General features: G+C 48.5%; 1 long non-coding RNA gene across 1 annotated transcript; it reads left to right on the top strand.

The window, feature by feature from the left end:
- The first annotated feature begins 26,303 nt into the window (after positions 1–26,303).
- Positions 26,304–31,381, top strand: LOC139073833 (uncharacterized). Its single transcript, XR_011522914.1, has 2 exons — positions 26,304–26,576; positions 27,413–31,381. It is a non-coding gene; the product is annotated as an uncharacterized lncRNA (long non-coding RNA).
- Positions 31,382–72,089: the final 40,708 nt, after the last annotated feature.

Here is a 72,089-nt window from a genome sequence, read left to right as displayed (position 1 = left end):
TGCATATTATCGTCCATATGACTTGTAGAGTCATTTCTGTCAAACCAACACCTGCCATGCTTGACATCACACCTTTGATACTGCACACAAAATCTTTCACCATCCCGTCTCCCCTCCCAGCTCCTTCCTGGTCCTCCCTCACTGTGTGCTCTGTACCACGCAGCCATGAGCTTCTCTCTTCTGAAAGCTCTATGCCCTTTCTCCCTTATCTTCCACTCTGGCTCCTTCTTCGAGATCTAGGTCAGATGCACCTTTCTAGTGATATCTATCTGAAGACCCCCAAAAGGGATGACAAACCATCTTTGACACTCCTCAAGACAACAGGAAATTTCCTCTAACATGCATGTGCTACACCATATTTCATGTTTTCCCATGGGTCAGCTGCCCTCACTAAACTGGGACCATGTTGAGACAAGGTGTGGGTCTTTGAGGACCTATACTTGGTGCCCAGTGGTACATAGCATGCACAGGGAAATCCAGAGCAAAGCACATGACATCCAGAGCCTCCATAGCGGAGAAAACACATCCAACGTTCTGTTTCACACACAACTTTCCATGCTATGCTCATTGGCCATTTACACCTCCTGTCCCTTCTGTTTCTAAGCTAACAAATTATTAAAAGTGGTGTTTATTCTCTCACATCCGGGTGTTCCATTATAATCACAGGACCCTAGAAAGAGAAGAGGTTTCAATTCCAGAAGACAAGCAGATTTGACACCCTATCGTGGGTCTACCACTACCTGGGGGCAAGACCTTGACCAGGTTTCTTCACCACTAAGAACCCCAGGTTCCTCATCAGTTGTGAACATTTATGGGTCCTGGCACAGTGCCTGGGACACAGGCATGCCCAGGAAGGTCGGAGACTTATTTTTATTTTGCTGGATCAGCATTATTTGGATTCCTTTAGTCAAGAGACATCAACTGAGCACTATTACATTCCAGGTCCAGTGGCACACAAGGGGAAGTAAGGATGAATCAGACACGGTGCCCGCTCTTGAGCATTCGCTGTAGGAAGATGTTCTAACAGTCTACCTCATCAAATATAACTTTTCTAGACCTTGAGTCTGTGAGCCAAAACCTGCTTTCTCAACCCCAATGTGATGGTCATTCATTTGTTCTGTTAGTTGATGAAGCAAAGCTCTCCTGCAGCTTCAGGACCACAGACAGCGAATGATGCTTGACCATAGAACATTGTTTTAAACATTTCCTAGGCGTCCCTCCCTCTCTGGACAATGGCCACCTAGGCAGCTCGTGATCAATACCACCACATCCTATGGCTTCCAAGGTGCCTCGTGCCGACTGTCCAATTCCACCCAGCCCTTGGGGCTCCTGAAACTTTCCTTCTGGGCTCTGCAGAAGGAGGAGGAGAAATATTTTCTTTACAAAGTTGAAATGAATTTTTAAGTCCTGCTATTTGGCAGCATCATATTCTCAAGCTGTTCTGTTTTCTTGGCTGCTTTTCCAACATGTAAATTAAATTATCATTTCTGCCCCACTGATTTTTTTCTTGTGGCTCACAAAAGGAGTGCTATATGAAAGTCAGTTCTACACAAGAATTTGAAACATCTTAAGCATTCTATTCCTTGGTTATTGGAACGATACTTTTTTCCAGAGTAAGTCACCTCCTTCACCAAACAGCATTTCCTCTCCCCCTTAGCCATCAGTGGAGTGTTGCTGTTACACACCTTAAAACAGGACACTGAGAGCAGTTTGTTACTTTGCTGTAGTGGATGTGTATATGGATGTGCATGCGGGAAGATGCTGAGAATGAAAACATCCCTCACTCATGCATAGGGTGAGCGTGTTCTAGAGCCCATTCTCTGGTGTGAAATTCTCTGAAGGGCTGCAACGTAACGGGGCTGCCATCGAGCACTTAGCAACTTAATGAGAGAAAGACATCCAATGACAGGTGTTCTGCTTTGCGAGGTAATGGTGGTATTTGAAAAATGAAAACCAAGTCTTTAAAAAACAAAAAGCCAGCATGAAATAGAGGCAGAAACACAGAGTTTGGAAATAGATTTGCTGGTGTCCAAATTATCTGCTCTGCTTAACTGAGTGGCTTCACCTCTCTGTACTCCAATTTCTTCATTTGAAAAATTATCATAGGATTAAGTTATATTGCTGATATGAAATATCTGGAATAACTTAAGATTGTTCCCTCTCTTATCTTTTCTATTAGATGTTTAATCACTGTGAATAGAAATCTAAACATGAGGAGGAAAGTACTAAGTCCCAATGAGCCCACCCGGCTTTTCATTCTCCACCGCTCACTTTAGGGTACCCTACTGAAACAATGAATGTGCACTCCTCTATTTCCCTCCAAGTCTGTCCCTTTGCAAAAATTGCAGGAGTTGGTGCCATCTAACCACAGCACTAGAGTTTCCAAGCTTAAGTTTGTCTCACACATTGAGAGATTTACTTGTTTCTACTAAACAGTATTCAGCATCACTGATTTTGAATCAACGATATGCTTCTGCAGAAAAAACTGACACGCCTGATCAACATCTCTTTTCTTCCCAGGCTGTCTATTTTTTAATAATTTTTCTGACAAATAAATGATCATTTCCTCAAGCACAGAATAAGTTTGGAGAGCATGTTCTATAAAATAGCATAAGAGACCGCAGAGCTAAACGATGCCCAGGGTAAGCAGGCACTTCTCTCTGGGACCCAGGTGAGGCGAGGTGCCTCCGTCCACTCATGGTCAGGCTCCTCCTCTCATGTGGGCTCCTCCCCTCTGTCTGCGGTTCACCCTGCATGCTGCCCTCAAAACTCACGTCTGTTCGGTTTACCCCTATTACGTACAGGCTCTGTCTTTCTATCACATTCTCTAATTGACAAAGGACAGCCACTGATTTGGCATAAAGATGTGTCCATTCTCTGTGCTGAAGTTATTTAGTTTATTATAAATGGGTTGGTAAAATGGCTGGTAAATGCTTAATGTCCTAGTGAAAGATCAATACAACGTGTCTCTCCCCACACACCCGAGTATGTTCTTCAGGAGAAGTCATAATGAAACTTTTCATGTAAGTCATGAATTATTTTTGCGTATACAAGAGCACACACACAAACAAACATGGTAGATTATTCTACACACGAAAAGGAAAAAAGTTAGTGATCAGATCCATGCCGAGTCCATCAGGAGTGGTGGCTGAGCTTCGAGTCTCCAGTCACTTTCCCAGTCTCGGTCACCTTTGCTCACCCCACAGTGCTCTCTCACCGTCCACTTAGGTTGACACATTTTCAGTCCCACTGTATTGCTTGAATTCTAGCAAAAGATTTCGCCCTTATTCTACTGGTACATTTATGTTTTTCTTCTTTATTGACATTCTATGTAAAGCTTTTGTTAAGTATATTAAACATTCAGAATGCTGCACAAATAATAAGAGAACAGCAGGATGAACTTTCACAAGCTGGACAATCTGTACGACTGCAGCCAGATCAAGAAACGTCATTAGTGCATTTGCAGAAGACCCTGAGGGCATTTCCGGTCACCACACCCCAAGCTGCCCTAAGGAAACCCAAATCCTGACCTGGGGCAGCCCAGAGTCCCCCTGCCTGGTTTTGGGCTCCATATAACTAGAATCACACGGGGGTACATGTTTGTGTTTGTCTTCTTACTCTCAGAATCAGGTTTGTGATGTTTACCCATGTCATTATGTGTAGTTGCAATTCGTCCACTTCATTGCCACACCGTGTTCTGTTGTGATCCTCTCCACCATTCATGGGCATCTTGGCTGCTCCCAGTGTGGACCTGTAGCCAGTAATGCTGCAATGAACATTCTAGTTCATGCATTTTCTTGAACACATGTATGCATTTCTGTTGGATCCTTATCTGGGAATGGAATTGCTTGGTTATATGCTATTTTCAGTTTAGTAGAACTGCCACATAGATTTCTAAAAGATTTGTACCAATTTACATTCCTACCAGCCATACATAAGGGTTCTAAAGTTTTAAATCAAGATTGTTTAAGTACCATTTACATATTATAAGATACATTTAAGTGAATAGTTTGATGAGTTTTGACAAATATTTACATCTTCACCACCTCAGAAAGTCCCTAATGTCCCTTCTGGTCATGCTTCCTACCCCTGTGCTCAGGCAGCCACTGACCTACCTCTGTCTTTATAGATTGGTTTGGTTGTTCTGGAATTCCATATAAATATAAGTGGAATTATGCAGTAGGTACTGTTTTGTGTCTTGGTTCCTTTTGCTGAGAATCATGTGTTTGAGATTCATCTATGTTACCATGTAAATCAGTACTTTATTCACTTTTATTGCTGAGTATTATTCCATTGTATGGATATTCCAAAAACATGTTTATTCATTCTCTTGTTGAAAACCATTAAGATCATTTCCAGTTTTGTACTATTGTGAGTAAAGTTCATATGGACATTCATAAACATTCAAAAAGTCTTGTGTTGAACTTACTGTTTTCCTTTCTCTTAGGTAAATGCCTAGGTGTGGAATTCCTGGGTCATGCGGCAAGTGTGTATTTAACCTTATAAGAACCGCCAAACCATTTTCCAAGCAGGTTGCACAATTTTACACTCCCAACTTCTGAAGTATAAATTTCCAGTTGTTCCGTGTTCTCACTTTACTTCGTATTGTCATTAAAAAAAGTTTTTAGCCTTTCCAGTACATAGATAATGGTAACTCATTGTGGTTTTTGTTTTTAACAGACTTTGTTTTTTATTTTTATTTAAAAAATTTTTTTGTGTGAGGAAGATTGCCCCTGAGCTAACATCTGCTGCCAATCCTCCTCTTTTTGCTAAGGAACAGTGGCCCTGAGCTAACATCCATGCCCATCTTCCTCTACTTTATACGTGGCATGCTGCCACAGCATGGCTTACCAAGCAGTGCCATGTCCGCACCCGGGATCCAAACTGGTGAGCCCTGGGCTGCCAAAGAGGAGCATGTGAACTTAACCGCTACACCACTGGCAGGCCCCCTAGGCTTTGTTTATTAGAGGAGTTATAGGTTCACAGCAAAATTGAGTAGAAAGTGCTCATTGTGGTTTTAATTCTCATTTCCTTGAGGACTAATGATGTTGTGTCTTTTAATGTGTTGATTGATCATCCAAATATCTCCTTTTGAGAAGCGTCTATGTTTTGCCTGTTTTTAATTAGGTTGCCGTGGACTGAATATTTATGTCCCCGTGGAACTCATATGATGAAGCCTGAATCCCGAGTGTGATTCTACTGGAGGCAGGGCCTTTGGGAGGTGATTAGGTCATGAGTGGGGAGCCCTCCGGAATAGGATCAGTGCCCTTATAAGGTGATGAAGAAACGAGGGATCTTTCTCTCCCCTATGTGAGCATAGGAGATGACTGCCAGCTGTAAACCAAGAAGAGAGCCTGCACCAGAACCACGCCCTGCAGCTCCGTGGTCTCCACCTTCCAGCCGCCAGAACTCTGAGAAATAAGTGTTCATTGTTTGAGCCACACAGTCTATCTTACAGCAGACTGAGCTGGCTAAGACATAGGTCATTTCTCTTCATGTTGTGTTGCAAGAGTTCTTTTTATGTGCTGAATACAAGTCTGTTGCCCATTATACGTGTTAAATGTATCGCCAATATTCTCTCTCAGTCCATGGGATTGATTTTCCTATTTTAATGGTATTGGACAAAGAGAAGTTTTTATTTTGATGAAGTCCAACTAAAAGTTTTTCCTACTTATGATTGAGAATGATTCAGAAATCTTTGCCTAATCCAAAGTCTTCTCTTACGTTTTCTGAGAAGTTTTATATTTTAAGCTTTCTCACTTTGATCTACTACTGTTTTAACCTAAACTTTGTGCATGTAATGAGGCAAGAGGCAGTAAAACGTCTGCCCATTCCAACATTTGCTGGACTTGATGCCATTTTAGAGCAAATCTAGAGTAGCTGTTTCTCAGGTTTAGTCATTCTGAGTCCGTCATGAAAGCAGAGAATGTGAGCGCAGTCTCTTGGTCTGACTGGTCGGAGCTCAAACGCCCCTGTGACCTCAGGACCTGCTCCGCACTCTGCCCTCGGCCCCTGTGCCCACGTTCCTTGTCAGCCTCACGAAGTCTCACCCCACGCATCTTGCATGTTCAGGCAAGGACTCAAGGGGACCCTGGAGCACATGTCTGCAGCTCTTTCTCTGAGAAACTCCCTCCTGGGAGGACTCTGCCTTGCAAATCCCAGCCACCTCAGCCTCGGTGAACCCCTGCCCTGCTTCAGAAAACGCTTCTTCATTACTCATCGAACATCACTTCTTTCCATTTACTCTATCTTCCCACTCTGGGGCTCCAACTGCAAATCTTTTAGAACTTCACAGCATGCCTGATTTTTCCCTTGAACTCTCTCTTTTCCACGACTCTTTCCCGTGATGCCTCAGTTCGGATAGATCCTGTTGACCTGATTCCCGGTTTCCTAATACATCCCACTGGAAATCCGCCCAACACCCATCCAACAAATTCTTCATCGCAGTTAATATTTTTTGAGTTCTAGAATCTCTACTTGATTCATCTTTATGAATTTCCATTCTGTGGTAATTGTCCCCAGTTTTTCATGTTTTGCGACATTTTATGTCTATTTTCTTTAGCATTTTAACCACAGTTATACTGAAGTTCTTGCCAGCTGGCTCCAGGATCTGCATCATCTCTCATCTGTTTCTGTGGTCTGTTTTACCTCTTTGGTTTCAGCCTTGTGGTCCTGTGCACTGAGGTACCATTTTATGTAGTAGACATTATGTACGAGGCACTGCTGCATCTGACGATGCTGCCCTCTTCCAGAGAGGACTCATCTTTCCTTTTAAGCCCACAGAGGGCAGTTAATCACCTCACTCCCACCAGCAGCTGTGCTCACCTAAAGCTGGTGCAAATCCAACCTTGCCATGGGCCTCCAGGTTTTTCACCCAAGAGCTTGATGAGTTCTCCACCTCCATTGGGTCAGAAATTCTAATCTTCAGCTCATGGAACTGACAGAAACTCTCATGCTTCTCCGAGGCTTTCTGCATAGGCTTTTGTTTTCTAGCTCAGGATAGTCCTAGAATTTTCCAACTTTCTAGAAGAAAGCTTAGCCCCATTCTTGAGGCCTCCTCAGTCCTCACACAGGTTCGTCTGGTTCATTTATATGCCACCATCAGATTTCCATGGGTCGGAGCTGGATTCTCGGTCTCCTGCCCACGTCCAGCAGTGGTCAGCACCCCCAGAATAAGGTTGCTGCCAAGTCACCTCACCTCTCCGTGCTTCGTCCCTCACTCTGCTGCCTTCAAGCAGATGGCTTCCTCATGCAATTTTTTGCTTTTCTAAATCTTCTCTGTAAGAACAGTGGTCTCCACCAGCTCTTCCATCTCACCAGGAGACTCGATTGTGAGGCAAATTGTCCGTTTTTCCTTCACGGTTGGACTCAGGGCTCATTCTCCAGTAGGTCTTCTGTACCCCAAGATTAAAAATAGCCTTTTATGGATTAAAAATAGATTTTATATCTTATATCTTCTTCTGGTACTATTTCTTGTTTTACTTTTAACATTTAAATTTTTGTTTGTTTGTTTTTAAATGGGAAGATCGTCTTTGTGTGTCGGGGGGTGGTGAGGAATATTGGCCCTCAGCCAACATCTGTTGCCAATCTTCGTCTGTTTTTTTCTTTCCTCCCCAAAGCTCCAGTACATAGTCGTATATCCTAGTTGTAAGTCATTCCGGTTCCTCTGTGTGGGACGCCACCACAGCATGGCTTGATGAGTGGTACATAGGTCTGTGCCCAGGATCTGAACCAGCGAACCCCAGGCCACCAAAGCAGAGCGTGTGAACTTAACTGCTCAACTACGGGGCCGGCCCCCTAACATCTAATTGCTTAACCCATGCAGAATATGTAAAATCCATGTGTAAAATGTGTCATGGAGTTCCAGCAAGAGTTACTTTTCTTTTGTCCCTGGATAGAAATCAAGTCGCTCTAAAACCCTATGCTAAATAATCCATCATTTCCTCTGTGTGTTACATTTACCTGTAATGTACCTATGTTTCTGGTTCCCTATTCTGTTGCACTGTTTTATTGTTTTATTTATTTATCCTGCACTAATTATATATTTTTATAATTACTGTAACTGTAACATACTTTTCATTATTTTGAAGAGTGAGTTCATTCCTCTTATCTTTCCAGATAAGTTTTTGAATCAATTATTGTGTTTCTCAAAAAAGTTGTGTAAGATTTTGGTGGAAATGTCATTAAATTATAGAGTAATTATGGGAAAATTAACATCTTTTCCATATTCAATTTTAAATAGTCGTTAAGAATAAAAATTTGTATTCCAAGTTGCCAGGTAATAAATTGAGAGTATACCACCAAATTTTTAAATATAGTTATTAAAATTCTGCATTTTAGTGTTTTTGATGTTTAGGAGAAAGTCAGCACTTAAAATCTGGATCCATGTGCATACTGTCTGGTCTTCCCTTAATCTGAATCTCTCCCTGCCAGACACACGTGGGCGTTCTGTTGACTCCCGGCAGTGGATGCTGTGAGGCACCACCCCAATCCTCTCCTGTCGGGACAAAGAGACCCCTTTCCCCAGACTCCAGGAGCATGGCGAGGGCTCACAGCCTGCCCCTCCCCGGGAGCTTCCCTTGGCTAAAGGGAGCCTCTGTACCCCAAGTCACACTTTTCCCCCAGGGATAGCTGGCCTCCACGACCTGGTGCACATGCAGGGACCGAGGCTCAGCCCCTTGCCACAAGCTGGGGCAGTCCTGAAGGGTCACAGCTCAGCTTCTCTCTCAGCTTCTCTTCCCTCCTTTCCTCATGATCTTGTTGCCAAGAGCTCCCCCACCAACTTCCTGTGAGCAAATCTCTGCTTCCTGTTTCCTGGGAAACACTTCCGAGGAAGGAAGCTGACTTTGAAATGACGTTTGGGGATCGGATTGGCCCGGTGGCAGGCAGTGAGGACTCTCTCCCAGGTGCTGGGCAAAGCCCTGTTAAGCCCTGGCCTGCAGTAACGGTGGCCTTGCTAGTTCTCTGGCCAGTGGTGAACTGAGACGGGATTCTGGTGGCGGGGAGGAGTGGGTGCGATATCCGAGGAGTGTAAGAGGACTGGCAGAGCTCGGAAGGGTCACCCAGCTCTGAGGGTCAGGGCTCCCTTCAGAGATCCTTGAGGGCTTCCTTGAAAATGCCTCCCAGACAGTTTACTTCTCCCCCTGCCCAGTCCTTCTGCCCTCCCTTCTTCACAGGTGTTGTCACCAAGGTCGCTCACCAATAAACATCTTGGCACAAGCCTGCTTCCCGGGGAATCAGACATGAAATAGACCCTTTGCTGCCCAGTAATTATTTGTGTATAATAATGAGTCATTCTAATTATTTTGGAGCTAAAATTGATATGAAACTGTATTTTCTAAAGTGTATTTTCTGCGACACCATTCCCAAGAGATGCTGCAAGGAGAAAGATGTTCTGTGGTCGCTGAAAGCTGGGAGATGCTTTATAGGAGCTCCCCATTAGGAGCCCAAAATGCATATCAGCTGTTAGAGGTTTTGCAGAAGTTTGCCTCAAAGAAAACTATTTATTATTTTCTAACATAGTGTTTCGAAAATGTAAGCATGCAACATTTATTGGTCATTACTCCTGGACTATTGTTTACCTGGCTCCCTTCAGGAAACCATGTTGCAGTTGTACAGGGTAAAAGGGTGAAACGTCTGGTGTGCAAACCACATGACTGGAGTGCGGTCCCCTGAGACCCACTGTAAGAGTCAGTAATTCCTTCTGAGCCCCAGGTATCTAAAATGATAGCCGCTAAGAGAAAGGGTACTCGCTCCTCTCTCGCCAGGAACATCTGAGGGTATCTTTATGGCCATCTACCACCCACACCCAGCAAGCCCTCCGCACAAGCCACCCCTTCCACTAAGGCCCCCGGCCAGCTGTGGGGGCCTCACAGCCGGGTGCTGATGAAGAGAGGAGCGGTTACATGGATCACGGGGTGCAGCACCCCGTCTCCCTGGCTTGGCATCCTCGCTTTTGCAAAGGCCTTGCCTTTGGGCAGTGTGGGAACTGGATTCTAACTCCACTTCCGTCTGCACTGACCTTCTGCTCTAGCAGTTTTAGCAAAAAGATGGGAAATTCCTCAAGTCTGTTCCCTATCAGCATGATTCAGGCAAAGGATCTACTTGCATTTTCGCAAAGCTCTGTTGGAATCCCCAATTCAAGTTCCCATTTTTCTCCTCAACAAATACGCACCAAGATCCCCAAGAAACCTCAGAGCCGTTTGAAGAAAAGAGGCCATTTGCAGCAAGGCTGTCTGGGAGCTGGGCTTCTCTGTGCGTGCGGAAGTTTCCAGGGAGCTGTGCTTGGGCCCAGTAAGGGGCCCTGGGCTCCGAACACTGGGATTCATGACAGGTGCCACGACTTACATGTAACACATGCAGGATCTCAAGGGAGAGAGAGCTTCCTCTTGGGGGCAGGTCATGGCTTCAAGCCAAGATGGAGCAGACACAAGGGTTGTTCCAGGCATGGGAAGGCCCACCAGCCTCCGTGGATCTTGTGCAACCTGCAATCGTCCAGTCCACAGTGAGGCTGCAGGGCATCCAGGCTCACCCTCTGGAGAGGGGATAAGTGGCCGCAGACAAAGCTCTTGGGAGAGCAGGAGGGCCTCTCCAGGTCCATCCACCTGCCGTCGCTCCTGCTGCCTCTTCCTCCTCCCCTCCTGCATACGGCCCTCTGCCTGGATGCTGTCCATGGCCCCACATCTTCTTCCCTGACCCTCCAGCTCCTCCTTCAAGTCTCAACTCCAGCATCGCCTCCGTGAGAATCTTCTGTCTCAGCTCCCCATCAGAATCCCCGGGAGCCCTGAAAATGCTGGCACCTGAGTTCCTTCCTTGAGATTCTGATCCTAAGGGACGCTATTGTGTGGGCCAAGGTGGAGGACCACCGTCCCACAGGAACTCTTCCTTGCTGTGCCCTCTGTCCCCAGGAAGCGGCGGGGCCTTGCGATCCTGCATGTGCTGATGTGGTGGCATTGATCGGTCAGCCTTAAATCTTGTTGGTGTGTGGGTCAGCCCCTCCCCACGCAGCCCAGACCAGCCCAGCCCTGCACCAAAGCTAGAATCAGTGTGAGTGGGTGTGTGCATAGATGGGCAGGTGGGAGCGTGGGGGCAGGTGTATAGAGGGACCGTCAGGGGAGGACTCGGGCCCTGGGTCCTGGACTGGGGCCGCCTCCGTCATGTAAGCTTTAGAATCCAAATCTCTTAAAGCTTTTAAAGTTGAAAGAAATGTGAGTTTAAAGCTTTATTTTCCCTTTACCATTCTAAGTACTAGTCATATATTCCAAAAGATTTTGAGATGCTCTCTTTTTTGTGGGGAACGGTCTGCACTGCAAACCTCGCACATCTCTCTGCCTTGAAAAGCATACCGCGTTCTGCCTGGATGCTGCCCACCACCCCTCAGCCTCCTCCTGGGCCCTCCAGCTCCTCCTTCAACCAAGTCCCCAGGCACTCAGGTGGCAAGTAGCTCCCAGTCTCTGAAAAGGTGCCCTTCTGATCACAGACCGTTTTCTTCAGGCGAGTCTCAGGCTAAAACCCAGGGCAGCTCGCAGAGTCTTGAGGTGAAAGGAAGTGGCCCTTCATAGCCTCCGACAAGTGCTTCCCCAAAGCATGACGAACGGAGGAACTGTTTCATCACAGTAAAATTTAACAATGTACTGAATCGGTTGCTAAATATGATTTTTGTGATTCCCGAAATTGTCTTATTTTATATTATTAAAGTTGGATGTTTTAAATGAGATTTTCTATCCCCTTGAGCAGCCCCAAATGCAGACTTTTTTAAAATGATTGAATTCCTCTACATTTTGTTTAAACTCTTAACCAAGATCCCCATGTACAAATGGTAAAATGAAATTAATTTTAAAACTATAGTTGACTTCAAAATTTCCATCAATGACCTGACTTTAAACACCATTTACTTATTTAAAAACTTGGATAGAGAGATCTCACCACCGTCTTACAATTGTCTGGGCGGACTCCACTCCAGTGTCATCCACACGAGCCATGGTTTCTCTGGGTTCCATCCCACTGGCTTAGCCACAGACCCTCTGCTCTGTCATCACAGGCTCTTTGCACCTGCCATTCTGTCTGCATTTCTGCTCCTCAACAACCATGCTTTCTACCATCCTCTGCTCGTCATAGGGACCACATGTCAGGTGCCGCTCCCACAGCCGCCCCCAGCTAGATCAGGCTCCTCCTACCCCAGCCCCCACAGGCACTCTGAACCTTGCTTCTTAGCATCTACACTGAAACCTCGCAGCCAGGTGTGTGATGACTGGACTTGTCTCTGTCTCCCCCACTGCACTGTAATCCCTGGGCTTCTCCCCACCAGCGCCCAGCCCAGTGCCAGGCCCAGAGGGGATGGTTGGGGTAGCCTCCGGGATGACGGCTGTGCTGTGGGGGCTCTGCCCCAGCAGTCGGAGGGTCCGCCGTGTGTCTCAGTTCTGCCACTGCTGCAGGAGCTGTGTTTGCCACAGTCAGTAGCACAATTTCATTGCACCTGGAAAGGCTGAGAGGGATGTATTTTCACAACAATAATCTCTGGAATGATGACATTTTATCTGAAGGCACCTTTTGGACCTTGAAAGTCCAAAATGTAATATTTATTACCACCACTGCAGTAGCCACAGGGTATCCTTGTTACTTTAAGCTCTGAAAATGGTTATGTGATATTTTAATTTAAAAGAAAAGTTTTCTGGTGACAAGACTTTTCCTACTTTCACGCACTGGAAAGATCCTCTGTGCCTTCAGAATGACTTGCTCTAAATGGCTTTCGAACCTTCCCTCTGCCTGTAATGGGTCCCTTCCCGCCCGTGCTCTGAATGTGTAGGAAGCGATGCCTGCCTTGCGGTCCTCAGGGAGCCCCTCAGCTGCTGCACATGCGCACACAGCCCTCGATAGCCCACCTCTGCCCCCACAGCCTTCCCCTCTCCCCTAACTCTGTCTGTGTGGTCAGAGCTGTCCACTGTAACAAACGGGCAGAAGGAGTGGCCCAGCTGCAATAAAACCCACGTGAAACTTGACCGCTTGGCAAAGATCAGGGCGACAGCCGGGATAGCGAAGAGTCTGAACAAGGCTGCGCTGATTGGTCCCGATGGGTGATGAGCCAAAGAATGCTTAATGGGCCAGGGAGCTTTTGCAAAGCTTGATTAGCAAGGCGTTGATTTCTCTATTCGTGGTTCTACTTGTCTCTTCGAGGTAGTAAATAGAAACCTACTCTCTAAAACCTCCTATTAGTGGCTTCAAGGGATCTGTTCTCAGGAGGCTGCTGCCCCATCCACGCCCAGGATGGACTGAAACAAAGTAAAGCCCAGCTGGCGTGTTTGTGTCCCCCAGACCCTGATATTGACGTCTGTCTCCTTCGTGGACAATGGGATTCAGAGCCCTTCACGTTCTCCCCTCAACAAGGATCCCTCTTGGGTTTGTCCTTACACAGCTCTCAAACCGGCCTGACCTGTGCTCTCAAATCGTTTGACCTGCAGCTCCCAAGAAAGGTAGACTGCGTGGTCACCAGAGGGGCCCCAACTCTCCCCTCCTGGGCGTTTATTCCAGGTGGAGGTGGCCACGCTCCCGGCTGCCAGACAGAGGCGTCTTTGCTAGAGCTGCTCCAGTGCTCTGACTCCTGGAGGCACGTGAGTGAAAATGTGGACAGTTGTGTTACACACACAAATCACTGTCGAGTACCATCCTGTGTGCACGTGTGTGAGTGTATGTGTGCGCATGTGTGTTTATCTGGACTGGGTCTGTGTGTACTATAATTTTCAGACTAAAAATTAATGATCTGAACTTAAGGTGATTCGAGGTAACTCCTTGTCATCAAGCTTCTGCGAGAAAGGGCTAAAAAGATCATCGTCCAACAGAAAGGTCAAGGGAGACAGGAAGAATCCCAAAGCAACAGCAGTGGCCTTTGTCCTGAGGGCGGATAGTGGTCCTGAGGCTGTTGAGTCCTGCACATGACTGATCTTCTAGGAAGCCGTTAGGAGATGTGGAGGATGGTGCACCCCCTGGGAAGCAGACTTGGTACTGAGCCAGCACTGTCAATCAACAGACACCATCGGCCCAGGATTTTCACTGAAGAAAAACCTGCTGCCTGTTGCACTACTGTCCTGTGTTTGGGACTTTTGGGAAAAGCAGATCAACTTCTAAATTAGACTCACATTGACATAGTCTCCCTCTACTTCATTTTTCTTTTTTCAGATGAAAAAAATACTGAAAAGCAGTCTATCGTTCACAGGATTTTCCCCAAACCTAGAGTGGCTGTGCAGACCAGTTCCAGCCTCCCTTTCAGCCCATTTCTTGCATATCTGCCCCTTCCTGGGCAGAGGGACATCAGCGACAGTTTAGGGCACCCGGTGAAATGGAAGTGACTTTTAATGAATCGTGTTTGAGAGTGTCCCTGTCACTGTTTCAGGGCTTCGGCTCCTGCGTGTCACTGTAAGAGGGGCAAGGGACGTGGGCACAGCTCAGAGGCTCCGAGCAGCCCCATCTTGCTGGTCACTCTCTTTCCTGCCCCTCGCACAACCAGCCTTGTGAGCCAAACTTGTCCACTGTCACCTCCATTCCTGAGGCCAATTTTAGGGTTGATGTGTGGATACACGTCCCTGCGGAACGTCCTCAAATATTTCAGCAACTTCTAAGGTGCCGTAGATGAAGTTTCCTGGGCTTCCAGATTCTGCTTCAAAAAAATCTACTCCACGGGCCAGTCTGGTGGCTTAGTGGTTGGGTTCCTGTGCTCTGCTTTGAGGGCCTGGCGTTCACAGGTTCAGATCCTAGGCGCGGACCTAGCATGGCTGGTCAAGCCACGCTGTGGCGGCATCCCACATATAATAGAGGAAGATCGGCACAGATGTTAGCTCAGCAACAATCTTCCTCACAAAAAAAGAGTAAAACTCTGCTCCACAACCATACGCGAGCAGACCAGAGCAAGGGGACCGAACAAGAGGAAAGGCATCCGTCCCCTCTGAGCTCACACATGGACCTGAGCAGGGGGCCCCAGTCGTCCATCCCAGGATGTGTGAGGTCCTCTGGTTGGAGCCACCAAGATGTTGGAGGCAGCTGAGCCTCCTCTGAGTTATTGTCATGACTGCTGGAAGAGAGGAAACCAGCAGAGGCAGGAGCAAATGGCTGGCCCTTCCCTTGTCAGCCGAAGGCCCAGCATCCAAGGCTCAGACCTTCATGAGAGCCACTGATGGGAAAGAGGCGAGTCTGGTGAACATTCCAGAGCATCTAGAAGCTCCTTTCTCACAGCAGGACCGTGCACGTTGCATGCAAGCCCTCTGGAGCCTCAGGGGCAGAGCTGCATCTTCATCTGGTTGAGGTCCCCTGCCCTGTGACCCCCTGCAGGGTCGGCCTCTTGTGCCCTTGGGAGTGCAGAGACTGAGGGGGCAGTGGGCTCCGTGGTATAGCAGCCCTGTGAGGGTGGTTCTGTCAAGAATTCACTTCCAGACATGGTTTAATTCCATGCACAGAATCCTGCAGGAAACACCGAGAAGGGATTGAGAGCTCAGTATGTGGGCACCTGGGAGGCAGGGAGAGCAAGGAGGGCCGAGGCCCCTCCTCCGTGCACCCAGAGCTGTATGTGCACCACCAGCGTCTCCCAGCCCCGCTGAGCCTCACAGTCCGTGCACACATTGGCCTCCTTCCTGAAATTATGTTCCGGTTCCAGTGACTTCTCGGGGAATCAACAAGGGGAAAAATGCATTCATTTATTAGCGGATTTTTCTATCATGAGCATTAGGTGAACTTGACCTTGGGCCCAGGTTTGCCACAAATATTTCAGACTTTGGGGGAGGGAGCATAGGGGGATGCTTTTGTCCTCCAGGAAGTGTCTTCTCTCTCTCACGTGGTCCCCCCTCCAGGGAAGAGAGTGAGCCAGAGAGCTGGCAGGAGGCTCACATGAGCCTGGATGGGATCCTGGGACAGGAAAGGACATTAGGGGAAATGAGTAACAAAGTGTAGAGTTTAGTTAATAGTAATTGTATTAATGGGTGTTCTCCAGAGAAACAGAACCTGTAGAAGATATATATACTGCCATCTGTGTATGTGTGGAGAGAGAGAGAGAGAGAGAGAGAGAGATGATCTCTATATACGATCTCGCCACGTGATCTCTCTCTCTATACTTATCTATAAATATCTTATCTCTATCTCTCTCCATATGTGCATCCTGTATCCTATACCTTCGGGGCTGTTCTGGCCCTGGACGGGAAGCAAGGGCCTGGGAGTCATGCTTGGTCTACACCAGCGCTTCTGTAAGCACCCTGATGTCTCTGAGCAGTCACTTGACCCTGCAGGGGTCCCGTGCTCTCTTTGTATCATGAGGACATCAGTAAGGACAGATGCTGAACAGCACAGAGAGGGTCCTTTCCTTGTCCTCCCTGCCCTTGCTGTCTTTGAAGCCATAGGACCTGAGCCACGGGACAGAGGCCACCAATGCTGCTGCCCCTCAGTGTTGCGCCTGTCCCAGCCCTGACCCCAAGCCTGATGCCACCATTCTTCTGCTCCCAGGGAAGGCCACCTGTAAGAAGCTCAGATGGAGGGGACCTGGGGGCTGCAGATTGGTGTGGACACCCCTGCATGTCCACAAGGGGAGGTTGTTTACAAGGAATCCCAGAACTAAGTCACAGTGGATGTGTCCAGGACCCCTCAGCAGGCTTGGGGGGATGTCCCTCCCTGCCTGGCACCACTGGGAGCCTTGGCACTTGGGGAGCAACGCTCATCACCATCAGGGTTGCACATGACATCTGAGGTCCACAGGTGACCAGGAGCCCATGCTACCCCAAGCCGCCCAGTGTCCCAGCGACTCCCCTGGTCTGCACAGGTTCCCAGCACCCCCGTGGAACCAGCACGGGCTCAGTAACTCTGAGCACACAGAGGCTGATTTTTGATGCAAAACATAACTTTCCCAGACAGGATATCCCAGGTGTCCTGGGGGCTGGGGTCAGTAAAACATTTGGGATTGCTCACAAGACCTACCTAGCCTGAGCACGGCAGACGGGTGCTCCTGACTGCTCCTTCCTGACTCTCTTCAACCCATTCAGAAGAAAGTCCTGAGCAACTGGCCCAAGCTGGAATTTTCAGAGCTCGCATACGTTACAGCCACCAGAACCAATCACCGTCCTAGCAAAGATGCCCGTGTGGACTGTTCACCCAAACAGCCCCAGGACCAGCCTGACTGGGAGGTGGAGGGACCCGCACATCTGTTTCAGCCTTCAGGGAGAGGGCGGACCCCTCAGGAGGAGGTTGGCCAATGCCAGGCTCACACCCCACCTACGGAGAAGGCCCCTCAGTGGAGGCAAAGCCTCAGCCCAGGATGCAAGGGATGCAAAGATGAGAAGTTAGGAAGAGGCAGACCCTGTGCTCCAAAAGAGGGAGCAAAGAGCAAGAAAAAGGCAAAAGAAAGATGCCAACATCTCTGGAGCTCTGGGCTCCAAGAAAGACTGGGGAAGGGCCTAGCTTGGTCACCGGGCGAGGACTCTCATCTCGGCGTGTGCTCTCTCCTCTCCAGAACATTCCCCAGCTGTTCATAAGGCCAGTTCCTTCTCATCCTTCAAATTTCAACTCAAATGCAAAGCGGCCTTCCCAGATCACCCATCTTAAAATGGGCCAACAGATGACACACCCCGTGAAGAAAACAAGCAGTGAACGCTGAACGGAGCTCGCAGAGACGGGGTGGACCACCCGTGCCCTTCCTCCTGCTCCCTGCCAGGCACGTGCCTGTGGCAGGCCGGTGGCTCTGCTCCAGCATCCGCTGGGATCTGCAGGCTGCTCGTGGTCCTGTGATGGTGGGTCTTTGGGACCTTTGTGGCCTTTATGAGCTGCAGGACACAGTAAGTGCAGCTGTGTGGTTTTGCCAACTATTCACCCAGAAACGTCCTATTTTGGGGACTCAGTCCAAATGGGGGGCATTTGTGGAGTGGGCAGTTGGGTTTTTCTTGACATCTTCCAGGTTGTCATGGGATTCTGGAATGGAACCAAACCCGTTGGCCTGCCCAGGTCTCTCTTTTGAAAGCTCAGCGCCTCGGGGTTTCTGGACGCCAACGATAAACACAATTCTTGATGCCAGCGTTCCTTGGGGATCATCTGTTGGTTTCTTTGCAAGTCCCCTTCCTTCCACCTTTAGCCGTCATGCACTGTCCCCCCACAGCCACTCATTGTCAGTGCCCCTCACTAGCAGAGACGTTTGTTCACACAAAACTCGGGGAAGCAGAAAAGGGTTTTATTAAGAACATACTGGGTACCCCACAGAACCCCCGGGGGCAGGGGACCCTGTTCACATTCTGTACAGACAGGAATAGCACCTTCCTCTCTCTGGCCCTGGTGGCTGGGTGGGGACGTGCTGCCACCACGCTAACCACCAGGTCCTGACTCGCCCTGGCACTCTGAGGTTGTTGGCCATGACTGTCTACAGGGGAATGCTGCCCATTGGGCCCTGGAATCTTCTGCTCTGAGATGTTCCTCTTGCCACCAGAGAGCTCCTCCAGCCCCCCACATCTGTGGATTCCCAGCTCCTGGCGCGATGTCCAGGGTGGATCCTTCATTCTGGCCAAGCCCAGGACTCAACCACCTAGGAGGCAGGGGATGAGGGGGTGCTCCAGCAGCTGTCATACTGGGCAGGCCTCTGCCTCCCACCCAGACTCACAGGCGGAGGATCCCCAAACACAGGAAAAGAGTGTATGAAGGTTAATTAATGTGTCAACTTGACTGGGCCACAGGGGCCCAGACATTTGCTCAAACATGACTCTGGGTGTGTCTGTGAGAGTGTCTCTGGGTGAGGTTAGCATTTGAATGCGTAGACGGAGTAAAGCAGGTTGCCCTCCTCATTATGGGTGGGCCTCATCGAATCCCTTGAAGGCCTGAATAGAAAAAAAGGCGGAGGAAGGAGACCTTCTCTCCCTTTCTGCCTGACTGAGCTGGGACATGGGTCTCCTGCCCTTGGACTCAGACTGGGGCTGGAACTTACAACCTCGGCTCTCCTGGGTCTCTGGCTTGTTCACTGCAGATCTTGGACTTCTCAGTCTCCATAATCGAATGAGCCATTGCCTCATGATAAATCTGTGTATGTGTGCGTGTGTGTGTGTCCTCTTGGCCCTGTTTCTCTGGAGAACCCAGACTAAAACAGGGTGCAAAGACTGGCAGGCAAAGAGGACGACAAAGGTCATACACAGTTTAACTCCAATCTGGGGCTATTCTGACCAAGCCGGGGCTCGCTCTTGGAGAAGAAAGGACGCCAGGAGGCCAGGTCTGGGAGGGAGGGTCCTGGGAAGTGTTAGATTCAGCGACAAACCCCCAAACCAAACCTCGACATCACCCCCCGAGGCCAGTTCAGAAGGTGGACAGAACCCAGCCTGACACTCCCGTGGGGACGGGGTCGACCTCAATTGTCATCTTCCACCAGGGGCCTGGCGTGGAGCCCTAGTTAGGGTGTGGATGAATGAGATAACCAGTTTGTCTGCAAGCCACTTCCTACAGTCACACCCCTTACTGAGAGTCATGATAATGCCATTAACTGAATATTTAAATGCTATCCTCAAATGTTCTTACTTTAAGAATGAAATATTCTCTTTTATTTTCTCATTTTCCTTGTAGAGATTCAAAAGAAATATTTTAAAGCCTAAAATGCCAATTTTATTTTTATAAACACAGGAAGCTAACATTAAGAAGAACAATTCCGTTAGAAAATGTGAAACCAAAAAAAAGGGAGTGAAATTGGTTTTGCTGACCTTGACCCTCAGCCTGCTCGGGTGACTCTCTCTGAATATAATACCCATGTTTGACGTCTAATTTAAGTCCTGACTTACCCGGTCAGACCGAGAGAAACGTCGCCATCCGTCCACGCTTCCCAAGACCTTGAAGCACGTCTTGAAAGGCTTCCGTTTAATTACTGGATTTTCAAAAGTCAAAGTAAAGTGAGTACCAAGAGCTGCAGCGTGATTATTTAGGGGATTTTCCAGGCACCAGGAGCATGAGGGTCTCCACAGCCACAGCACAGTTGTGCTCATGACCAGAAGACGCAGGAGCCTCCAGAGCACTGTCTGCCGGGCTCCACCTTGTCTCTTTGGGGCAGGGATGTTCCACCTTCCGGCTCTTATTTTAACTCCTGTGGGCCTTGGGGGTTTTCACAGAGATCTGAGGAGCGGTTTATGAGTTTGGGAACACCAACACCCAACACCAGCTCATTCTCAGCAGACAAGTGGTGGGAGCGATGCTGTCAACCCCGCCTCCAGAGTCCAGTGACCGCAGCTCTCCTCACCCGCTGGTGGGGAGGACGGTCTCTTTGCATCCCTCAGGCAACCCTTGGTGCCCTGGTCTTCAGGGCAGGACCCCGGGGTCCCAAGACCTCCAGCCCACAGGAAAATGTGCCATGGGACACATCTTGCTGCCAGGAAAGGCTTAAGTTTACCTTGCATTTTTCTTATAGCTCTTCCAGGGGCACTCCTGCACGATAATTCCTTAAGTTATATAGTCCTGAATTTTATTCTGCGATTTTACTGCAAAGACCATTGAAGACTGTATATCTCAAGCTTGGGCTCAGGTGACACGTTAGTGGAAGACGTTCAGATACACCTTTTTGAGGGCTCTACCCCATACATCATCCCCTGTTCTGTTTCCTCTTCTCGTCAGCGCCGCCTCCCCGAGACTGTGGGTCCTGCCAGGAGAATTATTCTTGCCCTGAGCAGAAATATTGCCGAGCCGTGTGCTGGTCCTCCTCTGCACACTGCAGAATCAGGCAGGAATGTTTGTAATTTTCCATGAAACAAATTAATTTTGTCAGATGCGTTCAGAGGAGCGGCTTGGAGGAGATTGGCCATTACGGGTTACGACTTTGATTCTCAAGTTGGGCAAAATGACTCCCATGGGCGTCTCAGATGAACCTAAAATGTTTTGTGAATGGATCGAATATTTTAAAGTGTGTGTGAAATCAAAATTGACGCCCACGCTTAGCGCTATCTGTGCCTCTCATCTGTTCTGTTGGGAAGGGAAAGAAGATGCGTCTTTCTACAAAATCAGCTGTGCCCATCCCTTGCAAGTGAAGCGGGAGCCATTCAGGCTGTAACATCATGCAGGATGGCCTCTTCACCTGTCCACCGTGACTCTGCCTTGACGAGTGGCCACTGCTGAGCACAAGAGGGGAAGGCGGCCGTGAGCGAGCTGCGGGAGGTAACGCAGGGCTTCAGGTCGGCACGGACTCACTAAGAATGTTGACTCTTCATCAAACCACACACCCAGATTTTACGTTTATATTTCACTTAAAAATTTAAGCTACATAACATTCGGTATGATTCTCCTTTTTAACTGACTTTTTGGTATTAACCAACCAGCCTCCACCCCAAACCCATCAAACAAAAGTAGCATCCAGCTCCACAGCTTTGCTGGGCGGAGTAGGATCCCAGGGCGGCAGCTGCTCTGGGCAGCGGAGATGCCACTGGCATCGCAGAGGAGGAGGGGTCCTGAGCAGTGGGCAGGTGTTCGCTCGGCAGACCTGAAGGCCCCGCCATAGGTGATCTGGGACAGTGGCTCACCCCGGCTCAGATGTGAGGTTACCTGCACAAAGCAGAGTCAGGACATAAGGAAGTAGAGGGAGGTGCTCTGACGGCCCTGAAAAATGGGAACACGAACTTACCAAATGTTGATGACACATAGTGTCCCATCTCCTCGGGGCCTCACAGTCACCCGTCACATTATCCCGTCTCATTTCATAAATGGGGAAAGTGGGGCTCAGAGTCACACCTCTGGCACGTGGAGGAGCTTAGGGCTCAACCCAGTCCTGTCTGACCCCAAAGCCCATGCTGATAACCTCTACACTCAATGGCTCATTTCAAAAGCTGTCGGCTGCTGATCTACTGTTCCATCCACCAACCTGCATTGCCATGGCCGCTAACGTGGCCATGTTGGAAATGACTCAGCACAGTGTGTGTGTAGGTGTTTGTGTAGGTGTGTGTATGTGTATGTAGATGTGTAGGGGTGTGTGTGTAGGTATTTAAATCCACAAGAATTCCCATCTCTCCTTGGCTTCGTTTAGATTCCTATATAAACCTTCCATAACAAACACTCTCTGGCCTTAAGCTTTAACCACCAAATCAAATGCAACCTGCTTCCTTCCAGAAATTGTCTACCTGCTATATTTCTTATTTCCGGACTCAGAGCTGGAGCCTGCAATTACACAGCTCCGCAGACTTGGGATCGAGCCCCTGGAACTCAGGTCCGTGCGCGTTTCACTGGGTTTTCCTCAAGCATCTAAGACCTTTGCTGCCAAGATTGTGTGTCTAAGGCTCAAATGGCATCTGGCTGAAAAAGAAGCAATTTGAGTAAAAGCTGTATTGGATTTGGGCGGAAAGAGTCAGATATAAAGAAACACAAAGGGAAAAGAAAGGCTTGTAGATTGAAAGCTGAGAATAATGTATAACTATTCAAAGAGTTTGAAAATTCGTTTTATCTATTTAATCATCTCCAAGGTAAGGGGAGGGGGTAACGGTCTCCATTTGGAATTACTGGCTAATGTTATTCATAACCAGCATTATCAGCCTCCACCCAGCCCTCCTATTTTTATATTCTCTGAAATTCCTCTCCCGTGCCAACTTGCTCAGCGGGAGGATCCCCGCCCTGCCTCGCAGACCGTGGAGGAGGTGAGCAGAGATCTTTAATCGATGAGCCTTCAGCTGGGGAGCTGCACTGAGGTCTTCATCATCCCCCAACCTAATGTATTACCGTTACAAGAGTTGAAATTCCTGCTGGAGGTAACAAATGTAAAATATTTTTCAGTGAAAAATCCTGCCCGACAGCCATGCGTCAGCTCATTTCTGGGCCAGGCGCTCCTTGGAGCGACTTCATCCGCACAGGGGCCTGGTGTCCCGGCGAGCAGGCGACAGCCCACCTGTAACACCCGCTCCGTGTCAGTCAGCCTCATTCCTGCAGGCTCCTGGGGGATTTCTCTTTCAATTTGCTGACAATTTGAAAAGCCCTGGTGTCTATACACAGACAGACACATACACACATGTACACACACCAACAATGTGTTCTCAAGGATGTAAATCCCAGCAAAACAGATTTCTTCATGCCAAATAGGATTTTTGACCCATAAATAAAAATAAATCCTTGCCTTTTTCTTTCAAATGATACAAAGCATGTGGCTCTCTTTGCTATGAGTATACTAAATCATTTTTTAAAAGATCCTATTTAACTAGACTCAAGGAATTCTTAAAAGATCGCTTGCCGAGGGATTCTAGATTCAAAGATTAATTTAATCAGCTGTGTGTGTTCCTTCTGGCATGATCCTGCTAATCTGCACGGGTAAACAAAAGATGAGAACCAGTCCCTCAAACCCACCCAGAGTGACTGGCTTCACCGTCGATTTTGTCATAGTTTTCCTTCCACTCCACATGCCTGTGGAACAGCCAGAACTGTGGCCTGGGAAAAGCTGTGGAAGCGGTTTTTAAACTAATGGAGCTCTGAGCTCCAGTGGGAGAGGTGCCCGCTGCAGACAGAGCCAGGGCCGGGGCCCGTACGCCCCAACACAGATCCTTCCATCCCCGAGGCTGCTCTCCCACTTCTCTGGGCCCCTCGGTTGTCCCTCCGCCGGTCCTCTCATTTCCCGGTCTCCAACATGTGCCCCTAGGACAAATGTCAGATATGTGATGTCCATCTCCAGCAATTTATTTTTAAACCAGCTTCTGTCAGCTGTCCTTGGTGGCAGCTGGCCCAGCCCTGAGCTGCCTCCCACTTTGCTGTCGGCCCCTTTTTTGATGAAAAGAGCTCCCTGGTGCCAGCACTGCTAGAGCCTCTTCTGGGCTGTCTGCTCCCCCTTCACCTGCCTCACCCCCAAGCTCCTCTCACTGCCCCACCAGCTGCCTCTCCCTCCAGGCCCAAGGAAAGTGAGACAAGGAATGGCCTTAGGGACTCCAGAGCCAGGACATCTCTCCCCATTCCAGTGGCATCCGCCGAGGCCTTTGTCCTTCTCAACCTCCTCTCGGCCACCCCTCTTTGCCCACTCCCACCCAGGAGGATGCTGACATCTGGTCTCATGCTTGTCATCAATGCCCTCTGATGCTCTCAGCAGCGTCACGTTCAGCAGTCAGAAATCAGGACCACCACTAATGGACAGCATCTTTGTGTGGATGAGAGAGGGGGCCCCTTTCTCAACAACAGGAATGGTGCGTGCTCTGACGTGGCACTGTGACATCACAGGGCATGTGGCATCCTCATGACGTCACTGGGATGCTCACCCGGGATGCTTAAAAGAATGTGGCTGTATGGGCTTATTGGCAAAAGCTGGGACATCATAATAGTCTAGAGATAAACAGAGTCAACTGCATTCATGAAAAAGAAGATTTGGACCACATTCTTCAACATCCACATTGTGCTATTTTCTTTTTCTTTTTTGGTGAGGAAGATTGGCCCTGAGCTAACATCTGTTGCCAATCTTCCTCTTTTTGCTTGAGGAAGATTGTTGGTGAGCTAACATTTGTGCCAATCTTCCTCTATTTTATATGCGGGACACTGCCACAGCATGGCTTGATGTGCAGTATGTAGGTCTGAGCCCGGGATCCAAATCTGCAAACTCCAGGCTGCTGAAGCGGAGCACACGAACTTAATCACTACACCCCTGGGCCGACCCCAACATTGCCCTATCTTTTACATGGTTCATCCACCAGTTTCTCATTAGCTAAAGTGACTTCCAGCATTAGTTTGGTAGAACATCTGAGGAATCCTGTCAGGGGTTTGAGATTGCTCCAGAAGCTGGGAGGCCACACACAATTGCAGTTTCCTGTGGCTCTGGCAAGCCCATAACATCTTCAGTCTCTTATTCTCATTCTCCTGAGCTCTAGCATGAGATGCAGCGCTCACTTTGGAGAAGCTGGATCTAGCAGGTGTAGACATCCAGTGTGCGCTGAGTCTGAGTCCAATTGCCCAAAACTGCCAGGGTTCTTTGCTCCTTTGACTCCACACAGCTCTTCTCGGACTCTCAGGGGCTCAGAGCCAGACAACCTGCTGGTCTTCCAGCTTGTCGTTTTACCACTGCGTCTTCGACTTATCAGCACTCAGCACAGCCCCGCACATGCTGTGTGCTGTGGACATGGGTGCAGGGCCAGTGGACTCACGGCAGCCTGCCAAAAACATTTTCCTAATTGACTGCTGAATGTGAGCGAGGAGGCAGTGGGGCTGGGCCACCTGCTCATGGCTCCTGGTGTCACCAAGATCTCCAGGTGCAGAGCTGGCAGACTGGGATCAATTAGAAATTGTGATTGAAGGTGAATGTAATTAATCATGTAATTTGAGTGATTCACGTTTTAATTATACTAAAATTGCATCACACCCCCAGGGCATTTGGAAGGACCCCCCAACAAAAGCCATCCAGATAGGAATACAGCCCCTGCACAGGCCTGGTTCTTATTTGTATCACATCTCCTGCTGCATCTCGAACATGGACCACCCAACTCACACTTACAAACAGCCATGCGACCTTCACACATGGACAACTCGCTCACCCACTTCTAAGGGAGCCTGGGTGCTGGAGCCTGCAGCTCATCATCAATCAATGAATGGAATTATTTGTGGCACAGTCAGCCTGGTTGCACTGTCCTTGTATCGCCAACGGAAGCTGCAGAGGCTTTTCTTTTTTTGTTTGTGGATCTGAGACTTAGCTTGCCTAGGATAATGCACCATTGCATCTTCTTCGAACCAAACCTTAGTCCAAACTCTAAGCAGTCAGTTAGCAGATTTGTACCCTACATCTCTAGGGGCTGCTTGGGAGAACAGTCATTGAATGGATGATGTTAATTCCCATGTGATTAATTTCTGGCACATACTTGGAAGTCTGGAAAATAGGATATTTGCTCCAACAGTGGCTTATTATTCCTCATAGTGGCCTCAACATGGTCACATGAATTGAACCATTGCATAGCCTGGATTTGCTCCAGCTTCATCGGAGAGCATGTGTGGTGGGAACCAATGCCTCCTGGGTTCTCTGGGGTCTCTGTGGCGCGGTTGCCCGCCATGTGCAGTGGAGATGAGGCCTCCCTCCTGGGGAGGGCCCTCTGCAGCATCAGTCCCTCCAGACCTGCACCTCTGACTGCCAAGTAACCTTGACGACCGATTGCTCATTGCAGTGGTCGCCTCCTGGGCCACTGGCCTTCTGGATGCATTCCCGACACAGTAGATTCAGCTTAGCAGGGGGGAGAGCAGAGAGGCAGTGTGCCCAGAGCAGGCTCTGACACAAGGAAACTCTTGTTGATGTGGGTCCAGCTGCCTGGCCCTGAGCTGCCTCTTGTCCGGGAAACGAGCTCATGTGGGCAGTGCTTGCACGTTCTCAGGCACACAGAATGACGCACTTGGTTCCCCCTCCCAGCTGATGTGCTTGCTTCCTCGTCCCATCGGCAGGCTCCAGAGCCTTGTGAGATCCCTCTAACAGCCAGCCTGGACTCACGGCTTCATTGTGGTCTGTTTTAATCCTGGCTCCTTTCTACCCACCTGGACTTCTGACCACTTGCTTGTTCTCGCCTCCTCTGGCCTTTACACTCAGAATCTGTTCTCCAGTGATGACTAGTTGCAGGAGGTGTCATCTGTGTTCTCAGGACCATGGCCTCCCACCTGGGCTCCGGCATTGAGTAAGTGACTGAAACTCCGATTCCTGGGAATGATGATCTCGGTGGCTGGCATCCATGGGGCGCAAATGGAATCAGGAGACAGATGTGCAAGCTCTCCATTAATTCTAATACTCTGAGCAGACTTAAGGTGTCAGTGTTTTGTGTCCTATATTAAATCGCCTACCATCCCCAAAGTACCCTGAGGAATGTGGTGCCAGTAGATTGGGAAGTGAATTGCTCGTGTTGCTAAGATAACAGAATGCACAGCTATGGAAACTCTGAGCTTATTCTAATGCCCAAGTGCCCTCGCTCAGGGACGCAGGCATTCAATTCTTCTGAAAGCTGCAAAGACAGCTATTAACCTGTTAAAGCATTGGCTAGGTGTCCAAATTAGAGGAACTTAGAGATCATCTACCAACTCATATTTCCAAATTCTTACCATTAGGTAGAGCTTCCCAGGTAAAGAAAGAATGTGCCCAAAGCCATGTCAGTGCAACGCATTATTATCTGGGTTGCTCTTTCAAGCAGGATATTCAGCTGTGCACTGGGGACTCAGGGGCTATCAACTCAACTGTGTTTGCTGATTCAGCTTTATGTGAGTAAGGCTTCATAAATAATGATTACCAACTTTGTTGATCTTCTTGCATCCTAATAAATTATATGAAATAAGTGACAGGATCCATCGACGTGTACTTCAAGCCATGTTTTTAAAACATCAGACCACCACCCGTTCTGCCCTTCTATTCCTCGCTTCAGCCCTTGTGCCTGTAACACATCTATTTCATTGAGCTGTTTTCATGAGGCAAAATGAGGCCATTAACACCCCTCCAAGGATAACCGTGCCTTATATCTTGCAGATCACTTGCCACAATGAACAGAAACATGGAAATTGCTGTCCAAAGGTTTGAGACAATGGCATTTATAGGCATGCATACCCTTTAAGATGATCTGAAGAAATGTAAGAATCTTTCAATCCCAGGATACCCACTAAGAAGCAAGTTTTGTGATCTCACCAGTGACAGCCCTCGCTGCAAACTGCCCATTCTTGCTCCGAGTTCACTTTTTGGAGGCCGAGATCCCAGCCCCGATGGAATTTCTGTCCTCCGTAAAGCAACATGCCAGCAAATTATAGACAATAAGTCTGCTTGAATCAGTGTTGTTCATAAGTGCATTGAGTGATATAAAACGGAGAGTATGGAAGGGAATGACACTCCTTGCAAACTCAGTCACCGTGCTTGGGATAGCTTGCTGAGCACGGAACTCTGACAGTTGGCAGCAATGGCGCTGGAGATCCGTGTCATGGTCCCACAGAGAGGACTCTCACCTCTCAGCAAGGTCTGCTGCCTCTCGGCCTGCCCGTGCCCGAGTATTAGAGTCAGGTCTGCAAGCCAAACAGCTCCAGACATTGAAATATTCTGTGGATTCCATCTCAGTCACTTTCAAATGCTGCCGCTTGTGTGAACTCATCAGGGCAAAGCATGGATTTGACTTTGTCACTGGGTCCTCTCCACTTTGATGTTCTCCGGGGGTTACTCTGGGCACTTCGTGAACCTCCTGCGTGCGTGTAGAAAGTCTTCCTGTGTGCACACATGCCCACTCTCAGCCACTCTGCTCTGCATCTGCATAAGGATTGCCAAACTTGGCCATTTGGCCTATTTCATTTGGGGACACGTGAAATGAGGACTGAGTCAGGGACTGTCCTGCTGTGGCAGCAACCAGCCCTATCATTCCCAGGGGGCCACCAAGCAGCGGGATGGCCTCCAGCACCCCTCTGTCTTTGTATGGAATTCGCTGGAAGCTGCTTTGTAGTCTCTGAGAGCCGCAGCTGCAGGGGAGCAGCTTTTCCTTTCTCTCCATCTGAATATCCCTGTGGCTCCACCCCAGGCCTGAGGCTGAGCTTCCTGATCTTCCTCACTACTGGAATTCACCGCTGGGAGGAGTCCTCAGGACCCACCTCCAGGAGGAGAATGGGGCCCAAGCCTGGTGTGCCCCAGCATGTTTAGCCAAAACCCCCCTTTTAAGCTGTAGCTTTCTGAAGAACGGGGGCCGAGGTGGGTGAGAGCACAGTAGGAGCTGTGACCCCGGCCTACTGGAAAGGGTCAGAGAAGCGCAGAGGAATATTTCTGGGTTGTGTGGTTTTTTCACAATGCGCATTCACTGCTTTGAAGTGGAGAGCAGACAGCTCCATGCTGCATGTAGAAGTTGATTTCAGTGTGTCAATGACAGAAGTAAGGAACTGACAGTCTGTTATACTGTGGGACTGCCACCTCGGCTGTCTTCTTTCTTGCTGTGAGATGACTGCAGAATCTGTGGTATCAGAGTGAAGGCCTGCAGGTGGCTAATTCAGGGCCACTTCTGTAGGGTCATGTAGGTCCTTAGAGTATTTCTAATCCAGTTCTCCTGGTTTCTGAAGCCAAAGTGATCCTTTGAAATACAGACGCGAACCTTGAGTGGCTCCTGTCCAGCGTGCAAACTCCATCAGAGCTCCTCTCCAGGCTCTGCCACCTGTCCCTGCCCATCCCTGCAGCCTCAGGCCTTGACCTCCCCTCTCCCACACCCTCTCACCCTCTTCAGGTTCTTGCTCTCTCCTCAGGACCTGGGGCTGCTCTGACTTCCGGGCCTTTAAGCTCACTTCTCCCTGTGCCTGCGAACTTCTGGCCTCACCTGTCACCCATCTCTAAAATCTCAGCTCGGTTATTACTTCCTTCTGCCAGTCTTCCCTGATGCCTCCTCTGTGCTGGCTGAGGGACAGCATCCCTCCACGAGGTCCTGAAGGAACCTTTGCCCCATCACAGCCCGCGTCACCCTCTGGTTTCACTGTCTGTGTGGATCATTTCCTGTGGCTGCTGCAACAAATCACCGTGAGCTCAGTGGCCTAACCCACTACAAATGCACCGCCTTAGAGTTCTGAAGGTCAGAAGTCCACAGTCAGGCCGCGGGGCTGAAGTCAACGTGTGGGCAGGGCTGCATTCTGTCTGGAGGCTTCAAGGGAAGAATCGTTTCCATGCCTTTTCCAGCTTACAGGGGCGCCTGTGTTCCTCGGCTTATGGCGCCGCCCTCCATTTTCAAAGCCACGTGGCATCTTTAAATCTCCTTCTGACCTCCCACCTCATCACCTTCTCTGACTCTGACCCTCCAGTCTTCCTATAAAGACCCTTGTAGTGACACTGGGCCCACGCAGGTAATCCGGGATAATCTCCCCAACTCAAGATCCTTGACTTAATCACATCTGGAAAGTCCCCTTTACCATGTGAGGTGACATTCACAGGTTCTGGGGATTAGGACATGGACATATTGGTAGGGCATTAGTCAGCCTATCATAATGTATGTCACCACATTGTAAGCTCTGGAGAGCAAGAACTGTATTATCTCTCATTCGCTGTTTTAGCCTTTGCATGCGGTACAGGGTCTGGCCAGTGGAGGAGCTAAAATATATGTTGAAATAGGTGAATTTAATGAATGGATGGATTGATGGATGGTGGATGGATGGGTGAGTGATTGGGTGGATGGATGAATGGATGGCTGGATGGCTGGATGGATGGGTGGATGGGTGGGTGGGCGGGTGGATGGATGGATGATGAATGGATGAGTGGGTGGTTGGATGGATAGGTGGATGACTGGGTAGATGGATGGATGCTGAATGGACGGGTGGATGGCTGGATGGATGGGTGGATGGGTGGGTAGATGGATGGATCATGAATTGATGTGTGGGTGGCTGGGTGGATGAGTGGGTAGATGGATGGATGGGTGGATGAACTTCCATGTTATCCAGGGTTCACTCAGGAGCCTCAAAACCAGTCTTAGTACAAAACAGCTCAATAAGGCCCATTTTGGTTTGGAGCTTTCCCAATCCATGTAACATCTACTTTCCCTGAAGTCCTGGCACCTTCCAACTCTCAGCCTTACCCCAGAAAAGTCTCCATAATCCGTGTCTCAATATACTTTATAGTGTTAATGCCAATTTAGGTGGATTCATGTCACCAATTTGAGAACCTGAGCCAGGCAGAGTCCATGCTGAGGACACATATGGTAGCAAGTGACAGAAAGCCCACTGCTGGACAGACAAAAAGGCATATGTCCACCCACACTAAGCCATGTGATGACACACACTAAGCCACGTGATAACCATTTAACCTCAAAGAACCCTGACAGCTTGTACCTAATGCAACTATAAATCTCACACTGGCCTAGTCTAGCTCAGTTCTTACTGTTTAATATTTTAAACATAAAAAAAGGTAACGTTCAAAGGAATAAGGGGACAAATTTCACCCTTGTATTCACAATAGTTGCGTTCTTCACTATTCATTCAGAGAAACTTGGTAGGCAGAAACTAGTCTGATTCTCAAAGTGTTCCCCAGTGAACGTCACTAACAAGCCACCTCTGCATGTACACCACACTCAGGGTTCCAGGTACAAAGAAGTTTTCAAGGAAGACAATCATGATGCAGATTCATCAAACAGTCCACGTTGCCGGCGCCAGCATCCTGCCTACGAAGTCGCCCCCACCTGGCAATCTTTGCAAGCTCAGCAGTGAGGTCTGACCAGAGCCATAATTGCCCTGGGTCTCAGCCTGAAGCTGTAGTCCATGGTGGCTCAGTCTCTGTACGGAATGGGGAGGAAGCTGGCGACCTCAGAACTAGTCATTTGACACTTGTTCCAAGTTATAGATAAACTGAATTGATAAATTCCAGGCTGAGGTTTTTGAAATCAAGATTTTAAATCTCTCTATTGGTATCATTTAACCATAGTTTGTGACCTAAAAGGTATTTGACAAAATTTTCCCTCAAAAGAATTAAAATTAAATTACGCCCATCAATAGACTTGAATTCTGCCTGTTGACCTTCTCTTCAAGTTCTCAACCCATTTAGATGGGTTCTGGCATCTTGCTGTACTATTTTGGGGGAGATACGCTCTCATGAATACATGTTACCCTGCAGACACTATTTGGCTGCAAATCCTCCATTCCTGCGGATTCACGCCGTCTGTGTCCTGCCACTACAATAGACATAGTTAAGATGTAAGCAACATTTTAGTGATATTAAAGAGGCTACAGAGAGTCTACTTAAAGAGAAACGCTTCAAAAACAAGCATGATCTAATTTATTAGAGGCTGCTTATCTTTATCTTCCAAAATAATCCAACAAACTGACAGCACAAAAGAGATGACCCGCACAGCCCAGAGAGGGGACGGAGGACCGATTTGTCACAACCTAGGTCATCAGCACAGTGAATTCATCTTAAACCAATGTTCACATTTAAGAAAAGTTCTGTTATCTTAATGCCGTTAGTTCTCCCTGGACAATAGCTTGGGGAAGGCTGCCCTGGGAAGACCTTCAGGATGGAATTGTGGGACATCCACTGACTGCAGAGAGGAGGAAACTTTCTCCTTGGGACCGGAAGCCTTCGAGAGATAGGCATGCCCGCAAGCTCATTAGTAGCTGACATTTAAAGGACATCAGCTTGGGTCCCAGCAATGTGCGACCTTGCAGGTGAGATTATCTTAGCCTCTGCAATAGGGAGGGAGGTAAGTGTGGAAGCAGAAATGCCGTTTTCAGAGAACGCCCTGCTAATGAGGCCCCGGGATCTCTGGGGCTTGAATGTCCTTGCAGCTCTCTGGGCAAGAATTTGTCTTACAGGTTCTTGACCCCGAGTCAAGCTTTAGCGGGATGTCTGCTCATTGAACCCCTGATCCTTTGTTTCTGGATGTAGACTTGCCATGTATTCGCAAATCTTTTGCTTCCTTGGATGATTTTGCCATGAAAATTATTATTTTTTAAGTTTCATAAATTTGTCAAGTGTGTTGCATAATTAGGAAAAACCTAGCAGCATATTCTACCTTTTTTTTTTCATTTTTGCAACTCTGTTCCATGCCCTGGGATCAACGTTCCACCAGAGAACATGCTAAGCTCAGAGTCGAGAAGATGGGCGGAAGTGTCAGAGCTGGATGGTAAAGATGGACTAGCTATGTTGATTCACATTTTGTACTTATATTTTGAATAAACACGTTTAAAATCTCTGAAAGCTAGCCAAGAGATGGAGCTGAAATTAAGAACATAGAGATGCAGTTGCAATTTCCACATATAAAATATTCAATAATATTGTGCAGAATGTCCTATAGGATAAATTAAATTAAAGAATGTTTCTGCCAAACTCACAGTAAGAGGCTCGATAAATGCCAGCTCACCTTTCTGGGCCCACTCTCTTCTCACTCTCTGCCCATTTCTTGATTATTTATTTGTCCTGATTTTCCTAGGAAAATTTTAATCCTAAAGCTCCAGGTGGGCTCTAAATTCACAAGTCATGACCCCTGTTGCTTAAAGGAGAGCATTCTGTTAGGATCACGTGTGGCAAGTGAAGAATAATAGGTAATCCTAAGAGCTCACTCACGAAGCATTTCTCAGGCTTCAACTCCTATAATCCTTCCGTAACCCACATGCTAGATACCGTTGTGAGCCCCACTTTACAGCGAGGAAGGTGGAGGCATGGAGAGCAGAAGCAGGTCGCCTGGGGAGCACTGCCGGTCCACGGCAGACTTGTCCGTTCTCTCAAGCACATGCTATGGTGCCACCCAGTCGGCACTCCTGCTCTGTTACTCCTGGTCCCCAGACAGGGAGCGGGCACCACTGGGGCCTCTCCTGCTTGGGTGACTCCCCCTGGATGGTGAGCCTTCTCCAGGCAATGGCTTTGTGACTGCTGACCCGACTTCAGCAGTTTGCTCAGTGGGAAGCTAACGTCCAGGCAGTTCTGGAAGCCTCAGCAGAAATAGCAGAATGTGCACCTCAGTTGTCCAGGCATAAGACCAGGGTCCTGTGCCCACAAGGCTCCCCACTTTGATGCCACGGCCTCCTCACCACCCTCATCTCTACCTTATGGCATCTTCGCCCCTAAGGATGCCTCATGCTAGCGACCACCTGCACACTATGCTGGTGATTGTTCATCTTGCCTGCACCCCACATCAAGAGAAGGAAGTAATCACTGCCTTCGCTCTAAAAGGCAGACAGAAGCCTCCACCCTTTCTCGGCTCTTTTCGAAGGAAGGCTCGCTGGGCACAACACTGTTTCTGACGCACCCTCCTCTACGGTGAGCTCAGGTTTTCTCCACCTTGGTGGGGGACTGGCACACACGCCATTGCCCTGTCTGTTCCATTTGCAAGAAAAATGCAACCAAACAAAAAGTCGTCATACAGAATATGTTACCTTAATCATTCATCTCACATTGCAACAGGCTTGCGGGTGAAACGGGAAGAGGTGCAAGAAGCATCCATCACGCCAGCACTGACAGTCCCTCAGCAAAGCCCTTTGGAGAAGCATCTTAACCTGGCCTCTAAATCATACTTCCGCACTTTAACAGCCTAAACTAACAGTAAATTGATGGAGTCTAGCTTAAGGAAAACTCTAATTCCCACCGTAAACAGTAACTCTGACATAGAGTTTCTTCCGTTTCCTGTGCTGCATTGGAGGACGCTCTGCCTAAAATGCTGCTCTGTCTGTGGACTGAGAATCTGGTCAGTGTGGACTAGGGTCTGAAGACTCTCTCTCAGAAAGACCACGTTCCATGGGAAGAGAGTCTAGAAGGCCAGTGAGTGACCCTGGGCCCCCCTGGGCACAGGTGTTGCCTGAGGAGTGGACCCAACGTCAGGATAAGGCCGGGCAGCAAGGCTTGCAAACCCAGCTTCAGAGAGGATTCCGCAAGCTGAAGAGATGCAGCAGCAACAGGGGCTGCACATGGAAGGATAAGGAGGAGCAAAATGGGATTCCAAAAAAGCAGACCATTCATCCCACTCCTCAGAGCACAGTAAGCTCTGGCTCGTGGGTTCTCCCTGCACTGCTGGCCATTTAAGTGCAAAGGAGGCCCTGTTTCCTGGAACCAAGAGGAACTGCTTGGTGGCTAACCGTTTAGTACAACAGAGAAGGAGCAGAGCAGGAAGGGGTGGGATCAATGGTTGTTGGTCAGGCTTTGTGCCCGTTTCAGACCCAGTCCTGAGCGCTGAGATGAATCAGACCCAGACTCTGCCCTAGAGAGCTCGGTCAGCCAGCTGGGAACAAGGCAAAGGCACGTGCAAGGAGAGATGGCAGGTCAACTGCCGGGGAGGGAGTGGAGAGCATCACAGAGCAGTGCAGAGGAGGGGAAGCCCGTGGTGCTGAAGGCGGTGCTGGGAAGACAGGTAATCACCATCAACTGAGGGTAAGGACAAGAGGGAGGGGAGACCGGAGTCAGTGAATGAGAAAGCTGAGGGTTCGTTTGGGAGGCTCAGGCGACAAACCCTAGTAACACATTGTGGAAGTGAGTCTTGGTGTTCACTGGGTGTGCCATGGTTAATTTTGTGTGTCAACTCGACTAGGCCACGGGATGCCCAGGTATTTGGTGAGACATCATTCTAGGTGTCTCTGGATGAGATCAGTAGACCGAGCACAGCAGATGACCCTCGCTAATGTGGGTGGGCCTCATCCAATGGGTTGAGGGCCTGACTTGAACAAAAAGGCTGACCCTCCCTCGAGTAAGAGAGAATTCTTCCTGCCTGACTGCCTTCAAGCTAGGGTGTTGGTTTTTTTCCCCACATTTAGCCTTCCCGGGTCTTGAGGCTGCCAGCCTTTGATTGGAACTGCACTACCTGCCACCTGCTCTCCTGGGTCTCCAGCTTGTCGACACGATCTGCACTTCTTGGGACTCGCCAGCCTCCCTAAATGCATGACCCAGATCCTTATAACAGATCTCTTTACACGTGCATATCCTATTGGCTCTGTTTCTCCGGAGAAGCCTGTCTAACACACTGGCTCACCAGCTCTGAGGGCATTTTCGTTCAGTCTACATCCACAGCATGTCCGTGAGGTCCCGGCTTGAAAGACGTCCCAGTGATGACTTAAATGCTTTACCTACTATGATTAGGAACTGATCGTAAATGTTTGATTTTTCCTGAAAATAAAAAAAAGTAAAGAAGCGATCTCCTTACAGCAAAGCTAAGCATGTCTACCCAGATGATAGACAAGTATGGGAATGAGGTTGACTTGAGGTGAGTGTCGGCCTGAGGCCTTGGGAAGGACCTGAGATGTGGGGAGAGTGGCAGAGTGGGCGTGATTCTGCAGAAGGAGCCAGTGAGCGGTGACTCTAGACTAGTGGGAATTTACTCCTCAGAAGTCCCCTTGTCCGTCCCCTGTACTTCTACCACTATGTCCTTCTGCCCTGAGTCATCCCTGTTAGCTAATTCATTTCCTATCAGATCCTATCATGTTTTCATCATTTATTCACCCTGGAAATTGACGCAGATTCAGACGCCACTTCCAGACTGATGTCTTCACCACTCTCCCCTCTCCCTGTGCGAACTCTTCAAAGCTCCCAGGATCGTGCGTAGTGTTTGCTGATCTCTTATAAGTCCATGGACAGTTCAGCCCACAGACAAGTCCTGCTTCTTGAGTCCCTCTTCATATTGATCTCATCCCGTTAATGATTCTCTAAATCCATGTCAAACACTTGTGCAGAAAATGGGCAGATTTGCAAAACGACAGGCTCTTTCCTACTTCTAAATGGTGCTAACAGGGCGGAGGGCTTGTTTTAATCTACTTAACATAGCACAGATGTGACAAGAGCCGCTGAGCGTTCTGTTGTCATAAACAGGAGCATTGGCAACCTTTATGCTGATGAAGGACGGCATGGTTTAGCAGATCGGGTCTTAGCAAGCATGTAATTGACGGCTGGCAGAAAGGGGCAGCACTAACCACATTAGAACTGAAGCTGCTCGCAAGGGGACAAAGCTCAATTGCATTTAGAGAGCCAGCATTCAGCAGGTTTCTGTTTAGCTGTCGTGCAGCTGAGCTGTGCCAGTGGGTTTCCGAAGACACGTAAGTGAGACAGCTGATTTTTATGGACAGAGCGTGCAGTTGACCAGAAACCTCCCAAGCATTTTTCAGGATTCTCCCTTCCAGGCACATTCCAGGCAAGATTTTGATGGGGTGGGAGGACGGTTATGATACCACACACACAGAGGATGTGCTTTAGAGGGGCCCACCTGAGGTTAACTGCTAAAAGCCAGGGAGGCCTGGAATGCTCCAGCATGTCCACACACCGGCTTAGAAGAGCTCGCTGGCCTTCCACTCCCCTGTGGATGGTGCCAGGCTGCCCTTGGGTCTGGGAAGGCACTCATGTGGACAGCCCTTTGAAGCAGGCTGCAGGGTTGCAGCAGGGGCCTCAGCGGCGAGGATGGCTCCTGGTCCCCTTCTGCCGGACAGTGAGACTTCCATCCCAGCCCAAAAGCAGGGGTCTGCTGTTGCCTAGAGAGCGCGCAGATTGAAGGAGAAAGGTGCAACGGGAATGCCATCGTAGCCAAGTCCTATTTCCCTTTGAACAATTTGCTTCTTCCTCACCAAAGATTAATGTTAAGAAGTCTTCACATCAAACTAACGGGGAGGCTGGCCACCCCCCTTTCGAGTCAGTTCTCACCAGGAGTCAAGCTGTCCGATGATTCTGCTTCCGGAAAGTGTACCGCTGTCTCTACATCACTGAGTCAAAACGGTAGTTCTCCTCCAGTCTGTGACCCGTGGCCTTGAAATTACTTGACTGGGGATCAACTTGGAGATTGACCCCAAGAATCTTCCAGCATTTTCCGTTTCAGATCAAAAGGACTGTGGTGTTTGATCCGCAGAGGAAGGCCAATGAGGCCCTGTCTAAGGACAAGAGCACGCCAACTGTCCGGAGAACAGATTTTAAGAGTCCGGGCACGAAAAAGCCTCAATTAAAAGGAAATGTTCTTCCTAATTTGACTATTTTTGGCTCTCCGGCGGTTACGGCACTGCAGCCGCTTTAGGAGGTGGAAAACTGCCCATTCCAGATCGTTTTGGGTCCCACAGAGCAGGGTCTGACTTAGTGACTCAGAACCCTGAACTTTGAGTGAACAATTTCCACCTGCTCCTGCAGCCCCTTGGAGGCAGTTGAACGGTCTGCAGAAGTCCAAGAAACAGCTCTCAGCCGGGCCTGTCACAGCTCTGTGCCGATAACTTGGGAAGGGGGGCAGTTTCAATCTGTACCTTACCCCCAAAGTTTGTCACTGGTAACAAAAGGAACAGCAGGGAAAAGCAAGTGCCCAGGACAGCCAGGAGGGAAAGAAGCTGGAGAATCCGGTCTGCAGGAGCGAGCGGGGGGGAAGCCGGGTCCTTTCCTGTTGGCCTTGGAGCTGATGGGCAGGAGGCAGAGGACAGGAGGGCAAGCTGACCACGCGGGCACAGCTGCTGGCGCAGCAGGGTCCCAACCACCTCCCACCAGCCTTCCTGACCCGAGGTTCTGTCTCGGCAGCTCTGGCCTGGCCGAGCCTGCTGCATGGGAAGGCTGGCTCCCACAGCCCCCTCCAGACTCCAGAGCTGACTCTGACCTCAAAAACTTGATTGGAGGACAGCCACAGGACCAGTCACCTAAACAGCACAGCCAATTCTTGCAGGGAGCCCAAGAGTTCAGGAAATAATCATTCCAGCCATTTCCTCCAGTGTCCGCTAATGAAGGCTCGACCCCACTAGACCGGCTCACAGAGGCACCAAGCAGGGTGACTGGGGCTCTGTAGTGACATGTCCCTCCAACACCAGTCACCCCTCCTCCTTGAGGAGGTTCTACCAGGTCAGGAGACACCAACTTTGTTTCTCATTTTGGTCACCTGGCAAAGAAGAGCTTGGAGTTGTCGCCTCACCCAGGAACTACCTTCAGTCTCTGTTTGTGCATGCATTTGGCACCAAAGTATAGCGTGTTCTCGCTCAGCCTCCTGTGGACGTCACTGTCAATCACAGGGAAATGGTTTTTGTTCCAAACAGCCTTTTGTGGGGGGATGTCTGTACCGTGCCCTGGGAGTCAACCCATGTAAGTGGTCAGATGCAGTAAAGAAGCTGAAACTCTCTCACCACTGCGTTAGCTGGTAATTCACCCAGAAATACAGGCTCCATTTACTGGGATGCAGAAACGGGGCAGATAAATGGATATGGTTACTTCAGAATTTCACATTAATGTGTAGGGTTGTAAATACTAAACAATATTAATAGCTTAGATCTAAATTCAGATTTTCTTCCTGGAAGTGGCAATAAATAACATGAAAGCATTTTATACATCAGAAGCCTTATCTATGAGGAGCATCTAAACAGATATAAATGTCATTTCTTCAAGGAGCAGAGACCAGTTAAATCTCCCCATGTGTGAGTTCTGGGAGAGATACAGAGAAAGGGCTTGGGGTGGTCACTGCGGGGAGATCCACAGATGGTGGAGAGACGAGACACGTGACAAGTCCCATCCTCTCCATGGAAAGCAGGACGGTGGCAGGACGGGGGACACTCCAGAGTTCAGAGCACCTGGTGTGCCCCCAACAAGACTGGATGGAGGCCAGAGGACGTGGATGCTGAGAGACGTGCAGGAACTCAACCAGCAGAGACAAGAGGACGCACCATTTCTGGCAAGAGAAACAAGAAGGTGAGAAGTGCAGCACATCCATGAAGCTTGCGCTGTGCCGGCTCCTGTTTCACGTGTTTGCCTGCATCGTCGCACTCAATCTTCCCGTCCTGGCCAAAGGAGCACTGTCCACTTTGTACAGGTGAGGAGACGGAAGGCCAGAACAGGTGAGGAAGGGCCCGTGTCTACGCGCCTGTAAGAGCAAAGAGAAGAAAGCACGTCCCTCCTGTCTGGACCCCACGTCCTCTAGCATCTCACCCTCCATCCCAGCGAGGCCTCCAGGAGGAACATCCTGATGATGTTTGGGGGCGGCAGTGGGAAACCCTGATGAGACAGTGAGCATGTGCTGCAAGGTCTTAGCATCACTGGTGAAAGGGTTTGGTGTGCAGTGTGGGCTTTGGGTTTGGGTGGTAGGCTGGGACATGTTTATGAGAGAGTTGTGGATGCTTAGGGACACGTGGAGTGCACAGATAGAGTCAATCCTTGTTATTGGTGGATCCCATATTTATGAGTGTACCCACTCACCGATATTTATTTTAACCCCCAGATCAACCCTTACTGTCTTTCGTAGTCATCCGAGGACAAGAGAGGAGTGGTGAGTGATTTGAATCGTGCGACATGCACGGGCCAGCTGAGGTCAAACACAGCAATGCTCTGCCTGTGTGTTTCCGCCCACACTGTAAACCGGTGTCCGTGTCCCAGTCTGCATAGGGTCAGGTTTTCCCATTTTTTGTGTGTTTTGTTGGTGCTTTCGCTGTCTCCATGGCCCCCAAGTATAGTGCTGGCGTCATCTAGTGCTGCTGTGCGCAGGGAGGCTGTGATGGGCCTTAGGGAGACTGTACGTGTCTCAGACGAGCTTCCCAGGCACGAGTCACAGTGCTGCTGCTGGTGGGTCTGATGCAGATGAATCACGACGTATCTTAAATAAGGTGTCACTAAACGAGCGCACACACCCACTTCTGCACAGATCAGGCGACGAAATGTCACAGCCAGAGGCTCACAGGAACCAGCCCCAGGTTCGCCAGGAGCAGTGGCTCAGAAATCGCTAATTCAGGGTCTGGAGTGATTTTGCAGAGCAGAACTACTGCAAATAAAGAGCATCAGCCATAGTTGGAAAAGGGGCTTTTATCCCAAGTGACACTCACGACAAAACAGAACAGAGGGAGCGCAGCCAAGCAGGCGGAGAATAACCTGCCCGTGCCCATGCTGGGCCAAGCCCTTTACCTGTGTCATCTTGTCAGTCATCAGAACAGCTCAAAAAGCTTGTGTCCTTTCTCATCTAGAAACGAGGAGACTGAAGTCCGGAGATGCAAGTATGGGCCAAGAAGACAGGACAACGGTCTCGGCACTGGGTCCCACCGTGAGCGGTCCCATTACATGCAGAGCCAGGTCACAGGCACTCTGTGCCTCCACCTTCCTTCTGAGGCATAGGGACGGGCAGGAGCGAGTGCTCTTGTAGGGGAGCTGTGGGATCCAGAGGAGACAAGAGGGACCAGGAAGCTCACACAGCTGCAGGTGTCACACAGATACAACGCTTTCTGTGTAGCTCCTTCTAGGTACGTCCTCACTTCATCTCAGTGTTTTCTCAAATGCAGAGTTGTTGCTGGGTTCACCCTAAGCTTTGTAAATATTCAGACTGAAACTAGCACTACCGCTACAGAGCATAGACAAACGCTTAGGAATTTGTATGCAGATAATCTGCTTTGACTCCCGCTCTGAGTGCGGATTCCAGCCAGACGAGCTATCTCTGTGAGCCCATCACGCTTCCCTCACCTGCGGGGATTACGGCCATGCTGTGGGCTGTTCATGCTTACGTTTCCCCATAACAGTTAATATTAAATCAAAGTAGAGTAATTATTAAAATGCAGGTGGTAAGTACAGCAATACACTTGTGATAACAGCCACCCAGCCTCATTTAAAATGAATTCGTAATAATGGAACACTTCAGACACGTTTAGTTCAATAACACCCAGACTTGCTGCACCAATTATCAAAACAGCTGTAGAAACCTTCACTGGTGACCAGCTGCTGAGGACAGGCTGCCTGAAGTGGGCAAGGGACCCACTCGAGGGTGAGGTTCTTCTGGGGACTTCAGGACCATCCACAACCAGACATAGCCTACGAAGGGGCAGACGCTCAGGGCCCTTGAGCCCCAGGATGGCCCCCCGGGATGGAGCCCAGCGCTTGGGGCTCCCCCTTCCCTCGAAGACCTCTATCCCCGGCCCTTTGTGTCCCACAGTTCGCTGATTGATGCCTTGCAGAGTTGATTCAGGTTCAATGCAGTAGCCCTGAGAGAGGATGTTTCTCTATTACTTGCTAAGTCTGTGCCCATGATGTGAGATATTTTAATCAGGTCCAAAACTTCAGGGCAATTACAAAATCAAGATGCAGCCAGTTTTCCCAAGTGGGAACCGGGCTTATTACATTCTCTGTTTACTACCACATATGGAGAGAAGACTTAGCACCAGCAGTCAGGAGCAGCAGGAAACTGCAGCCAATGAGAAGCGTGCACTGAGGCCCCACTTTTGGGGATCACATGCCGCTGTGGGAAGGAGCCTCAAAACACCCCTTCCGGCCCCGACTCCACCCACACAGGACGCAGGCCAGTCTGGGTGGGAGCAGCATCTGAAGTTCAGAGGGCTCAGGACCCCTTCTCTGTGGGATCCTGGTCCCTCTTGCATCTGCCCCCTCAGCTGCCATGAGGGTCAACTGAGAGAGGAAAAGGCTGTCATGACGTTCAGCAGTGTCGCTGGGAAAACCCGTCCTCTCACCAACCTGCAGGGAGGAAAGACACGGGAGTAGCAGCTTCATTCCCACCCTCTCAGCCCTGGAACGTAAAGGAGGAGGAAAGACCCTCTAAGGTATGAGACGGTATGAATAAAACAGCTACTTTTCGCGGGCTGAATTGCATCCCCTAAAAAGGCCTGTGAAAGTGACCCTGTTTGGAAATAGTCTTGCAGATGTAACCAAGTTCAAATGAGGTCACACTTGATTAGGGTGGGCCCTAAATCCAGCGACTGGTGTCCCTATAAGAAGAATGAAACCTGGACACAGACACGCACACATAGAGAACATCATATGAAGGTGGAGTCAGAGAATAGAGTGATACACATACAAGCCCAGGGACACCAAGGATTGCCTGCACCCAGCAGATGCTGGGAGAGAAACACGGGACAGATTCTCCCAGAGCTCCAGTGGGAGCCAACTCTGCCAACACCTTGATTTTGAACTTCTGGCCTCCAGAACTCGGAGACAATAAATTTATGTTGTTTTAAGCCACCAAGTCATGGTGTCTTTTTTTGGTGAGGAAGATTGGCCCTGAGTTAACACCTGTTGCCAATCTTTCTCATTTGGCTTGAGGAAGAGTGGCACTAGCTAACATCTGTGCCCATCCTCGTCTATTTTTTGTACGTGAGTTGCCTCCCCAGCATGGCTTGATGAGTGGTGTAGGTCCACACCCAGGCTCCAAATCCGCAAACCCAGGCCACCAAAGCAGAGTGTGTGAACGTAACCACTACTCCACCAGGCAGACCCCCAAGTTGCAGTACTTTGTTATGTCAGCTCTAGGAATCTAACACACCGCTGCAGCTAGAGCCTCGCCCAGTGAGACCTGACACGGTTACCCTGCATCTGGTCTCACAGTTGTGGCTGCCTCTGCAGAACAGAGCCACAAGGCCACGCAGGCTACCCAGGGAAGAAATGACTGCGGTAACCACCACCACGCTGCAGGGACTGCCAAACACAACAGCCATTTTCCAGATTTTAACCTGTATATCCCAATCAACAACTAATTCAGCCCTGATCTGATACGATGACGCAGAAGCAGCCTGCAGACAGCACGCCGGCAGCTGAAGCTCCCCGTTCAGCTCCGCACGGCTGTCACCAAGGAAGCTCGTCGTCTGCAGTGGCCCCCTCATGTTCAGTTCCCCAGACAAGACGCTTCAAAGAGCCTCGGCCCTGGTGTCCACTCCCAGCCTTCCCAGGCACGGGAAGAAAAAGACCAAGTTTCACGCTATTATTCATAGGATGGTTGCGCTCCTTCTGCATTAACTTTCCAGAGGAATCCAATCCCCATGAAATGCCCTAAAGCAAGGCACAGCCCCTTTCGGCAGATTCTGAGGTCGGAACGAACATGGAACTCTCATGTAGAATAAGAAAGGGGGAATCTATAATTGAATTTTCTAAAATTAATTTTTTTACAAGGAAACTTCAAACACGTGTCCAGCAGGAAAACAAGTTGTTGCCAATGTCCAGGAGGAAGATGTGACACAAATCAAAACTGACATGAATACCAATGGCAATGAGAGTTCATGCCAGCGAACAACTTAGAGCTTTAAGACTGTTCCCACCACCCTTAGATCCGGCACCGGGTGACTACGAGGCTGCTGACCAACGCACCCGAGGAGCCAAGGAGGTTTGCTCCTCTTCTGATTTCATCTACCTCTAGAATCTTCCTTCCAGGGCCTTCACATTACCTGGTTCCATCACCTGATTCTGTCTTATAATGGTGGCAATGGGGCTCTGCTCCCCCAGTGTAAAAACTGGTATTATGGTCACCAGATGTTGTCTGCAGGTCCGTAGAGTACACCAAGAACTTTGTCAACCCCCGCAAACTAGGGAGCCCAGGCTGCCTTTGTCTTTGGGGAGTATTACTGTTGTCTAGGTCTCTAAATCAACAGTTCTGGAACTTCAGCCTGCGTAACAGTCTCCCGGGAGGCTTATTCCAATGAGTGTCCCAGGTGTCCTCCTCAGATAGTCGAGTTCAGTGGGTCCGTGTTTCTGTCTCCTAAAACAGGGGTCAGCAAACCTCTTCTGTAGAGGACCAGGCAGTAACTACTGTAGGCTTTGTGGGGCAGGGGGTCTCTGGCGTAGTACAAAGGCAACGGCAGAGAACAGGTAAACTCTTGCGTGTGATGTGCCCCACGGTCTACAGTCACCATAATTTGCATGTTAGGCAGCTTTCACATGTCATGAAAAATCACTCTTCTTTTGAAATTTTCAATGATTTAAAAACATAAGACCATTCTCACCTTGTGGGCCACACAAAAACAGGCAACTTAGAAAGATCCCTGACTCGCTTCAGAGAAGCATTGACTGGAAGAGGACAGGTGGGCGAGAGGAGAATATTTAAAAATTAGTGCAGAAATTTAGCCTTTATGTGCTATAATTGTTAGGAAGGAAACACAATGGGGCTAAGGAAAACCTGCAAGAGTGAGCATAGTGGAGGCAGGGGCAGGGCGGAAGGGGAGAGAGCATCTTTGGTTGATGGTAACAGTTCCCAGAATACCCCCAGGAATTAGGGAAACAGTACTACTGTCCATGCTGTAGAAACTGAAGGAGCTGAAATCCATTAATGACCCAGACATGGAGTAGCCAGTAGCTGCACCCCGTCCTGCTCTATGCGGCCATTAGCAAGGGTCAAATGGCACTGATTTGGGTTTTGTCTCACACTGGAGTAGTATGTGTTGTCCACAGCAGAAGTGCAGACAGAGAAGACAAATGGCAAGAAGGAGGGAGCAGCAGAGAACTTAGCGACTCCTGGACAGCATGAAGCAGCAGGACCTCATCGCAGAGACCAAGGCGGGCCTTCAGAGCCCTGGAGAGCCCTGGAGAATCCTGAGAATCCTGGAGAGCCCTGGAGAACTCTGGAGCATCCTGGAGAATCCTGGAGAATCTTGGAAAACACTGAAAAATCCTGGAGCATCCTGGAGAACTCAGAACGCTGGAGAACCCTGGGTAATCCTTAAGAACCCTGAAGAATGCTGGAGTACCCTGGAGAACTTTGAAGAACCCTAAAGAATCTTGGAGAAACTTGGAGAATCCTTAAAGAAACCTTGAGAACCCTAAAGAATCCCAGAGACACACGCCCACACAGGTCTACTGGAGACATTTTACTATGCATGTTTCCTGCTTCTAACAGGTCCCATAACATAACTACGTTCCTTCAGTTTGAAAACCATTTCCTTTGCTCCACTTTCCAGAAATATGTAGTTCCCCCTGGCTCCCAGTGATAAAAAGTCATTCTGCAGGCCTGCACGCCAACCGTTCAAAAAAGGAGATTACCTATCAGAGTGTAACTAGTAAATGATGAGGTTACTTTAGAAGCGTAGTTAAAACAGATGGACAGTGAGGTTACACACAGCCTCAGCATCTCTCTGTGAGGTGCAACTGGACTTGCACATCCTCGCCGCAGGCTGGTAAGAACAGAGGAGCAAAAGTGCCGGGGGCTTGAATGATGAGCGTGTACATCTCTGGAAGGGAGAGAGAATTTCATTTTCTTACTTATTATCCCCGACGATGTGTCATCAATGGTCTGTGAAGGGAAAAATGGAGAGGACCACAGTAAATTTTCTCTCTCAGCTAAAAATATTAGAGAAGAGGAGAAGAGGCAATGTGAGCTCTTAGCTTGTATTTCTCTTGGAACTTAAAAAATTAGTTTACTAAGCAAATCTTTTAATATCGCCATTGGCTAGGAAAATGAAGAAAAGAAAGAAGAACCAATGAATGGATCTGACAGCTAGAAAAAGTTGTCTTAATAACCTAGTTTGGGTAAATGGCCTTAGAATGCTTTCTAAAAACTATAAACATGAGGTATGTTTCTACTCAGATTCATTTTCTGAATGTTACATGGCCATGGCTGCTACTACAACTTCCTGCAAGCACATTTAGGGGGATGGAGTGCACACTGCGAATTGGAAACTGGGTTTTTCTTCTTTGATTGCAGATAGCGTGTGTGACCTTGGAGAAAGTCTGTCCTTCCTCACCAGTAAAATGAGGGTTGTGTCCTCCCATTATTCCCCAGAGAGCCGGGAAGGTTTCTCAGCAAGTGAGCATCCTTGAAGAGGGGCAAAGCTGGGAAGCTGAGCGGGAGCTTCCTGTGCTCATCGCTTTCCCGGCCGGGCATCCTGGCTCAGGTGCGTGGGGAGCTGGCTGGAACTTGGATTTTCATGGAGCATCAGCCTCAGACCTGTGCTGATGCTTCCACGTACCTGACCTCATTTAATCTGCAGAATCTCCCTTTGACGCTGGTGCTGGAAACAACCCCATTTCAACGAGGAGGCCACTGGCTACAGAGTGAGACTGGCCTGAGGTCATGCAGCCTGTGGGATTCGCACTTGGGTCTTAGACTGAATAGAAAACCCACCTCCCTGTGGCTTGAACAAATGACTAACACATGTGCAGTGCTTAGAGCAGGCCTGGTACACGGTAAATGCTGTTTAGGTGTTCGTTACTGGCCCTACGGCATTTGGGCTGATGCTGCGCATTTTTGTTTTAACTTGTCCAGGGCCCATCTGAACCAAGAAGCCATTGTGCACACAATAATCAGGAGAGGAGCGCTTCCCGCCAGCCTCCCCCTTCACGTGTATGGTAAGAGTTTACATTCTTGGGGCTGATCCTGTCAGATCCTGTGTTTCGAAACATCCACAAGGTATTGGGTTGAGATGAGTTGAATACTGTTTTACTGCTGAAAGTGACACATTCTTTGGAAAGTATTAATGAAATTACCTGTACTTCCTGGAGCACCTGGATCTCTTGCCCATGTGGGTTCTAATCCCTGCTCCCCGACACAGACAGCTCAGGTGGAGCCAGTTTCTTACCCTCTCTGAATCTGTTTCCTTTTAGATAAAATGGGAGTACAAAATGCCTTACATGGACCTGTCTAACGCCTCGTGTGTGTGTCAACCCCCAAACTCACTCTCAATGAATCACAACCTAAGCCCCAGGACCATTTAACAAGCTTATGGAGAGATTTCTAAGAAAGAATGTAGGTGAGCTGTCTACCTTTCAAGGCTGAATGCACCAACTCATGGGGCTTGAGACAAGGGCTGCCATGCCCCAAGGACCCTGGGAGAGGCGGGAAGGGGATATCATTTTTCAGCTGGTGGCTCACCACCACAGGGGTCTGTGGAATGCCTGTCTGTCTGTCTCTGATTCTCTGCCCCCCTCCCCTGCTTTCCTCCCCTCCTGTCATTTCTCTTTACTTCCTTTATTCTCTTCTCCACTAGTCCCCACTCGTATCATCTTGCCAAACTTAGGGAGCAATTCTGACATGCTTGGCACACATCTTTGGCTGAGTTCACTGATGCTTATCCTCACAGCACGTGGTAGTGTTGTTTCGCATAGGTATTTATTTTTTAAACTATTTTATTGAAAACAAAGTGCAGCTCATAAATGTACAGGTCCATAAACTGTCCCAAGATAAAAACAGACATGAACATCTTCTAGGTTAAGAAATGGAGCATCACCAGGTGCTGGGGGCCCCTCCTGCTGCCTTTGGGTGCCCCACAACCCCCTGTAAAGGTGACCACAATGCTCAGTCCTAAAGCCATAAACTCTGTATATGTGGGATTCCGAGCACAGTGCTGCTGTGACTGGCTGGCTGACTCAGTGTGTGTCTGTGAGAGCAGCTGTGGGGTTACGGAGTTTTCATTTGCTCAGGTCAGTACTGTATAGTTTTGGACTGCATGAGTGTTCCAAACTGTTTAGGTTTTCGTTAGCCATTCTAATGTTGACAGTCATTTAGATGATTTCTAATCTGGGGCTATTTTGAATAACACTGCTATGAGCATTTCGATGCACGTCTTTTGGGGCACACGTGCACACATTGCCGTCAGGTGTACTCTTAAGAGAGGAATAACTGGGTATGAACATCTTCAGCATTGCTGGTACCAATTTTCACACTCCTGATGCTACATGAAAGTTCCAGTTAATTCACATTCTTGCCAAATTCTGGTATCGTCTGTCTTTTTATAATTTTAACCATGGTAGCTCCATCATATTTTAATTTAATTTGTATTTCACAATTTAATTTGTAGTTCCCTTATGATCAGCAAAGGGAAGCATGTGCTTATTGCCGTTGAATGGTCCCTTCATATTTGTAATTTTTGAGGTCACAGTGTGAGATGCATACAGATTTCCGGTTAGTGTTTGCATCATAAATCTCTTTCTATTTTTTGCTTTCAACCTTTCTGTACTTTTATATTAAATATAACATTGTTTGTAAGGAGCATATTGTTGGATTCTATTATTTTTTTACCCAGTCTGATGATCCCAGGCTTAAATTGACTCAGTCTCTTTGCATTAGTGAAATGACTGTCACCTCTGGTCTGTATCTGCCATTTCAATGTGTTTTCCATTGGACTCATCTCTTTTATGTTCCTTCTTCTTTTGCTTCTTGTCCTTCTCAAGGACAATCAAATATGTTTAATTACTTGATTTTTCCCTCCATTGAATTGATAGTTACAGTCTTTCATTGCCCTCTTAGTGGTTGCCCTAGAAACCAAAATACACACCACTTACTTATTCCAATATAATGCAAAGTCTGCTTTTCTCCCTTTCCCACTAATTCTAGGACCTTAGAATCCTTTAGCTGTGTTCACCTCCTCCTGCTTTTGAGTTAGAGTGGGGAGGCCTTTTAATTTTTAAAAATTAAATTAAAATTTTAATTCAATACATTGAAAATCACACAAGACAATATTAATTTTGCTTTTTACGATCAGTGTTCAATTTGTATTTACTCAAGTATTTACCTTTTCCAGTTATCTGTCAAGTTTACACGACTTTCCCTGGTCTCTGGTGAATTTTTGCTTTTCCACTTAGGGTCAAGTCAAAAGAACGTGACGTGAAAATTCTATAAAATCCAAATTTCAGTGTTTGTAAACAAAGTTTACTGAAACACAGCCACACTCATTTGTGTAACTGTTGTCCGTGGCTGCATCTATCCCTCAGCCGCAGAGATGAGAAGTTATGACAGAGGCCACATGGGCTGCAAAGCTGAAAATATTGACTATCTGGACTTTTGCAGAAAAAAAAGAAATTTGCCAACCCCTGGTCTGAACAAGAGCTGAGCTAAGTCAAGGCCAAGTGGCAGCTTCCGTCAGGCTCCATGCGACTCTGTTTACCTTCTTCAAGCATAAGTCCTCTAGCGTCTATCTGAGAGCCGGGCACGTTCACTGGGCTTCCTCCCCTTGTGGGTCCTGAGCTCTGTTCTTATCTACTCGACACTGTGAAATTGCACAAAACCCCTGTCTGCTTCACAGAGACTACGTAGTCAGTGCACCAGCCATGGGTGAGATGCCCATCGAGTCTGCATGTGCAGGCTCCCGCCTGCGATACTGCCGATGGCTTTGTTTATTTCCTGCCCAGGCCAGCCCGAACCCTCCACCTTTCTCCTCGTGTCCAGAATTGGCAAGTAGCTGAGAGAAAAAGGGACTCTGGCGCATCAGCTCTTGCCTCTCTAGTTCTCACTGCCTTAATGGCACTCTCATCCTATGAATGGTTATTCGGTTTTTCCTATTGTCCTCAGGAGGAGCATTGGTCTGCCACAACTGCTTAATTCTACCCTGAAATGGAAATTGCCCCAAATTTTAGTTTTATCTTCCACGTGTAGATCTAACTAAAATCCACCTGGAATTATTTTTTGTCTTTAGTAGTAAATAGAGGTTAAGTTCATTTTTCTCCCCATTTGGATATCCAAAAGAGCCATCACCACATATTTACCTGTATTCTGCAGTGTCATTTTCGCCCAGAAACAGTTGTCCGCATGCACACAGGTCTGTATCTGGACTCTATTCTGTTACATCATTCTGCATGTCTATCTTTGCTCCAGGAACAAACTTTCTTAAATCTCATTAAAAATAAATATTGATATGAGGGAAGCACGTAGGGCTGCTTTTGAAGGCTTCTTTAGAATTCTGACTTCATGGGATGCAGGCTTCATTGTTAAGTGTCATAGGCATCTAATATGCAAGCCCAGGTAATAATATCTCAAACAGGTGACTGCTCTGATGTGAGCCCTTCTCATGATGACTCGCCATGTGCTGGACCTTGCGCAGAACACAAAAAGGCGGAAGGATGACATTCAGTAAGACTAATATCATCGTGTTGGTGGAGTTTCTAGCAGAAAAGAGACAGCACCCTCCACAGGGTTTAAATGAAGAGAATTGAATGAAGAGGGGATTTCGAGGTGTGGACAGAGCTAATAGGATATGAAGGGGTGGTAACACACTCAGAATCTAGCAAGAATGGGGTACCATCATCTTCAGCCTTAAGGGGTAAGGGGAAAGTCTGGTCTTGCTGGGGGAGTGGGCCAAAGCAGGGAGCCACTGGGGTGGGGAGGGTCAGGAAGAGAAATCAATACATCTACCCCTACCCCTCCCTCTCCACACCTCCCCTTTCCTCTTAAAGCTCCATTGGCTCAACCCACCCGGAACTGGAAGTCAGGGAACCCAATGATGCAGTCCCTAGAGGTTGACCTCCTGCGTAAGAACAGGGCAAAAATGTCAAGGAGGGCTCTGAGTCCACCAAACTTGGCAGCACTGCCAGTGTGTAAAGAACAATGTGCCTAAAGAACCGAAATAAAGGGCAGGAAATAAACAAAGCTTTCTGTCCTCTGAAGGCCGATTCTGAGCTGTGGCTGAGATCTTCAAGTGCACTGGGTACCGTCGAATAGTCAGTCACATTTACAGGGCAGTTAGTATGTTCCAGGTGATCTGCACAGGTCAATTTACCTGGCCATCAAAGCAGGCCTGTGTAGTGAGTACTGTGACCAAGAAGGAGACGGGGCTGTGAGATCTCGGTGTCCTCAGTGCCCCTGACCAGACCCAGTTCCGCTGCTTCCGTTCTCCATTGAGATTCCCCAGCGGCAGGATGTTCTTCCAGTTGTACATCAGATCATGTCACTTCTCTGGTTGAAAGCTTTCAAGAGTTTCTCAATGCCCCTAGAATTTAAAAAATGAACAACACCTTTCCAATATCACCCACGGCTTGCATGACGTGGTGCATGCCACCCCCTCAGCCTGTTCCACTCCACTCTGCCCCTCCTCGCCGGGGCCCTCAGATCCTGCCCTCCGTCAGTCCCCAGAGCATGCCCAGCTTTTTCCCGTCACAGGCTCTTGTGCCTGCTGATCTCTCCACCTGCAATGATCTCTCCCAGCTCTCTGCACGGCCAGCAAGTGGTGATTCTTTCTTTTGCAGCTCAACTGTAACCTCTGGAAGCTTCTCTATCCACCTTACAAAGGCCAGCTTCCCCGGGTATCCCACCTTGGAGCTGCTGTTGAATTCCTCCTTGCATGTATTGCACTTGTTTTTTGCCTACTTGGCTTTCTCCTCCATAAAATGTACGTTCCATGAAGGCAGAGACCACTGCTGCCGCATTCACTGCTGTATTCCGAGGTCCTAGAGCAGGATTCGCTGCAGTTGGCACCAGGGCAGCATTTGAAGGATGAATGAAAGGACTGAACTTGCTCATGCTTTCCGGCTCCAAGCCCATCTCCAGGGCACTGTTGCACCCCAATTAAAAACCCACATACGTGTGTGCACAGGAGGAAGGAGGATCTCATTCTTCATTGTCTGCGTAAAGGAAGACAGGCCTTTTGTGCAGAACAGGACTGTCTTCAGGGAGACGCGCCTCCCCCAGAAGGAGGCCCAAAAAGAAGAGACCTCCCAGGTCAAACCCCAGACCAGGAACAGGCACTGCCTCCAGGGTTTGCATAGTCTCTACAACCCTCTTATGGTCTAACATCCTATAACTTTGAACTTCTGGCTCCACATAGGAAGCATTTTCTAGGCATTTAAATTATTTTCTTTGTAGTTATCAATAGTTTCCAAAAAGTTATCGTAGAAGTGAAACCCCGAAAATCCAGGTCCTGAAAATGTCTGAGGAGCACAATCCTCTAGCTGAAGGACAGCGTTATGCCCCGTGAGTTTGCAAAGAATCTGATTATTTGTCTTAACTGTGTATCACTCCATCAGGAGCCAGTGGCATCTGAAGCAGGCCTGTCCTGTTCTGGTAGGAAAGACAAATGGATCTTCAAGTCAGCAGTTGTTAGAGGTGGTCTGAGATTAGGTCCCCCAGAAACAGACTCCTCCATGGAGAGTTACTGGGCAGTGCTTCTCAAAGACAGTCGTGTCAGTAAGGCAGGAGTGCAGGCTTGGCCATGGGAGCCCTGACCTGCGACGTGGTCACAGCAGAGACTTCCGTCAGCTCGGGAGAGCTCTGGAGCTGGGATGGCCTCCAGAGTCCTTCTGGAGTGAAGCATGCCACCTGCTGAGGGTGACACCTTGACTGATGCATCTCCCTGGGGCTCCGGGTGATTCCCAGTGAGGGAGCAGCAGAGAGCAGGTGCAGCCAGTGTTGCCTGCAGCTGGGAAGGGGTACCCCACCCCGAAGAAGACATATGGGCTGTGCATCACACTACCCACGACAGTCCTCCCCTTGAGCCACTCCGACCCACTTGCTTCTTAGAGCGAAGTTTTGCCTTCTGAAAACAACTCCTCTGGGGGTCTTCATGCTCCCCCACCGCATGGAAAATTCTAAGAGCAGGCCTAGGAATGAAACATAGGCTCACCCCTGCCCCTGCAGTTGCTCTTATGTTCACAACTGATCACATCCTTCTCCCGTCACTCCCCATCCCAGAGTCTCCTTTGCTGGCGGATGGTACACTGCTGATCTGAACAGCTTTCTGACTGAATGAGAGAGACCCTCATCCCTGAAAGATCTGAACCCCTAGTTACCATACTCTTCTCCGACTGCGGCTGCTTTGCCTGTCCATTTACCATTAACACTGGGCACAGGGCTGGATGACCAGGTTCATTCCCCAAGTTCTACTCAATGGGAGGATTTCCCCTCTCTACAGCCCTTCAGGGCTCATCTGAGCAGGGCTGCAGTGGAGCTGCAGTCCGTTGTTGGCTCCAAGTGTTGGTGTGAGCCTAAAGCTCATAAGAGACGCCCCAGGTAACACAGATGTAAGCTGAGGAAGAGGTGCTTATCAAACAGTGGGTGTAACCGGAGGATCTGGCCCCTGCCCATGCAGCTTACCGGTGCCTCCTGCCCTGCTCACGTTTCATCCAGGACATACATCTCTTCTTACGATGCAATGCTTCTAGGTGCACTGACACTTAACACCTGGGGTTTCTGCAGAATCTAGTTCGTGATGCATGACTGTGGCCATGTGGCCCCTTGGTGTCCCATGGTCAGGTGCGCCATCTCTTACAGGGCCCAGTAGCCTCCTAGTAGCTGTCTTTCAAATGGTATATAGTAGTCACTGCGGCTGGCATGGCCTTACTCCAGAATGCAAGGGATCTAGAGTCTTCTCCTGAGACTTGCAGTAAACTCCACAAAGTGTGTCTTTCCACGGCAGATACTGCTAGTACCTATAACACAGTCCACCTGGTCATAGTCCATGAGGCGGGGTAGCTTACAGCACAGACTGGACCTGCTGCAGAGCCCTGTCGTGCTCTGGGTCACGCTCAAACTCAGCATCCTTGGAGGGTATTCCCAAGTGTGAAATGTCCTGCCTCCAGAGCCAGAAGAAGCCGGTCGTGTTCTGTGCCCCTTTCTTTGTACTAGCAGGTGGAGATGCAATATGGTTTTCACTCCGAAGGGAATGTCCCAGCATGCTCCAGACTACTGAGCCCCTAAAAACATCACCAGTGGAGCAGAACCCTGACTCTCCATAGTGTTTATCTCACTCTGGAGCTCATGGGACCTACTAAGGCCTCCAGTGAACTTGCCTCTTCTTGCTCAACTGGTCTGACTTACAAGATGTCATAGATACAGAACACCCATGTGATATTGGATGTTGGATGTGCAGATGTCCTGGCACTCTGTGGATTATATCCTGACAGTGAGGGAGTCACTGAGAGAATTACCATGAGACTCTAAACATATACTCTTGTCTATCCCTCATGAACACAAACTGCTCATGATCTCCTTCCTGATGGGAATGGAAAAGAATACTTTCAGCCAATCCTTGGTCACGGACTGCGTGCTGGAGGCTGCATTAACCTGCTCTAGCAAAGGCCACATCCAGCCCAGTGCTGCACATGGGGCTGCTATGTGATTGAATGGGTGAAAGTCCACTGTCTTCTGCCATGATTTAGCCAAGGTTTATATGGGCCAGTTTGGTAAGTTAAATAAAAATATAGTAGTGACCACTATCACTGCATTCTTTAAGTCTTTGGAGGGGGCACCAATCTCTGCCATTGCCCCTGAGATGTAGTCATGTTCTGTTTTTAAATGTATGTATTTACTCTCTTGGCTGGTGGAAGGATCATTGGGAGTTAGTGGACTACGCACTTAAACATTTCCACTTGTCCTTCCCAACTGTGACAGCTCATACTTCACAAGTCATGAAACAGATGTGAGGGTTCTCCAACTACCCAGTATGTAATTCCAATTATACATCCTGGGAGAGGCAAAGTAAGCACCAGAGGAATAATTCATAGACACAGTGGACCCAGTGTCAGCCATACCTGGGGCAGGACTCCTTGCATTATCTGCCCAGCATGCCTCCTCTACACCAGGGGACAATAAGGGGACTTTGGGTATTTGAGTATCAATGTCAAGCCAGACCTTGTACCCGATAATCTCTGAAGGGCTGTTGTATGTGTCTTTCCCCAAAGCACGTTACCTAAGTAAGTGACCAGAGGGACTAATGGGAAAACTCTTACTGGACATATTTCATGCCATGTCGTAGGGAGCTTCCTCATAAGAGTCTGGACCCTCGTCCAGGCAGTGAGTTTCAGATCTCAGAATTGGCTTTGGTACCAACACTGGGCAAGAGATTGTGACTCTATTGCAGTGACTGTTAAGGTACTTTTTCTAAACTACTTTCTCTTTTACCTTCAGTTTGAGTAGTGTCTACTGCTATGTGCTCAGATTCACTATACTTTCTTCTGCAGTGTCTAATCTGCTGTTAAGCCTACTCAGTGAGTTTTTTATTTTAGATAGTCTACTTGGCTTATTTTTATGTCTTTCTCTTCTCATTATGTTCGTGTTTTCCTTTGAATCTTTGAACACATTTATGATACTTTTTCTAAAGCTTTCATTTGCTGATTCTGTTACCTCTTTCATTTCTGGGTCTGTTTTCACTAACTAATTATCTTGGTCATGGGGTATATTTTCCTGCATCTCTGCATGTCTAGTAGGTTTTAATTAAATGCTAGCTTTTTTTTGAGTTACGTTATTGAGCATCTGATACTGCTTTCTTTTTTAGAAGGGTGTTGAATTTTGCTTTGGCGGGCGGTTAATTTATCCCCATATCAGTTTGATCCTATCATAACTCTCCATAAAGCTTGTTAGAGCAGCTCTCAAGTAGCTTCTTCTCAGGCCTAGAGTAGCCCTCTTCCTCTTTAAGTGTGAACATTCTGGCTTTTCAACTTAACGCCTCAAGTGTTCAAGTGTCTTCATCTGGCTGATCAAACTCAAATGATATTTGCCTCACGTGAGCTCTGGGAATGGTTCATTTTCAGCTTCTGGATGCTGTTCTTTCCGTGATGTTTGGTCTTTGGCTCCCTGAAGATCGATTCTATGCATACACTACTTCAGATTCCCTCATACACAGTTTTTGGAGCTCTTTATAACTCCCTCCTCTTTGGATATCTGCTCTGAAAATTTTAGCCACCTCAGCCTCCTTAAATTCCCGTTTCAATCTCTTTACCTCAGCAAGAATGCTTTGCTCTGGTCTGATTCTCAATCCCTGTCCATTCTTCTGGAAAATCCCTCCAGGCAGAAAACCAGGGCATTCACAGGGTTCATCTAACTTGTTTTGCTTCTCCAGTCTGTTGTCCAATGTCAGAAAGCAGATGTTCATATTTTGTCCAATTTTCTAGTTTCTCAGTGCAGAAGGACAGGTCCAGTATCATTTACTTCATAGTGGCCAGAGGCAGAAGTCCTGGGCTGGAATTCTACCCTCGTTATCAGTCCCGTTCCCAGAAAGGGAGGTAGGATAGAGCCTGAAGACTGTAACAATTGTCTTGTAAAGCAGCTATCTCATTTACAGTCTTTGAATTATCTTCAACTATGTCCTAAAAAATGGGCTTGAGTTACTGTTTCAGTCATAGAGGGACAAGGGAATCTGAGGGTTCAAGATTTTCAATTGCATTAACACATAGAACCCCATTCCAAGTCCCATGCCCCACTCTCTCCCTAATAGGCCCATGACCTTGGCCTAGGAGACCAGCCAGGCTACAAATGCCCCTTCTCTGAGTCTCTGACATCTTTCTATGAAGTCCTGAGTGGTCAGTTGTGCTGTCTTCCCATTGCAGGTTATCGCAGTTTCCTTCAATGCTGCCCAGGAGCCATCTACTTTCACACACTTGCCTTGAATTGGTGATTAATTACCCTGAGCCTCTTACTTCATCTCTTGAGCACATCAAAGTTTCTCAGAAGCAGCTGCCCTATTCGATAGTCCTTACAGCCTTCATAGTTACCATTTCCCTCATACTAGCTAGTGCATCTCCTTCAACTTTTATATCGTTCTGATCACCAATAGCAAATGTCTTAACAGCTGCACCATTACAACATGCCAGGAGGTATCCCATACCACTACCTCCACCAGTGTTAAGATGCTAATTGTCATCCATTGGGGTGGAGATCCAACTCTCAAAAGCCAGTTTACAGCCTTCTTTCTAGGACAACTCCTAGGACCAACTGTATTAGATTGGATTCTCTGAAATGGACTCTGAGCTGGAGGGCTGCATCATAGGGTTTAATGGAGAGGAAAGGAGGGTCACAGAGGGTGAGTGAGAGAGGGTCCAAAGAACTGGTGGGTCAGGTGGCAAGGATGGTCTCAAGTTGCCCTTAGTGCCCAGTGCATGCCCATTCTGTACGCCTTTCATAAAAGAGTGGGACCCTCTCTCTTTACCAGGTTCCTCACTCCCAGTACTCTTTTCTAGAAACTCGGGACCTGATCTGCTAAGGATCATCAGTCCCTATGACATAGTAATCACATGGTCCTTCCTTCCTGACCTTGTATCACATGGACTTTCCTTCCTGATTGCATGTCAGGTGGACCTTGCTTCCTAATGTTCATGTCACATGGAATTTGTTTCCTGGGGTTGCTTTCCAATGACAACTAATCTTTGTTTGAGTGCATGGGAATCAGAGGGGAGATTTAAGATCTTTTCTGGGGAGTGGCGCAAGAAATTGAACAATGAGTGGGGCAGATTGAGTAAGGGTGAGATGGTGCAGTGGGACCCTTCGCTGTCCTGTGACTACGGATGAAACCACATCAGAGGATGCAAATGATTTAAGTCCCGTCTCAGTCCCTTCTCCCACTCCTATTCACCATGCTATTTTTGTGGGACCAGGATAAACGTAAGGGAGGACCGTCTATGAGGCTCCCAAAGATCAGGAGTGGGGATGTGGAGTCTAACCAAGCTTGTCTGAAGGATCTGCCCTGATCTCAGCCTGGGCTTCCATCAGCAGCCGACACTGCAGCCCAGGAGACATGTGCTTGCAAAGAGGACTCTAGAGGAAGGGAAGCAGGGATGGAGGGGGAGTGAAAACTTTCTCATCACATTTGTACAGAGATGTCGAGACTGGACGTGCTTGGTAGGGGCTGGAGCAGCTAAGTCTGGGCAGCTGCCCAAGTTTTGGCCAGAACATTGGGTCAAAGCTCCTTCTGAATCCCTCGGCCATTACTGTTTAATGTGTCCATCATTCAAGTTTAGGAGACCTTGTTTTCTCAGATTATAGCTGGAACCAGAGGCTTCGAGGGCCAAAACACTGTGAAAAAGTCTGCTATTGAAGAAAATCAAGGACATAGGAGACATCACTGTTGCTGTTGTGTGAAAAAGCTGCCCCTGGACTGCGCACCCTGTAAATGAGTGGCCTTAAATTCATGTGCACACACGAACCCAATGGACCCTTCAATGCCTAAATAAACAGCTAAGGCATCCAGAGTGCCTGCACTGTGAACGCTAACACTCCAGGACTCGGTGAAACTCTAATGGAAGCCTGCATGGCATGGCCTCCCTCAGATAATCAGAGGGGTGAGCACTTACTGAGTGCTGAGAGTGGCACATGCCTTCACCACTTAACCCTGCAACACACAGACACTATTATCATCCCCATTTTCCTGATGGAGGAGGTGAGGTTCAGGGAGGGTCAGGAACCTGCCTGGCCCATGCCCATCAGGATGGCAGAGCATGTGTGCAAATGTAGGTGGTGTCAACCAGAGCAGGGCTTTGTCCTGACTCACCCGGTCCTGTGCTGACTCATCTCCAGCTCCCTCCCATTGTCTCTCCTCTCATGTTGAGAAAACCGCAACTCTGAGAATCCTCTACCTCTTCATGACCTGGGTGTACGCACTGTCATTGGAAAAGCTAAGCCCGCCAGGGTACACAGCACTGTCCCCACATTCACTGGCTACAGGGAGACACAGGGCTTCTGTCCAGCTCTCTCTTTTGTTGCAAATGGGAAGGGAATTGGCAGTGTCTGCTGACTGCTGTCGCACGGTGGGGAGGGATAAGGGACACATTTTAATTCCTACAACACGACACTCTATCTTTTCTTTTTCTAAATACAGGACACTTTCTTATGAGAAAAGTCTAGATCTTTAAAACTACAGTCCTACATTCAAATATTAGCTCTCCTGCATGTTGTCTGTGTGGGTTTGACTGGCACATAGTGAAAATTCAAAAAGACACCTCTGTTTTCCCATCTCAGAAAGGGGGGGGAGGAACTTTGCAAAGGAAGGATAACTAAATCCACCCAAACTACAGTCAGATTTCTGATTCTTATTGGAATTACAAATGAATGATCAGTATCAGTAAGGAAATAGTAAGTTAGCTGGATGGATATTTCTACCAACACTGAAATATGCAACCAGAAGGCGGGTCTTTTCTCTGAACCCGTAAGGTAAATAACACAAAGATCCACCTGTCTTTTCTAGTCTTCAGGGCCATCTCAGTTTGGTAGACTTAATCATTTCAGAGCATGAAAATTACACCATAGCTTGTTTAGTTAACTTTTGTTTGAAATGAATATACATTAATTTGGACACATGTAAGTGCGTTCACCACGAGCCTAATGGTAGCTATTATCCAGCAATTTTCTCACCTGGGTTCCATTCCTGCTTCTTCACACACTAGTTACCCTTCCATTTGTTTTTTCTATAGAATTTGATTGTATCAAGTCTCTACAATGGAGTAAATGTGACTATGATGTAGGGCTGCTCTGGCCAATAAGAACAGGTCTCAACCTGTGCTGGGATGCATTGCTGACCCCAGTTCTGCACCCTCCCTGTGTTCTTGACTCTGGGTTCAGCCATGTGACCCTCAGTCAGCCCTCAGGTGTGGGAGACACAGTGAATGAGTGCCGTTTGAAGCAATGGCAAGCAATGCATGTAAGAGGCTTCACTAACCGTGTGAGCATGGCAGGTTGGTGGAAGGACTGGAATCCAGAGGAACCAAGGGTCTGCGGTGATGCTGGACTTCCACCCCATCCACCCCAATCAGCCTCCCAGAGAGCCAGCTCGAGCCCCCAGCTCTGCTGGGTGGCCCCAGTCTAGAACAATGGCAGTCTACTTCAAGTTCCTGCTTCTCCCAACTACCACTTTCTCCTATACCAGGCAAAGAAAGAGAGAGAGGAAAAAAAATTGTCCAAATTTTGATCCTTAAGGAAAGTCCTCAGCATATGGAAAATCATTTCGATGTCAATTCCACTTTTTAAAGGATGCCATCCCCATTGTTCTGAGGTCACTGAAAATCAACCGTCTGGGCGTTTGCCGGAGAAACAGGAAGGGATCAGGAGGGGTACCCGACTGCTGTGATCACAGTCACCAGGGAAGAGGAGGGCCTCCCAGAGCCTCCGGCTTCTCCTCCGCTTTCCACCCAAGGACGTGGAAGCCTAAGCCACAGAACTCACCTAACAGAGGACCCGAGACCAGAGGATGGGCAGTGCCCACAGCTCTGTTCACTTGTCTTCGGGACTTTTCGTGTGAGTTAGTTGTCAACCTTCATGAACCATGTGAGTTTACACATAGATCACCTGACTTTCAGGTTTGGTTTGGTTGGTGTTTCACTTAGCGAGCCTCGTCCCACAGGGCCAGCTACCTGCAGCTGAGAAGCCACAGCCCTGGTGGTGGAGCTCAGCCGTCTGGTCCCCTCTCCACCTCCACTCTCCTCAGGCTTCAGGCTTCGTCCCCTGCATGACATTCGATGTCACTGCCTCTGATGGAATCTCTTCACGAGTCCCAGGGCTGGACAGGCCCCTCCTCTGGGTCTCGGCTCCCACCATGCCGGTGTCCTGCCTCCTCTCCCTGTGTGGCTCTCAGTTTTGTGCAGCTGTGTCCCTCCAGCACCCTGGAGAGCGGCCTTCTGGGAAACACGGTGTCCAGCGACCTGCCACGGGGCAGCCTCCTTGGGGCAGCTGCACAGCACCTCGGACAGGCCCAGCTATGAAGGACTGGGTGACGGACTGCCGGAGGGATGTGACGCACACTGGGGGGATCCAGGTGCAGAGCGACTCACGTGGAAGGGTTTCTGTTGTCTCTCTTTGTATGTGCTTGTTGTCTTTAATGCATGAGATCTCTAATTCCTGTGGAACCGGCCACTACAACCCAAAGTCTGGGACTACAGGAGCAGGGATCCTGACCTGAGCAGGACATTGGTCATTTTGAAATTTAATTTTGGGGAAATAATGATGAATTGTGTTGAGAAGTGAGGGCATTTGTGATTTCAAGACTGTGTTGTGAGAATTTAACCAGCCCATGACAATCTAGACCCTTAACTGTGGCTGAAGACAGTGCAGATGGAGGAATGGGAGGAGCCAGGAACCTTGTGGGAGTAGACAGAAGGCACAATCCACACCTGCGGGGTGGCCTGGTCATGTGCACCTCCCGTGGCTGCCCAGCTTGGGTGTACCCTGGTCGGTGTCTCGTGTGCATGGTTAGCTTCCAGCAGTCAATGTGCTGGGCAAGATTTGGAGGCCGAAGAAGGGCCAAGGCCATGCCTCCTGCTGCTCTGCTCTTCTCCAGGCAGGCAAGGTGGTTGGAAGCACGTGGTTTTCCCTGTGGTAGGAGCAGGAGCGGCCCAAGTCATGCCAGCTGGTCCCAGTTCTGGGGCTGTGATGAGGCAGGCGGAGCCCAGGGCATCCTGGTGGGTGGCAGCCCACAGCGACAGGCCTGCCAAGAGGGGAGGAGGAGGTGCGACTGAAGGAGCCTTGTCAGTCTCTCCAGAGGTGCGAGAGTCTCGACTCCGGTCCTGTGAATAGCCTCAATCAAGCCCCTTTCTGTTAAACTAGCTGGAAAGAAGTGATGCATGATAAATAGTGAAGAATTGCCCAATTTTCCATCCCAAATGGGCACCAAGATCAATATACAGAAAACAAGTAAAATGACCCAAACTGTCAGGAAGTTTCAAGTATTTCTTTTCCAGTTATTTTTTTAAAACCATTGTTTCTACTTTTTTTCAAAAGAATTGTCTTCTATTCATCCCGGAATTTTAGCTTATCTAAGGAAGACATGGACCCCATTGCAATTTGTCATATTTCAACAGATTTTTCTTATTGTTTTTCTCTGATTTCACATAAAGAAATCATTTTCTAGTTTAAAGTTAAAGAATGTATTTTTTTTTCTGGCAAAAGGAAAGTGTTAGAAGTACTTGAACTGGTAGGAAGACATTTGACAATAAACATTTGTGAATGTTGCCAGAAGCCCATCTTTGTCACAGTTGTCTCGGGATACTCACACTTCCAGCCTCGTGGGGACAGCACGTGGGTCTCCCTAGCCTGAGACCATCTCCCGCGTGGGTGCCCTCTGACTCCCCCACGGTGACTTGAACATGTGTGCATCCCGTAAGTATCACTGAGTAAAGTGAGGGCTGGGAAACCGCTGGCAGCACCAGGAAAGCGTCACACGATCACATTTGCAAATGTGAAACAAAATCACAGGTGGATACAAACAGCACTGAGCTGGAAGCTGCCTCACAGCAGAGGCCCCTTCCTGAGAGGAAGTGCTCAGTTAGTGATGTCACCCCGCACACAGACACGCATACACTCGGGCACACGGACACACATACATACAAAGACACACAGACACCCACACAGACATGCATTTGTATACACATACCCAGACCCACAGACACATACTCACACACCTTTAAACAAAACTGAGATCGTATTATACATTCGGTCTGAAACCATTTGCATCTCACTGATTATTAAATCATGACCAGGCCACGCCTGTCCCACAGAGACGTGCAAGTGGCACAAACCATCCCCAAGCTCTCAGACATCCTGCCCACCGTGTGCCGTTGTTGAGTGTCTCCCTCACAAACCACCACACGATAACGACAGAGTGGAGCCTGCCTTTAGGTCTCAGTTTGGCCTTACATCGTAAGCAGTTTTCAAATGTATTTTAAAATGTTCTTTTTGTCCTAAGGGAATTACATGTTAATTGTAGAAATAATACAGATATACACTAAATAGTGACGAGTAGTTTACTCAAAATGTTTGTGGAGCAGACTGAGTTTAGTGGAATGGAACTAGAAAACTGGTTTTCCTGAATCACTGTTTTTGCACCATGTATACTTGGTAAAATGTACTGATTTGATGCATTCCGTTTGTACATGCGTACACGCACACATATGTACGTGTCCACAGACCACGGATTTGGAGCATTCAGTATGGAGCAGAGAGAAGACCACAATCTCTCCCCTCGTGAGCTCAGGCTCTAAGCTGGGAGGCAGCAGCACCGGGGGAACACGGAAATGAATATGATAAGGGGCCTCAGCAGGGCAGAGGGCAGGCTGAGGGCCACCGCTCTGCACAGGCGGGCAGCACCTGCCCCTCGGGCGGACGTTGAGGCCGCCCAGGTTTTCAGCAGCTCTGCTTTGATTAGCCCACCACATTTCCCGATAGGTATAGTCCTAAACTTTTGTAATTACCATTGTAAATAATATTGCAATATATTTGAAATGTTTTCAAATACATTTGTCCAACTACTGTTGCTGACATTTAGGCATTTTGGGGCTGTGTATGTTTATTTTTAACCAGCCAATGACCGAACCCCCTTAGCAGTCCGAATGATTTTTGAGTCACTCGGGTTGCTGAATCGACCATCCAAAGGACGTGGTGATATTTTTGTCTCTTCTTTTCTCATATTAGGACAGTTCATGTCTCATGTTTTAATTATTATTTAGAATTTGAATAATAAAATCAAATAATTGTTGTGACAGGAGTCTTGCTCATCCAGCTCCGGTCTATAACAGAATCCCCACGGTATCTACTGTGACCGCCCGTGTTGGCTGGAAGGGTTGACAGGCATTCTTTATCACGTTAAAAAGAAATTATTCCTAAGTTAAGAATAGAATGAATCTTTGTTAAGAGTCATAGTGTCAAATTTTATGAATGTCCTTCCAGCCTTTGTTGACATCATCACGCAGGGTTTCTCCGTGCATTCCACATACCACCTGATGGCGTGTTGCGTGTCAGGGCTTCCTCATATCGAGCCATCTTACACTCATTGAAAACTCCCTGCTGTGTGCTCCACTGATTCATAACACAGTCGATGGGATGTGCTAGAACCGGTCAGGACACTTACACACATTTATAATTGGCATTGGTCTTTACTTTCTTTTTATGTTTATGTTCTATTTGTCAAGTTTTCTAAGGTTTAAATTTTATGATAATTAGTGAAAATACACATTCATTATAACACAAAAGTTGATAAAATTAGACACACCCCAGTCATAGATGCCGTACATTACTTATGTGAAAAAAGCAATTCTACTTATTAAATGCTGCATACAAAAGCTTATTGAATAAGACTTTACAAGTGTTTTCCTAATTATCAAAGTTTTGCCAGATAACCACTGGTGATGAAGCCATTGTACTACATGCACACATAAGTATGTACATATGTAGATGCACATGCATATATATCTGGGTTTATGACTTCGTGCATTTCTTATTTCATCAAATCCTTATTAAGTGGCTACTATGAACCAGACATTGCAGTACGTGCTAAGAATAAAAAGATGTAAAAAGGTAAGATAACATCTTCGCTTTGAAAGTCAAGTTTTTACTCTATTAACATGTAGATAAATATCAAAACTAAAGTCAAATAAAGTGGGTCAGGTGACATAATTGATTCCAACAACAATTACTGGGTGTCTACCCTAGGCCAGGCGCAGAGCTCAGTCCTAGAAAATATATGTGTGCGGGTGTGTGTATATCTGGTTTTAATTTGAATTTTGAAAATACTAGAGAGGTGGCCTGAACTAACGCAGGATTTTGCTTCATTGCCATTTGAAATGGGCTTCATCAAAACAATCATATAGCGTGTGAAGACAGCCCAGATGGAAAAACAAATACTATTCGCATGTCGGTTGAGATAACTGAGATTGTCAAGGAGTGCGATGGATGAGAGGTGCGCTCCCGTGGGACACCAGCTGGTTAAGTGGGCGAGGGTTCTGGCTGTCCCTCCGTCATCAGGGGAAGAGGAGTCGCTGACCACTCTGTAACCTGGTCAGCTTGTTGGAACACAAAGGAGACTTCAAGGGGATGCTTAGTCTACACATTATAAACGGTCCTGGTTAGTCTCTCAAATATTGCAGCTGTGCACAATAGTATTCCTAAGAGAAGGCAAAGCTAGAATTTCATAACCTTCCCTCTGCCATTTCACCAAGGGCAATCCACGTAGGGTGTGGTCATCTCGGCCACCCCACAGATGTTTAGCAAGAATGAGACAAGGTGGGGTCGGCCCCAGCTCACCCCTTCCCACAAGCTGACACTAATCCTGGATGAACCAACAGATGCTTCTTGCTAATGAGCTCTAAGTAAAAAGAAATTTATCTTTGCGGCTGCCACCGGCAACTTGGCGGGGCACCCACAGCCACAGCAAGGAGAGACTCGACTTTGCAGAAGGTCTCTGCAGGTGCGCCCCCCCAGTGCAGCCTTCATCATTTCCTGTTGTGAGGATATTTTGAAACTAGACAATCATTAACCCTGCATATAGTTAAATGTCCTTCCTTTTAGTGGCCAGAATTGATTTTTTTTAATGTTTGCTAATAAACAGATTTGGAAACTGTGTGGCGTTAAGTACTCTGAAGAACTTTTTTCTCATCAAATCTGACTTTACAAATGGCCTTAACCAAGTAGAGAATCCAGGTAACTCAAAGGAAAGAATAAATGACCTTTGGGTTTTACCTAATGGAGAAATTTCCCTAGCAAGCACCCCAGCCGTCCTACTTCAGAAGTTCTTTCAAGGATCAAAATTACTCTCATGTAGGGGCCGGCCCCATGGTCTAGTGTTTCAGCACACTCTGCTCCGGCAGCCTGGGTTCAGTTCCCAGGTACAGACCTACACTATTCGTCAGCAGCCATGATGTGGCAGCAACTCACATACAAAATAGAGGAAGATTGGCACAGATGTCAGCTCAGGGTGAAACTTCCTCAGCAAAAAAAAAAAAGGAGAGACAAAAAAATTACTCTCATATAAAGTATTCATTCTCCCAAGTTCTACTGGGCACTTCCTACCCATCAGGCCATGTGCAAGCAACGCTGGAGATTCCAATGTTGGCTAAGACTTGTCATCATGGAGCTCACATGCTACCAAGGAAGGTGACCAAAGAATAAATCATTACCAGTTGATAAGACAGGATGCAGAGCCAGTCATCTAGGGCAGGGTGAGCAGACTTACCCTCCGGAGAGGCCTCCCTGTGGAAGTAACAGCCCTGAATTATGATACGCCTTCCAGGAGAAAACAAAAGTAAAGTGTTCCAGGCAGAGGGAACAGCAGGGACAACAGCCCAGAGGCACAATAGCTTGGGAATCTTGGGATTTATGGAAAGTCTGTGCAGCTGGAGTGCAGAGTGAAGAAGGAAGGGTTGCAAGGTGGGCTTAGGGGGGTGGACAAGACCCAGATTTACACGGCCCTGTTTGCAGGCTGTGGTGAAGACCTGGGCATGGCCAGAGGTGTATTTCACAGCTGGAGAGTTACCAGATTAAACAGTGATGTCGACTGAGCTGGAATATTTGCAGAGAAAGTCAGTAGTGGTTATTTTCGTCTAGGTTTGGGGAATGTGTGACAAGGAAGAATCAAGAACAGTCTGCGAGTCTTGAGAGGAGGCTGACTGGAGTAAACCTGTAGGGACAGGCTCAGCTGGGGTATCTGGGAGACGGTCCGGTGGAGAAGGCAATTAGGCCTTGGAACATGTGGCCATGGGTCTCCTAGGAGAGGCTGGAGCTGAGAGCTAAATGTGTGGCTTGTCAGCATCTGGAAGGTGCTGATGCTGTGAGGCCAAATAAGACCCTCGGACACTGTGCACACAAAGGAGAGGAAAAGCTGCAGACCGCGATCCGAATAGCCTTTGATGGAGTTGAGAGAGATCTAGAGAGAGAAGAGAGGTGCCCTCCCTGGGAATGAAGCCAGGGAGAGTCACCAGGCCTCAGGAAGTGCTTCTAGAGGGGAGAGGCAAGTGGTCATCTGGCCTGGCAGTGCAGAGGACTTCCGTGATGTCGAGAAGAGCCGTGTCACAGCACTGCCCACCAGTAAATGCCCAACAAGGGCAGTATGTGAGCTTATCATCATCAGAACTGGAACCATGTGGCCTGGACGTGCGTCCTGACTCCGCCACGTGTCCTGTGACCTGGGCCAGAGAGCTTCGTCTTCCTGGTTTCATCCCCCAACTAAATCGGGAGGATGGTATTGGCCAAAGTCCTGTTGTTGTTTAGATAAACATACTAAAACAAGATAAAGATGTAAGAGTGTTTTGAAAAGGGAAAATGTTCTGTCCTTGGGTGATGTTATTAAACTAGGCGTTTGCGTGTGACTCTGTTTATGGAATACACAGTTTGAGTAAGGTTACCGGTTATCGGAAATTATACAATCTAACTTAAAAGTAAAAGCAGGACTTTGAAAACATGTTTCTCCAGAAAAGTTTGCACACCAGCGATAAGATGCCCAGGGCTTAGGACAGGCTGAATCAGTTTACTGTTTACTATGAATCAGCTAACTTGTTTGTTTCTGCCCCAAAGATCACTGCTGTAGGGCACTGTGACCATCGGCGCCTGAAATGATGAACCCACTGCTCAGAAGGGATGCTCCCGTCAGCACAGCTCACAGTCCCGAGGAGCTGACACCCTCTGTTTCTGCCAGGTGCATCTGCACTCCACAGAAGCTCTAGAAACTCCAGCTCTGACAAAGATTGTAACGAGAGGAGACTGAGCAGGTGGGGACTAATTAGTGGCATGACAGGTGCACAGGCAGGTGGGAACGTAATGAGGCCGGACGAGCATCACGACGGACAAGGAGGAGAAAAGCAAGAGGGAGGCAACAGGGTAAATTGGGCTGTTCATCAACCACACGTTGGAATCAAGGACTCCAGGGACCACGCAGACTGGAAGCTGTGTGCACAGGGCTTGTCTCACACGCCGATACAGCTCTGGTCCCTGGGCCGTTGCAGGTGTTCAATAGATAAAAACCGAGGGAATAGGTAATGTCATGCCTCTGTAATTTCCTGTTACGCACAACATCAGCCTAGAAATCTCCAAGTTTCTTAGAGTTATGTAATGCAAAACTCCCAGTTTTTGAGTGCTCAGCACATGCTGGGCCACATGCTGCACCACGAGTTCTAGACGAGACTTGTTAGCACCCCCACTTTGCATCTGGGGAAACTGAGGCCAGGAGAGGCTGTCTTCCTGGTCACACACCTGGTGTGTGGCAGAGCTAGGTGACGCTTTGGGGGGAGCTGAGTTAGGTTTGTCAATCTCACAAGCTCATGGGGAAGCATGAGACACATATTCGATTTAGAGAGATGGGAACCACCACAAATTTACTCCTTGAATGAGAAAATCCACGGGGATCGGCGGTGCACAATTCTGTCCCGAACCAAATGCCTGGATGTGAGATGTAAACAATGGCCAAAACCACCACCTCGGCTGATGGGCCACGCCCTCATTTGTAGACGATGAAACTATGGCCCCGGCCTGCCCAGTTTAGGTTAACATCCTCCTCCTCGAATCCCAAAGCCATCACATTGTATCGTCATCCCCATGTCTATCTGGCAACCCACAGCTCTGAGAGTGGGCTGTGGGCTTATTAAGGTTGGCTTCTCCCTGGAAATCTCAGAGCTTGTCCTCCGCCCTCGCTGGGCATCTCCCTCCAGGACTCCCTGGGCTGAGGAACCTCAGGGGGAAGTGGGGCTGATGGTTGACAGGGAGCATTTTCCAGAAATCTGTGAGCTATGTGTGTGCAACCCTGGTCCACCCTCTACCACCATCTTCTAGGAAGAGGCCCAGAGCCAAGGTTTGCTGATCAATCTACTGGTGGAAAAACCCGTTTGTGAGAGGGCCTCCCGCACGCCCAGCAGGGGGCTGCGCCCAGCTGGACTTGTCAGAACTCTGAAACCTGCTGATCATGGAAAGAAAAAACTCATGACCTGGGAAACAGCGGGAGTGATTCAACGCAGCAAATCTATTTAGATCAAGGGTAGCTGTATGAATTTGAAAACTTAGTATGAAATAACAGCTTAGTTATTTAATTTTGGTCACATCAAAAAAATGTGTGTATATACATGCACGTACACTTTAACTCCAAGGAAGGAAGGGCCCGGGACTGCTGAGCAAACAGCGAATATTTTAAGAAGATACGGTGATCCTGTCAACCAAATTGTGAATATCCAATTTCAAGTAAGAATCTCAACCACTGTACTGGGTTTCACTCTGAACCGTCTGACCTCAGTTTTTAATTCCACATGTATTACAAGGGATTTCAAAAAGATTGTTATAAGCAGATTTTCTAGTAAGAAAAGTGAAAGCGGCAGGTCTTATTAAAGGACTGCGACTACTCGCTGCTTGAAGATTAATAATTAAACACTGCAGGGCTGGTGGGGAAGGTTGGTGGGAGCATCCCAATAGATTTGGAAGAGTCATCAGGGCTCAGCATCACCGGTACCCGGGCTGAAGCACTGAGGGCTGGGACAGACCCAGCACCCCTGGAATATTACTTTTTGACATCAGCTAGCAAGATAAGAAAACCAGCCACCTGTTCCTTTTTCCAAGAACGTAACTATAAAGAGAGTGACAGAGAGGTTCTATTTTTGCAGGTCGAAGGTTTTTCTTTAAACATATATGTATATTTTTTATGTGTCTTTAGTCTATCTCTTGTACAAGGTAAATAATAAATGTTGCCTGAAACTAGGAATTGGACTAAATATAATGGCTTAAACTGCTGGTAGCAGTGTTTTATTGTTGCTATTTTCTTGTTTTTAGGAAAAAGATGGTTCACTTAGTGGGACAGAGTGTGGGAACTATGACTGAAGACTAAAGAATAGTCTTTATTCCACCGGGAGACCCCACGTGTGCTCTGCTGCATTGTGACGGAGATACGGGGTCAGAGGTACTTTGAAAGCCCGGAGAATCCCCTTGGGACTGGGGACCAATGCATCTGCTGATCACTCTCCACTTTGCTTCCCGTAGGCACAGCGCACGTGGGCCAGAAGGAAAGGCTCTGAAGCTCACAGGGAGCGGCAGGCCCCCGCTGGAAGATGAGGCTCTGTTCGGTGCTGGCTCCTCCAAGCCCCCCTCATACAGGCCAAGTACAGCCTCACGCCAGCCGGTGGGAGGGTCCTGCAGACATTCTGAGGGGCACGCCCGGCCTACGGATAAGGGCTCCAGCCCAGAAGCAGCTGATTTTAAGCACAAACCCTGCAGAGCATCTTTGGGGTCTGTGAGCACCCGTGTCTTAATCAACAATAAAAACATGTTGTTAGTTATGGGTTTCTTCCAGAAACTGATGTTTCCTGAAAAGGCCCTGTGTCCGCCAGTGTGGAAATAGTGATGAACTAAAACTTTTATTTTAAAAAACAAAAATCAAAGCAGAGGGTTCAAATGCGGCTCTGGATAGCCCGTGGCCCCTCTGAGGGTGAGGATCCCGCCCCGTGCTGCCCGGATCCATAACAGGAGGCTAATGAGAACCGGGCTTATGAATAAAAGAAGCGATGACTTCCAGGCGTGCGAGAGGAATGCTAAGTCTCTCCTACACCTCACAGCCTTTAAAGCAAAGCCACGCTCGTTAATGACTCTAATGATTTTTTCCTCCTCTGCCATGTACGATCCTTTCAGTTTTAGGAAAGTATTGGTGCATGCTTGTTAGAGAGAGAAGCCTTTGAAATCCATCCAGCTCCGCTCCACATCTGAGCCACTTAGAATGGAAGGCTGATTAATGTTGGAGGCAACTCCAGTAAAAAGAATTTTGGCTGAACTGTCTACCCTACTTTCAATTCTTAACACTCCACGTCAGACTGAGTGTGCTCATTTTGAATTTGTACGTGAGGAAGAGGAGAATGCTCTGGAGGGTCAAAGGAAGGAGCAATTATCTGTCAGAAGACACATTCGTGTCACCCGGGGACTCCGGACATGCCTGTCATCTCAAGGCTCGCTTCTAACAATTTGATTTATTTCCATCGTGAAGAGAAATCCCGTGGAACACTAAAATCGCCATCATTTTTAAGTTGTGGTATTACAGCCATCTCCATCAAAAACCCATTAGGAGGGTCATAATGTAACACGTGTTACTATAAGGGATAGACATTGGGAGATTTCTCAGAGGAGGAAGGCCCAGGGATTTGGAGAGTCGGTGAGTGAGGGGGAGCAGAGAAGACCGGAGTGTCCCATCTCCCAGCCTCCGTCACCCCACAGCCCCTCCTGGGCCCAGTCCCTCACATTGCAGCCCCACCGCCAGCTCCTCCAGCTGAGCAGGTCCCAGTCTCCTCTCGGGCCCTCCGCGAGTGGGCCAGGCAGGCAGTCCAGCCTCCGCAGGCACGGGGGCAGCCCCTTCCTTGCTCTCCTCCCCACCTCTGCTTGCTGCAGCCCTCGCTCCAGCTGGGCCGGGTGCAGCCATTGCTTATACTCTGCTGAGACTCAGAAGCCCCCAAAAGCCGCTCTGGCCAGTGGACCTGCACTCTGACTTCAGGCACATTGACAGCTGGGTGGTGAGGAGCTGGCCTCTGGACTTACACTCGACCCTTCTGACCTGTGTGACTGGGGACAAGTCACTTGGCCTGCCCAGGCCTCAGTTTCCTGGAAAGACAAATGGTCGCACTGGCCTTTGCTAGGCTCATGGACCTCCATGGCTCCCTTGTCCCTCGGACAGAAGGAGTGGCCCTGGGAAGGGAGGGGTTCAGGCCTGAGGAGTGCAGGGTCTGAGCCCCTCCTCTGGGCTGGGGCTCACGCTCCCCTGCGCGCTGCTTCCCCTCCAGACACCCCGCCTGGGAGTAAAGGCTCTGCGCCGTGCTGATGAGCAGTGCTCTCAGCAAATCCACTCCAAAGATCATCTTTGAATCCTGCCCAACAGGGAAAGTGGAGCCAAGACCAGATGTCAGCGAGCGAGGCACACAGCCTGCGCCGCCTGGCCCTGCCAGAACCTCCCCCAGGCACCCATCAGAGAAGATGACTGTGGCCACAGCACCCAGGCTCATGTGCTGGTCAAGCGAGGCAGCTGGAGCTGCGGCTGTCAGTGTTTGGATACTCTGTTGTCACAGAAATGAGGATGGCTCGGTTTCTCATGTGGGGTTCAGGCTGAGACAGCTCCTGGCCGTGGTCCCTGTACAAGGTGCACTATGAGCATGCGGGCAGGTGGACCTTGTCAGGGTCACTCGTAACCACAGACCTCCGGAGGCCACCGCGTCCATCATCAGAGTACAGCCACAGGGGCCCATAGGCCCCTCTTTCCTCTTCCTCTCTCTTCCTGTCTTCTCTTCTCTCTAGTTTCCATCCTTCTTCTCTCCCTCCCTTCTCTCCTTTCTTTCTTCAGCTCTTTCTCATGTCTGTTCTGTCTCTCCTTCCTTTCTCTCTCTCTCTCTTCCTTTCTTTTTCACATCCGTTGATGCTTCCGTTTATTTGCTGATTTAATCAGCCTTTTATTCATTCATTCACGCATTTACTCATGCTCTGTCCATTTCTTCACTCATCAAGATACTCAACCTTTTATTCCTTATCAGTACGTAACTGAGCATGCACTCAAGAGTGCATGGTGGGCTCTGGCCGGGCACCCCTGGCAGTGACTTCACGCTGGGTAACCATATGGGTCCCCAGAGCACCTTTCCAGGCCTCCCGGACTGACTGCCCTTTGTGGGCAGTTTGCTGGGGCTCACCTTGTCATCAGTGTTTTAGGTGTTTGAAATGGTGACTTTCCTAGATGAAACCATTTCCCAGCAAGATCGGGAGTCTCACGTCCTTCCTTCACCCAGGAAGTGCTGGTTTTGAAGCCTTTCACAGCCCGCCTACGCCCCGAGAACTGCCCGGTTTGCACCTGCCGCCTCCTGCCCAGCGCCCAGCTTGGCTCCAGTGGCTCCACTCAGCAGAGGAAAGGGGACCTCAGCCCAGGGCCCC

Source organism: Equus przewalskii, chromosome 1 (assembly GCF_037783145.1).
Source record: "Equus przewalskii isolate Varuska chromosome 1, EquPr2, whole genome shotgun sequence".
Classification (NCBI taxonomy): domain Eukaryota; kingdom Metazoa; phylum Chordata; class Mammalia; order Perissodactyla; family Equidae; genus Equus; species Equus przewalskii.
Note: the sequence above shows the minus strand (reverse complement) of the source record. Positions and strands in the feature narration are given on the sequence as shown.